Raw genomic sequence first — 72,089 nt, forward strand, 5'->3', positions numbered from 1 at the left:
ACAGTAAGAGTTCTCATCTCATAGGAAAGTAATAAGGATTACATGAGCCAGTGTACATAACATGCTTAACACAATGCCTGGCTCACAGGTAAGCCCCATTATAAGATGCTGGGTATAGTCATCATTACTTAATTACTTTTTATGTTCATGAGATTTACTTTCCTTTCTGTGAAATTTCAGATCTTTTAAAAATATATAAATTAGGAGAAATTTTAAACTTTAAAAGGAAATCTATCAAATCTCCTTATAATCTTATTCACACCATCTATATTATATATTTTACCATATATATACATGAAGAGTTCTACACATAATTTTGTCAATTAAAAAAAACAACAACTTTGTCCACCAGAACAAAATCTGCAAAGGAACATTTCCTAAGAAGTAGAATCACTGAGATAGAAATAAGAAACTGATGTGGAAACAATGAGTCATGAAGTTATAATGATAGACTTTCCGTTCTTACATTGTCCTCATTTTGTGCAGAACTTCGAAAACACTATGCCTATATAAACATCTTTGGTGTCACTACTGACTCACTGAGCTTTTGGCTAGCCTACTAGGCCTCTCATCTTTAAGAGGCCATAATAAAATACTCAATTCATGTATTACATCAGAGGACTCATATTAAGCCTCTTGCAGAAAGGTTTTAACTCCAAGTGTTACCCAGAATTCTTACAGCAAATTTGCTTCATTCACCCTTCTGAATTAAGACATAATGCCCAAGCTCAGTTGTTCAGTTAAGCCGCATCTTACTCGGTAACCCCATGGACTGCAGCACTTCAGGCTTCCTTGCCCTGCACTATCTCCCAGAATTTGCTCAAACTCAGGTCTGTCTGAGTCAGTGATGCCATCCAACCATCTCATCCTCCGTTGCTCCCTTCTCCTCCTGCCCTCAATCATTCCCAGCATCAGGGTCTTTTCCAATGAGTCAGTTCTTCATATAAGGTGGCCAAAGTATTTGAGCTTCAGCTTCAGCATCAGTCCTTTCAATGAATATTCAGGGTTGATTTCCTTTAGGAATGACTGATTTGATCTCCTTGCTGTACAAGGGACTCTCAAGAGTCTTCTCCAGCATCTCAATTCAAAAGTATCAATTCTTCAGCCCTCAATCTTCTTTATAGTTCAACTCTCACATCCATACATGACTACTAGAAAAACCATAGCTTTGACTACACAGACCTTTGTCCTCAAAGTGATGTCTCTACTTTTTAAAACACTGTCTAGGTTTGTCATAGCTTTTCTTCCAAGGAGCAAGTGTCTTTTAATCTCCTGGCTGAAGTTAACATCTGCAGTGATTTTGGAGCCCAAGAAAATCTGTCACTGTTTCCACTGTTTCCCCATCTATTTGCCATGAAGTGATGGGACTGGATGCCATGACCTTAGTTTTCTGAATGTTGAGTTTTAAACCAGCTTTTTCACTCTCCTCTTTCATCAAGAGACTCTTTAGCTCCTCTTCACTTCTGCCATAACAGTGGTGTCATCTGTGTATCAGAGGTTATTGATATTTCTCCCAGCAAACTTGATTCCAGCTTGTGCTTCATCCAGCCTGGCATTTCACATGATGTACTCTGCACCATGTGAAGGCAATGGCAACCCACTCCAGTACTCTTGCCTGGAAAATCCCATGGACGGAGGAGCCTGGTAGGCTGCAGTCCACAGGGTCACACAGAGTCGGACACGACTGAAGCGACTTAGCAGTAGCAGCAACTCTGCATATAAGTTAAATAAACAGGGTGACAATATACAACTTTGATGTACTCCTTTCCCAATTTTGAACCAGTCTATTGTTCCATGTCTGGTTCTAACTGTTGTTTCTTGTCCTGCATACAGGTTTCTCAGGAGACAGGTAAGGTGGTCCGGTATTCCCATCTCTAAGAATTTTCCAATTTGTGATCCACACAAAGGCTTTAGCGTAGTCAATGAAGCAGATGTTTTTTGGAGTTCTTTGCTTTTTCTATGATCCAATGGATGTTGGCAATTTGATTTGTGGTTTCTGTCTTTTCTAAATCCAACTTGTACATCTGGAAATTCTTCATGTATTGTTGAAGCCCAGCTTGAAGGATTTTGAGCATTATCTTGCTAGTAGCATATGAAGACCATGTTGTTTTACATGACAATGATACACTATCAACATTCTATTATTTGAAAGTACGGTTATATCCCCCTAAGTTTACCACAGCCAATTTTACCTCCAAGTTTTCTCACAGCTGTACCTAACTAGTTAATGTGGATATCCATGGTTTATTTAACTCTGGAGCCTTCATAAAAGGTAAAACTTTTTATCATAAAACTACTAATGCATTATCCAAAAATTTATGCAATATTGAAAAAAAAACCCACCCATTACACCATCATCTTAACACATTATTTTACTTTTTACTTCTCATTCAGCCTGAAACATATTTTTTAACCAAATTATGAAATAACTTTCCCTTGTCCCCTACCATTCCTTGTTTTCGGAAATGCTAAGTCAATGAGGGATAAAATTTAGGAAGAGCACTATTTAGGGTGGTTCCTTTCTAGCAGTGTGAGATATCTGCAAAACCAAATCACCTCCGGAGCACTTGTATCCGGGCCCCATCTGCCCATTCTGTCTGTGCTGTTCAAGTGAAAACTTCCTCACTCTTCGCCCCACCCCTTATCTATTTTTCCAAAGCCAGAACACATTCAAACTTTTCCCATTTCAGCCTTGGTTGTTGATTTCTGCACTAAGTACACATCTCCAAGTCTCACTTCTAGCTGCCATTTACAATCGTCAAATGCTTTTTATAATCAGCCACCCAGGCCTTCCACCAGACAGAATCATAATCTCTAGGCCTGGAGTATGTTTTTCTAAAGGCCCTCCAAGTAATTTGGAGACTCCACAGGACTTGGAAACCACTATTCTAACAATTATAATTGTCCTGATCAGGTCTTACAAATTCCATCCTCTATTCTTCTACCAGTATCAGTACATTTTAAAGAATAAAGCTCACAAAGGACATATCTATTTGGCTTCTAGCTTAACTATTCTAGATCAACTATTCTTGCTCTAGGAACACTGACCTCTCTGTTTCTCCCCCTAACTTATGTTCTTTATGGTACCATCTGTGAACTTTTGATTAGCTACTCTGAATTCTCTTATGGTAGTTATTCTCTAGGTGTGCAGCAGAATCATCTGGAGGGCTTGTTAAAACACAAATTTCTGGGCCCCATCCACAAACGTCTACTATGGCAGTGCTCAGAATTTGCATTTCAAACAAGTTTCCAGGGGTACTGGAAACTGATGAACCTCATCAGGGGACTACACTGAGAAAATCACTGTCACAGATTTTCCTATTAACCCTTAACTTGGGCATAACCTGACAACCTAACAAGGCAAGTGACTCCTTCTTCCCATAATAACAATATCCCTGTAATCCATTTCTGAATCGTTTGCATTTTAAGGTAATTAAAATTAATAAATCAGCGTTAACTTACTTAAGTGCTTACTGGGAGCAAAACAGGATTCCAACAACTAAAAACCTCACTGATTTTTCATAACACATGTTGAAATGATTGAAGTACATCTTTTAAGAACACAAACCTCTGATCCCAACTTGAGAAGGAAATAACTCTATTCTCAAAATGAGGTTTGTTGGCGAGTTCTGCCACACCAAACTCCAGGTCATAATGACCTTTAACTCTTACTGGACTTTTTCATTACGAGTATTTTAGTACTAGAGTATCCTATTGTGTTAAGTGGGTTAATTTTACCTCTTTAAGCAGCATTCAAACTTTGTAAGAAGACCCTATGTTACACTTTCTATCCCCTAGTGGTGCCGGATACATGACAGGCACTCAACCTTTATTGGCTGACTCATTCATTCATCACTTCCCAACATGCTTTTCCTAAACTGGAGCTCTAAAGAGGGCCGTGAATTGTAAAAGCATCAGTTTCAGTCTGAGCAGAAACAGATTTCCAAGCCAACTGAATGATCTGTGTTTTAGTCACTCTCCTGGGTTACGCATGGTTCTTCCTTGCCTCTTTTTACCTGAATAATCGAGATCTTACTGTACCATGATGAATCATCAACAGAAAATGCGGGAGATAGTAAGTAGGGTTAGAAATGAAATCACATATTACCAGCAACAGCCCAAACTTCCAGGAATAGAAGGGCTAGAAATTGAAAATGGAATTCTTTTTGCTCCCCTTCCTATATACTTCACTAATAATTCCTTTTTAGACATCAAAACTGGATCGATTTTGAGAAGCAAGACGGAAATGAAGAAAAAAAATCAAGTATTCAAATAACACACTCAGTTGGACTTAGATGTTCAGTTGTGACTATCAGCAAAGTTATTAACACGTAGTAAGGGTGATTTGGACCAAACTCAGTGGTTACTCTCACATAAATTCTACCATGCTGTTGCCAAGTGATTCCAATTCATATTTTAATAAACATTTTACCTGGTTCTATATTTGCTGAATTAGAACAATAACTTGACTAGGACTCATAAAGATATATAATATTACCTTATGATTTCATGGCTCAGAGGCTCTTAAACTCTTTAGCCTTACATCCAGTGTTGCCCAACCATTGCTCCTCTATAGCAAAACCATTGCCACAACCCCACACTGCCAGAGCTCCCCTGCCCAGCACTATTAGCATATGATCTTAAGATAGAGAGACAGGAAATAGGAGATGAAGGTTCAGAAAGAGGAAAAGCAGGCATACCATTCAGAGGCTAAAGACTGCAGATCTGTCCTCGACAATCCATTTTAGAGCTTGCTCTGATGAAGAATTCAAATCCTACATCCTTTTGAGAAATGGAATGGATAACAACAGCAAAATTGAGCTATTATTTTGAAATAAAACAGAAAATATGCTAGACACACTATTTAAACTTTAGCACAAACACTATGAATAGATATAAATATCATACAGTTTAAAGGAAAAACCACTAGACCATTAAGTTCAGTTCACTCAGTCGTGTCTGACTCTTTGCAACCCCATGAATCACAGCACGCCAGGCCTCCCTGTCCATCACCAACTCCCGGAGTTCACTCAGACTCACGTCCATCGAATCGGTGATGCCATCCAGCCATCTCATCCTCTATTGTCCCCTTCTTCTCCTGCCCCGAATCCCTCCCAGCATCACAGTCTTTTCCAATGAGTCAAATCTTCACATGAGGTGGCCAAAGTACTGGAGTTTCAGCTTTAGCATCATTCCTTCCAAAGAAATCCCAGGGCTGATCTCCTTTAGAATGGACTGGTTGGATCTCCTTGCAGTCCAAGGGACTCTCAGGAGTCTTCTCTAACACCACAGTTCAAAAGCATCAATTCTTCGGCACTCAGCTTTCTCTATAGTCCAACTCTTGCATCCATACATGACCACTGGAAAAACCATAGCCTTGACTAGACGGACCTTAATCAGCAAAGTAATGTCTCTGCTTTTCAACATGCTATCTAGGTTGGTCATAACTTTCAGGTATGACCTAAATCAAATCCCTTACGACTATACAGTGGAAGTGACAAATAGATTCAAGGGATTAGATCTGATAGACAGAGTGCGTGAAGAACTATGGATGGAGGTGTGTGACATTGTACAGGAGGCAGTGATCAAATTCATCTCCAAGAAAAAGAAACACAAAAAGTCAAAATCGTTGTCTGAGGAGACCTTACAAACAGCTATGCAAAGAGAAGTGAAAGGCAAAGGAGAAAAGGAAAGACATACTCATCAGAATACAGAGTTCCAAAGAATAGCAAGGAAAGATAAGAACACCTTCCTCAGTGATCAATGCAAAGAAAATAACAGAATGGGAAAGACTAGAGATCTCTTCAAGAAAATTAGAGATACCAAGGGAACATTTCATGCAAAGATGGGCTCGATAAAGGACAGAAATGGTATGGACCTAACAGAAGCAGAAGATATTAAGAAGAGGTGGCAAGAATACACAGAACTGTACAAAAAAGGTCTTCACAACCCAGATAATCACAATGGTGTGATCACTCACCTAGAGCCAGACATCCTGGAATGTGAAGTCAAGTGGGCCTTAGGAAGCAGCCCTATGAATAAAGCTTGTAGAGGTGATGGAATTCCAGTTGAGCTATTTCAAATCCTGAAAGATGATGCTGTGAAAGTGCTGCACTCAATATGCCAGCAAATTTGGAAAACTCAGCAGTGGCCACAGGACTGGAAAAGGTCAGTTTCATTCCAATCCCAAAGAAAGGCAATGCCAAAGAATGCTCAAACTACTGCACAGTTGCGCTCATCTCACACGCTAGCAAAGTAATGCTCAAAAATTTCCAAGCCAGGCTTCAATAGTACGTGAACGGTGAACTTCCAGATGTTGAAGCTAGATTTAGAAAAGGTAGAGGAACCAGAGATCAAATTGCCAACATTTGTTGGATCACTGAAAAAGCAAGAAAGTTCCAGAAAAACTTCTGCTTTATTGACTATGCCAAAGCCTTTGACTGTATGGATCACAACAAACTGTGGAAAATTCTTCAAGAGATAGGAATACCAGACCACTTGACCTGCCTCCTGAGAAATCTGTATGCAGGTCAAGAAGCAACAGTTAGAACTGGACATGGAACAACAGACTGGTTCCAAAGCAAGAAAGGAGTACATCAAGGCTGTATATAGTCACCCTGCTTATTCAACTTATATACAGAGTACATCATAAGAAATGCTGGACTGGATGAAGCACAAGCTGGAATCAAGATTGCCGGGAGAAATATCAATAAATTACCTCAGATATGCAGATGACACCACCCTTATGGCAGAAAGCCAAGAATTAAAGAGTCTCTTGATGAAAGTGAAAGAGGAGAGTGAAAAAGTTGGCTTAAAACTCAACATTCAGAAAACTAAGATCATGGCATCTAGTCCCATCACTTCATGGCAAATAGATAGGGAAACAATGGAAACAGTGACAGACTTTAATTTTTTGGGCTCCAAAATCACTGCAGATGGTGACTGCAGCAATGAAATTAAAAGACCCTTATTCCTTGGTAGAAAAGTTATGACCAACCTAGACAGCATATTAAAAAGCAGAGACATTACTTTGCCACCAAAGGTCTACCTAGTCAAAGCTATGGTTTTTTCCAGTAGTCATGTATGGATGTGAGTTGGACCATAAAGAAAGCTGAGCACCGAAGAATTGGTGCTTTTGAACTGTAGTGTTGGAGAAGACTCTTGAGAGTCCCTTGGACTGCAAGGAGATCCAACTAGTCCATCCTAAAGGAGATCAGTCCTGAATATTCATTGGAAGGACTGATGCATGAAGCTAGAACTCCAATATTTTGGCTACCTGATGCAAAGAACTGACTCATTTGAAAAAACCCTGATGATGGGAAAGATTGAAGGCGGGAAGAGAAGGGGACAACAGAAGATGAGATAGTTAGATGGCATCACCAACTTATTGGACATGAGTTTGAACAAGCTCCGGGAGTTGGTGATGGACAGGGAGGCCTGGTGCACTGCAGTACGTGGGGTTGCAAAGAGTCGGACACGACTTAGTGACTGAACTGAGCTGAACCAAAGGAAAAAAGGGATCCTTAAACTTTGTACCTCTAGAGAACAGAGGATCAACCATGACATTCTATCTTGTGATATCAACAGAAAATGAAATTTATTAATCTCTTCTCTAGACATAATTTTAAAATTTTTTTCATTTATCTAGATATCAATTTTTATGCTTTTGGTCAATACTCAAAGGCTACATAAAATGCATTTATAAAGCTCAATATTTTTATGCAAACTACATTTTAGACATAGAGGACCCTTACTAATATCCAGTGACCTATGGCCTATATTTAGAGAACCACCTTTCTCTTTTTAATCCTCTGTGCTAGTCTACAGCTCAGTCATGTCCGACTATTTGCAACCCCATGGAGCCCACCAGGCTCCTCTGCACATGGGGATTCTCCTGGCAAGAACACTGGAGTGGGTTGCCATGCCCTCCTCCAGGGGATCTTCCCAACCCAGGGATCAAACCCAGGTCTCCCTCGAACCCAGGTATCCCTCAGGCAGATGCTAAGCTACCACAGAAGCCCTTTAATCCTCTAGCTGAAAGCAAACCAACAAACCAAAAACCTGGATGTTAGTGATTAACTTGCTGAGGAAATGCAAAAATTACAATCTTTTGAAATTCCAAGTGTCACCAAGTATTTGAGCAAAAGAGAATAAAGCAGTGATATGAAAAAAGGTTTTTCAACCTTTACAGTTTGAGCCAGATTAATTCTTGTTTATAGGGGGTTGTCCTGTGCATTGTAAGATGGGTAGGATTATTCTTGATCTCTGTTCATTAGATGCCAGTACTACCATTTCACCCTCTCAGTATGATAACAAAAATGTCTCAAGACACTGCCAAATATGTCCTGGAGAAGGGCAAAGCCATCTTTGGCTGAGGGCTACTATTGTAAAGTGATAGGAAGATAAAGTCCAAAGTTAGATAATCAATAAAAAGCTGGAAGACTGTAGTCACAGAAGTACTAATTTGGTTTTTCTTGTATTATCTCAAAGTTTCTCCAAAGTTTCATATTTTCCCAATGGAATAATATCTTCACAGTACAAATGACACTTGAGACAAGAAGAAAAGTTTATTTTACTGTCCAATTATTTTCTTAAAAAAATTTAATTTTTGATAAAATAAAACAAACTTTTAGTACCATAGAAACCTTTCAACATGTACAATGACATATTATTACTATGTACAACTTCAAAACAAATGCTTCCAGCTCCAAGTAAAGTGATGTTGAACACCCTGACTATACTTAAGTTATATGAAATTTCCAAGATGGCCAATGTTTTCCTTAGCTTGGAAAAAAAATACAATTGAAAAATATAAATAAGACCTTCAATCAGCTGTGAATCATAAAAATGCTTTCTGAAGTTCAGTCATCTGGATCTTATGAAATATGTAGTAGTTACAAGAGTTCAACAAGCAAAATGAAAGCCTGTGTATATTCAAACATGAGTATTCCAGGAGAGGTCCTGTAGGTTCACAGTCAGTCTATCAAAAATAAAAGCTATTCTTATTGTGGTGGAACTTATTTAGTATCTGGCTCATATACCATTCTTCACCAGCTCATGGATTCCATTCTCATCAATGATTAAAGGTGCGTGAAATTCTTTATCTGCCACATAACTTTCTAGTCCCTAAAAGAAGGGTTGAAATAAAAACATAGTTAGAACGCTGATCAACACAAGTCATGCAGTGCTGGACTTAGTGGCTGTAATAATGACGTAAAGCATGAATGCTAAAAGTTGGATTGAGATACAGAAATTTAAAAGTCAATAAAAAGCTCTATTTAGTTTACTTTTAAAACTGGGTTTAATGGCCTATTTATGGAAGCATAAAACAACAAAAAGAGGGAAAAGTGTTCTGATTATAACATAATATTTAAAGTTAATAAAATGACAGTCATTCTTCCTATAATCATCACCCAACAGTTAACATTCTAAGCAAGGTGGCTGTTTCTGATGCTAGAACTAAGCAAGCTGACAAGGATCTCCAGAAACAAAAACAAAACCCTGTACATATTAGAATAAAAGGACCCCTACACCCCTTGGTCTTAAAAGTGAAAGTACTAAGCATATGAACAAAGTAAACCCACTGAAAAAAAAATTTTTTTTTAATTATATTGCACTGAAAAAAGCCAGAAGATTTACGTAAAAAGCAAGGCTTATTTTTAAAAGACCACTGCATTTCGATGTACAGGTAAAATGAACTAAACATGAAACATTCTGTTCATGGCAACTAAGGCACTGATACAAAGCCATACCAGGAATTTTCCAAGAGGTTTCTCATTCTCAGGATGAGTTCCTCAGGGGACGCCCACTGGAAAATGCTGTATATTCTCCAAGGACAACTCTGTGCTGTGCTGGGCTTAGTTGCTTAGTCATGTCCAACTCTTTGGGACCCCAAGGACTGTAGCCCACCAGGCTCCTCTGTCCATGGCATTCCCCATGCAAGAATACTGGAGTGGGTTGCCATGCCCTCCTCCAGGGGATCTTCCCAACCCAGGGATCAAACCCAGGTCTCCTGTATTGTAGGTGGATTCTTTATCAGCTGAGCTGCCATGGAAGCCCAAGGACAACTCTACTTCAACATAAAACAGTATCACAATTCTACTTTTAAAAGAATAGGGAAAAGAATAAAGCAGACTTACTTCTCCAGCATAGGAGATAAGAGGAGAGATTTCACACTGGATTGGGACATCATTGGCATCCTTCAAGCTAAGAAAAAAATCAGACATGAAGATTTTGCTTCCCATGTTGCTTGCCAGAGTGAAAGTACAGATAGTAACTTCCCTCTGAGCAGCCTGCAGGTAACAAAATTTTCCTAAACAATTAGAGTAGCTCCTACCCTCATGATCACTAAATTTCCTGAGGAGTAAGTTAATACAAACTCATCGTGGTTCAAAGGTCACTACTTGGGATATGTGCCAGTAATCACCAGTAGCTCTTCACAGTACTTCACCAACCTTGATATACTTATCCCTTAATGTACACACTATTTTTTATCATTTCCAGATTTTAATTCCATAAAGAAAGGCCTGTTTATTGAGTACACACTGCATTCCAGGCTCACAGCTAGACAATTTGAATCCTTCAAAATTCATTTTAATCTTTTTCACAACCTCGCATGTTAGGTGCTAATGTTGACCAGCATTCTAAAGCTACCCTGTCCAATGCAATGACCACTAGCCACATACTGTTATTTAAACTTGGATTAATTAAAATTTTAAAAATTAATTCAAAATTCAGTCTCTCATTCATAATAACCACATTTCAAGGGCTCAGTAGCCATGAACAGGTAGCAACTACCAAACTGGACAGCATAGATATAGAACATTTCCTTCACTGCAGAAAATTCTAATTGGACTAGAAGGTCAGTTAGATTATCTCCCAGTACAGCCGACATCTCCTAGATTAGCTGAGCTGACTTATTCGATGTTTCAAGGAGCTTCACTGTTACTTTTTTACCAAAGTCCCTTCACTGCACCCTAGTGAAAGCAAAGCTGAAGTCACCACTTGCTTCCTCTAGATCACACTCTTAACTTTACATCCCTTGCAATACTGAGTTCCTAAATTACATAACACAAAAGTCAATTAAGAGTGCTTTTAGTATGTTTAAAGTCACTAACCTTGAGATTTTTCACTATTTTGAGAATTTAGCCAGTAAGATACAGGGCACACAAAAAATCTAGTATTTTGCAGCCTCAAACCGTTGGCTCTCCTTTCTTTCACCAAATATGTAAGTCTGAGGCTTTGGTGGGGTTAATAAAATCAGAGACCTTCTGAGGTCAGCCACACCCAATCTTTCTCCAAACAACAATTCAGTGAGCCTTCCAGGCACTCTATACCCTAACTCCAACTCACTTGCCTGCTATTTCCCAGTCAAACCAGGCTAGATACAGGCACTTTAGATTACTGCAAGTCATTCTAAACTATGGTCCCTTTAACTATCTAAATCATACCCACCCTCCAAGACTTAACTCAAGCCCCAACTTTCCTTTGACCACTGCATTGTACAGTGATTGTTCTCATTCATTTACTTATAAAAACAAATAAATTTATTAGACATGTGATAAGTCACATGCTTCCTAGGGTAATTACTATTTATATCACACATTTAACACATAAACAACATCACTGTCTGATGATTTACTTAATTTTAACGTATGTGCATCTTGAATCTACCAGGAGGCTGTCTAAGAAATGACTAATTTCTCTTATGCATGCTCCTTCAGCCCCTGGGATTTCAGTACCTGAAGGTCTGTGTACAGGCCTGCAAATGCTTGTTGGCTGAATGAACAAATGACCTATGAGGGTAGACAGATGGGAGACTAATTCAAGTAAAAGACGAGTTAAGAAATGGAGCACTTGTCTCCACAGCCTGAGATGTAGATATGTGTCAGATTTTATCAAAAGAGCTCAAGAGGTCTGGTCCAGACCCTCTGGGGACAGCTTGGAGTCACATAAAACCAGATGGGAAAATGAGGGCCCATTCCATTAATAAGATGTATATAGCCCCTAAAGGAGGCGGTGTGCCAGTAATTAACTGAAGATGTTTCTGAAACCAAGGAACACGTAACCAACTTCAATATAACTTCCCTTCCATACCACAGATATCTCCCACAAAACTAAGCAAGCTGGGTGCCAGAGAGGAGAAAAGATAGGAGCTACCATTACCAAATGTAAAATCTCAGGGGATAGGCAAATTAGTCGTCCCCTATTCTTTAGTCAAGCCTCCTTTTGGTAGCTAACACTGCCGAGCAGGTATAAGGTAAAAAATAAAAACAGTGTCATTTCGTCAAAATTTAGCATCCAGCCTTCCCTTCTTTGAGAATACCTCCAAGCTGCTTCTTTCCACTTTTATAAAAAATACCTCCCTTTCATCTCTCATTTTTAAATAATCTTTTTCTATTCTCTGAGGGTATCCTTTAGTGCTACGAATTTAGGAAGACCTATTTCTAAGTCCATGATCTCATTTGGGGCCAAAGTTTGATTTCAGTTTAACTATACAAGAAATGACTACAAATGAGGTAAATGAGGGTGAGGGAGTGTGAAATAAAGAACTCAAACAAGAATTAAATGACATTTAAAACACATTGTATCTTAGCTGAGATGCTCCGTGTTGTTTTCAGTTGTATACTTAAGAAGCAATCTCACTTAATAGACGGAAAGCTGTGTTTCAACGAAATGGAAATTCAGGATCAAAACTTTATTTTGTCAAATTGTAAAAGCAGCTTGCTTCCACATAGTAAAAATGATGGATGGGACAGAAAATGACAAAAGGCTCTATGTCCCAGCTGCCATGGCACAAGGGGCAACAGTCACCTACGGCTGCTCTAAGAACTAGCCAGCTTTGAGTCTACTTCCTTATGTCCAGGGCCACATCCCGGAAACACCTGATACTCACAGGGACTTGTCTCTGTAGGGTCAGGATGAGGGGCTCAGGCAGGAAAAAACACACCAATGAAACGGACATCCCTGCTAATCTATTTCTGAGATAAATGCCATCCTTGGCTCTGTACACATGTCCTAAATTATCCTAAAAATTTTAAACTCAAACTAAACCCAATAACTTTCAAAGTGTAATAAGAATATCAAGCTGTCTCTTTGGCTATAAAGATAATGGCTTTTTCTAACTTAACCCAAATAAGAGAGGATATATGCTACTGCTAGCTAAAAATTATCAACCGTTAAGACAAAACCGTTAAGATACCAAAAATGGAGCGGTTACTATGAAACTAAATTAAAAGAACAGTTTTTCCACATTAAGAGCCATCCAGTATGTCAGGAGCAGTTAGCCTTTGTACTGAGAGCAGATATCTAATTCAGTAAGACATCCATAGAATATCATTTTTATCCAGCTGACGCTTACACTAAAAAGGGTACTCGGACTCACATTTGTTCTTCTTGGCCTGTGACCTGCTCTAGATTTTATCTTTCACTTGTAAACTTGTCAGTACAGGCCCAAATACCTATGATAAGAGTCTTTAGAAAAGCATGCTCCCCTTTCCAGCATGCACTGAGATTCTGAGTTAGTGCCATCCAGACAGAGACCTGCCACCAAGTAGGCAATAACCCCACCACAGCTTCAACCCTTCACCCCCAGACCACCAAAAGGCAGAGAGCACTAAACTACAACGCCAGTTAGTATGGAGGGAAGCACAGCCCCACCACCATGCACTGCAGGCAGGCTGGTATATTTACTTGTGATTGACATCAGCTGTGATGGCCTCTGACTGTCCATGTGTAGCACGGCTATGTAGGAATAAATAAGCATTAATGGGAATGGAAACAAACCAAACAATAAAAATGAAGTGGAACTGCAAAATATACTTGACTGAAAGGCATGTATTCACAGTAAATTATAAACTTGGCAAAGGAGATCTGAGGGGGAAAAACAAACAAAACCCCACAACAACAACAAAAAAACATCAATGGTGAAAGATGAAGCGTGAGGACCATCTGACATGCCACAGAGCTAGCTTGTTGACAAGACAGAGCCTGAAAGTGGCCTTGGACTGAGACAGCCTACCACTGCTCCCTCTTAATAAAAACAGTTATAACCCCAGCTCTAATACCCAATGTTTGAACATTTAACAAGCCATTCTAGCACTTTGTGCATAGTCTTTTTATCCCTTAAGAATTATAAATTTTATGGCAAAACGTTTTTGACAAAAGTATAGAAACATCAAATGATTTAGAAAGGGGGAATTCTAAGTATCAAGGGAGGTTTTATCATAAAATATAAGACAGCTGAAAAGCACTTTATCTCATATTTGAATAGCTCCAAGGATCTTTTTTTTTTAAACTTCTAAAATCCTAAACATTTCAATAGTTTGAGTATCAGTGACTGTAAGTAGTGTGCACATCTCTTCCTGGCACCTCCTTCTGCGATCTGAAAGTGCCACAAGGAGAACTGAAGAATCCGTATGTCTCAGAGGCAGCCTGTGGGTGCCGGGTCTTTTGGGGTGGGGGGTTCGTAGATAACACTTGAGGCCACAGATATATGGGCAGCAATAATCAATCCTCTTTCCCTGTGGCAGAGTGGCTGCTGATGGTCTTTAATCCTGCAGCATAGCAAAAGAACTACCTTCTGACCGTTCTTCAGTAGGAGTCATTTCACTGATATAGTAGAGGGGCATCCAAAAAAACAAAAGCTTTAGAAGGTTCCTCTTTCAGGGGAAGCAAAGCTACCGCTCTCTATGTAAAGGGGCCAAGCCTTCATTACTTCACATCATGAACTGCCACAACAATACTTAGCTCTTTTAAAAGTTCTAGGAATACATCAGAGATAAGAGGACAAGCACAGGAGGCAGCCACACAAAGAAGCAAAGATATCAACCTACCGGGGAATTGCTGGGAGGCGAGAGCCGTTTTCATCTATGAAGTGGCCCCCTGCATTGAGGACCCAGCAATGATGGAGGGACAGCAAAGCGTGCCTTGCAGTAGTAGGGTTGTCCTTCCCATTCTGACTGTCTGCGTTCTTTAGCGGGGAAAACTCATCTTCCCGTAATACTTCATATACCACAAACTTCCTAGAGTGAAACCATACAAGCACTGCTTTATTATGAAGTAAAACTGCATACACAGCTTCTGACTTTTCTCCACGTAGCTAAGCCTTTGGTCTTCAATTACAGTCTCTCTCAATGCAATTTCAAATGAATGCTGAAAGAAATAATGTTCATCCTTGGATGAAATAAATTTGGAATTATCTTCTCCACACAAAATGAGAAATTATTTCCTTCCCCAACAATATATATATAACACAAATCTCAACTCAAGTTAATGTGATCTTTAATCAAGAGAACAAAGAGCAATATAAGTTAAAAACAATCTCACTGAAACATTTACTCATAGGCCAGTAAAGGCCTCCTAACCACAAAATAGGCCGATTCTCTATCTCAACCTTTTTTTGTCTCTCAGCCAAAGTAAGAGAGATTTTTCAGGAGAGCCAGATAATAATTGAAAAATTTTAAAAAGCACTCACAGGCAACTCAAACCATATTCTTCCATTGGTGGTTTCATACTAGAGAATAATGATGAATCTAAACTACATACTCACAGTCAAAACACCATGCCTGTCATACCTGCCGTCAACTGTTTTCTGAAACAGTGTCCTGCCTAGAAGAGCAAAAACCAACATCTCAAGACATACTTAATTTTACTGATGCTATTCGAAACATACTTTGCAAACTGGAAGATATCAAAGACAAATTTTTCCATCTTTATTCCATTTGGTTTGTCTGGCTTAATTAACTGTCCCTGGGAATCCACAAATGGAATCTTCTTTTGAGCCACATGGTGCTGCAACTGAGGTTCATAAATACTATGGAGGAAAAAAAAAGAAAAAAAAAAAAAAAAGACAATCACTTTCCAAATTTAAAATGCCAGAGAATCTGATAATCACACTCAGGAGCTGGTGCATCAATAAGTACTAAGACTTTCAAAGGGAAGGGCATTCATTAAATTTCAGTTCATATTTAAATATTAAATAAACAGATTTCCCTATTCATTTTTTTAAAAAATCAAACGATGATCTCTACAATTAAAAAAAAATACACACACACACACATCTCTCGTAACAACATCTCTCCCATAATTTCCATATCTTATATTAAAATGTTCCACTCTCAGCCCCAATTTTCCCAATTGGGATCCTGTGAAGTGTTAGATGAAAAGATGAGTATTTATAGTTACTATGGGTGAATTAGTAACACAGCTACAAAAAGCACAGCAGGAAATATTGTGGACTGGAGCTGAAATTGTAAGGTAAAGCTTAGTAACTTTTTAAACAGTAGGCAATCATCTTGAATGTCCAAAAAGCAATCAAGTGAAGAATCAGATATTGAGAATGTCCTTCATTTAAAAATCTGGTAGGATAAAACAACTCTTTATTACTAGGTGACACCACTATGCTGATTTCCATGCTTGGTCTCAAGCTCTTTTTCCTTTACTTTCCAATCTACTAGTTCCTAAATGCTAGTCAAAGAACCAGTTAAATTGCGAGGGCAGCTTTTTAAAAAATACAGATGTCTACATCGACCTTCAGAAATTCTGATTCCATAGATGTAGGGCAGATATGTGTATCTTTTGAGGTTTCCAGTTGTGGTAGAGAGGGGGGGTGTTGCCTTTCTTACTTGTTACTTCACCAGAACTGAGCACAGTTAGAGGGAAGGAGAAGAAAAGGGCGAAGCGCTTTGGACTCCGGTTAATACACTTCACATTCTATACAGTGGGTATCTCAGGGCTGCTACAAATTTGCACCTGGTGATATAGCTTACTAAAAACAACCACAGTGTCAAGTAAACTTCTATCTGATAAAGGAGATCCTCAGGAAGGAAGATGAATTATGGATCTGAAGTTTCTTCCTACTTCTCAGGTGACTTAGCTTCTGATTAACAATAAATAAAGGTTTTGAAAGCCCCCATCTTGCCCATACTTGACAACATCTCTCAGAAATGGCACAGTGAAGAAATGGTTGGCAATGTTCCCAGCGTTGAACAGCAGTCGTCCATCTGAGCTTCGCTTCTGAGCTGTTGCCAGAGAAATCTCACTATATTCCACCACCTGGTACACTCCATCCACTCTGCAAACCACTCCAACTGGCTCTGTAGGGTTTGTTTTCTCCACCACCTACCCACCAAAGGAAGAAAACAGTAGAGAAAGAAACCTGATCAGGTGCTATGCTGGAGATTTGTCTTTTTCCAAGATCTGCTTACTTTAAGGTAAAAAATCAAGAGAAATCTTTAGATAATCATCTATCTTTACATTTGATAGACTACTTTTCAGAAAGAGGTAAATTATCTCCCTCCTATTTATCAACTAACTAAACTGCAGAGTAGAAATTCCATCACACACATAGGGCCCAGAAGAAATCACACTGGACTGTGAATAACTACATCCCCCCATCTAATATATTTTCACTATTGAATTGATCCTCAGTCAGACTCAACTACTTTGAGAATAAATGAAACAAAATCTATCTGAGATTCACAAGACAAAAGAAGTAAGGCATTTTGCCTCTCATTTTATATTGCACAAGTCATTATTTCATTTGAAAATGGTGTTGCTTTCATTTTCATTCATGAATATAGCAAATTCCTTATTTTTCAGGCACTTGGCTAGATGGTAGCAGGGTTAGAGCAGGCAGGTCACAGGGTTCCCACTCCAACTTGAACCAGAAAAGTCCACTCACATTTATGTCTTGCAGGTTTAGTTTTATTTGAAGTAAGAGAGTCTATGCTTTTTTAAAGTCTGAAAACCAGTGATTTGATAATCTAGCAAAGGCTCTAGGATGGTGAGGGAGCTGAGAGAAAAGTGTTTAGTCAAAATCAGATGGAAAACATAAGAGTATGTAATTTTTAAAAAAAAAAACTCACAGGTGATTCCAATACCCCACCATGCTATTTACGTATCACTGACCTAAATTAAGTGTTTAGAATACAATTATAAAGGAACCCTATGTAATGCACTAATAGAAAACTCAAGCCTCAGACAAGATGAATATCCAGCAGAAGAATCAAACAATTAAAAGATTTGAAAATATTTGTTTTGCCTTGTTCTATTAACAATTCAGTATACTCCAGAATATTTTGAAAAACTGTCCCCAACTAGAAAAGTCTATCCAAAGTATACATGAAATTATTCCAACGAAATTAAAGCTTTTCTTCAGCAACTGATTTCATAAAATAAATACAGCCAGTCAGTCCCCTGCAGACAACTGAAGTCACTATTGAGTGCTTCGTTTACACTGCAATTAGAGATACAGGCCCTGAGTGTAGCTCAGTGAGGCTGGGCTACTGCATATGCAGGCCTGCTGTGCAGTTTCACTGTTTGCCACCCTGAAAGGAGCACAGTATTCAATGAAAAGGATCCTTCTACCACCGAACTGGATAAAACTGAGAGAAACATACAGCAAAAGGATTTAAACCAATCATGAGCCCATTTCTAATTCCAGTCTATCAAGCCATCACCACCTCTCACTCCACATTCTATACAGTGGGTAACTCAGTAGACAGGGCATCCAGGACAGATTCCTCCTATCCACATTAAAACACACACACATATGAGGTTAGTTTTCCAATCACTTCTACATAACCCTACTCCTGATCACCCATGGAAAATAAAAATAAGCATATTCAGACTTTACTTTCCAAGTGTTAATCTGCCAGTGAAAGGTTTGCTTTTATAACACCATGAACCTCCAAATACTGTAAAAGTCTAGATTACAACAGAAAGCATTTGTAAAGTACATGAAGTTGGAAGTCAGTTTATATTCTACAGAAAAGATATGCAGCATAGAATTAAGAGGTCTCTTGATTTCCTACAAGTTAAATCCTGAAAAGCTGGGCTCAAAATAATAACTTTAACCTCAAAGTTACTATAAGTGTTTTACAAAATTATCTTTAATTAACAATTATTCCTACTCTCTCAGCTGTGGACTTTTGTAAACCACTCCACCAAGTCTTTTCTCAAGGCTCTCACTTCATTAAAAATACTTCATTCCCCAAGGCAAGAGACTGTTAAATAAGAACTAAAAAGAATTCTCTGCAAAGAATTCTACTACCCTCTATGAATCACTCCCTAATTTAGGTGTTGTTTAAAGTATATTTTAACATCTATGATTTTTTAAATTAAAAGGGTGGGAAGACAGATTAAATAAATGGTTTCTAACGTCTCTAAATTTTTTTAACATATACCAATCTCTTAATATTTCAGCTGCATCTGACTATTTATTTATTCATTCACTGAGACACCACTAGATTATATACTAGACACAGAACAAGCAGGAAGACTGAGAACGGATTTGTCCTAGAGGACCCACTGGCAGTAAAGAGTGAATGGTTATACTTACATCCCTGTATGATTAGAATACTCAAAAAAGTTAGCAGACCAATTCAAAGGTTTTTGAGCTGCCAGCAAAAACCTAATTAAAGAATTGATTTACTAAAGTGATATAATACTAAAGCTAAGAGTTGGGAAACATTTCTAATTCTGCCTCTGCTAATGTGATGATGGACCTAGAGCCTGGAACTTATTTAGTACTGGAACTCATTTCTAGATCAAAGGGGTTGACCATATTATCTCTGAGGTCCCTCCCAGGTTCAGCATTCTCTAATCATTTAGAATTTAAATTGATTCTGAAGCTGAGTCAGAGGAGGAAATGGCAACCCACTCCAGTACTCTTGCCCGGAAAATTCCATGGACAGAGGAGACTGGCAGGCTACAGACCATGGGGTCACAAAGAGTCAGACACGCCTGAGCAACTGAGCACGCAAATGTTGAAGCTCAGCGCAGTAAAATTTTAAGCTTCTATCTTAGAAAGAAGAGTGACACCAAGTGGAACAAAGTCAGAAATACAGTTTTGCTTTGCTTTTCAAAGCTGAGTAGCTTAAAAGTTAACCTCTTTCTGTTAGGGGAGGGGAGAGCGGTTCTGAAGGAACCACATGTGGGCTGCTGTTGGTCACCAGCGGGCGCCCCTGGCCAGGCACAGCTGAGTACAGTTTCTGATCTTCCCCCTTCTCTCCAAAGTGGAGAGCTCCCTGAAACCACTCAGAGCTGAGCCCCACCCCAGACCAGGCAGGAGGACTGAAAGCCAAACCTAGAATCTTCCGAGGTGGAGCAAACCTCAGCGAGTACAATCCAATGCACTATTACAGTTCAATAGCTATTTACAGTAGGGCACAGATACTCATAGAGTACTGAAAGGGACAGAGATCTTCAATCACTGAACTAAGCCCTTTATTTTCGGAGTCAGGAGGAGTCTTATTAGGCCTCTCAGCTCAATCTCTCAAAACTTATACTGGTAAATTTAAGACTTTAGCTTCTATGACTTTGCATTGATTTGTAGATTAATTTTGAAATGGCATCTTTATAACAGAAAATCTCCAAACAGAGATGCATCTCTTATGGCAGCACTTCTTTTTTCTCTCTTTTATTTATTTTTTATTGAAGGATAATTGCTTTACAGAATTTTGCTGTTTTCTGTCAAACAACATGAATCAGCCATAGGTATACATATATCCCCTCCCTTTTGAACCTCCCTCCCATCTCCTGCCCCATCCCACCCCTCTAGGTTGATACAGAGCCCCTGTCTGAGTTTCCTGAGCCATACAGCAAATTCCCGTTGGCTGTCTATTTTACATATGGTAATGTAAGTTTCCATGTTACTCTTCCCATACATCTCACCCTCTCCTCCCCCTCCCCATGTCCATAAGTCTATTCTCTGTGTCTGTTTCTCCACTGCTGCCCTGTAAGTAAATTCTTCAGTACCATTTTTCTAAATTCCGTATATATGTGTTAGAATACGATATTTATCTTTCTCTTTGTGACCTACTTCACTCTGCGTAATAAGTTCTAGGTTCATCCATCTCAGTAAAACTGACTCAAAGGTGTTCCTTTTTATGGCTGAGTAATACTCCACTGTGTATATGTACCACAATTTCTTTATCCATTTATCTGTCAATGGACATCTAGGTTGCTTCCATGTTCTAGCTATTGTAAATAGTGCTGCAATGAACAATGGGATACATGTGTCTTTTTTCAATTTTGGTTTCCTCAGGGTATATGCCTAGGAATGGGATCGCTGGGTCATATGGTGGTTTTATTCCTAGTTTTTTAAGAAATCTCCATACCGTCTTCCATAGTGGCTGTATCAATTTACATTCCCACCAACAGGGCAGCACTTCTTTTTAAATTCAAATATTTAAAATTTATATGTAACTTAATTTGCTTTTGTCAGAAACCTATACATGGCTTTTGCTTTTTGAAATGGCATCTTTATAACAGAAAATCTCCAAACAAAGATACATCTCTTATGGCAACACTTCTTTTTTTCTCTCTTTTGTGTATTTTTTTATTGAAGGATAATTGCTTTACAGAATTTTGCTGTTTTCTGTCAAACCTCAACATGAATCAGCCATAGGTATACATATTAACATGAAGGTTCCCCCTTCATGTTAATACTGGAGTGGGTTGCCATTTCCTTCTCCAGGGGATCTTCCTGATCCAGGGATCGAACCCAGGTCTCCCGCATTGCAGGCAGACGCTTTAACCTCTGAGCCACCAGGGAAGCCCGATTATAAAATTATTCCAACAATACTATAAATCAACTAACTGCAATAAATAAATAAAATTATTTTTAACTTTCTTCTATGTTTTTTCACTTTGTAATCCATTTGAAATCGATTTCGACATGAGCTCTGAGGGAGACATCTTAGTTTATTTTAAGCCAGTTTCCCATTAATCTCCCTGCAACGATTTGAAATGCCATCTTTGTATACAGTACATTCTTATATATATGTGAGTTTGTTTCTGATTATCTGTTCCATTATTCTGTCATTCTATTCTGGTTTCAGCACTACACTGCTAGTTACTTTTTATTTACAACCCACTTTAATAGCTGATAATGGCTGATTAATGGCTTCCCTGGTAGCTCAGAGGTTAAAGCGTCTGCCTGCAAGGCGGGAGACCCGGGTTCAATCCCTGGGTCGGGAAGATCCCCTGGAGAAGGAAATGGCAATCCACTCCAGTATTCTTGCCTGGAGAATCCCATGGACAGAGGAGCCTGGTGTTATACAGTCCTTGGGGTCGCAAAGAGTCGGACACGACTGAGCGACTTCACTTTCACTTTCACTTTAATAGCTGATACATTGTTAACACTTTTCCTTCCTAATTATCATTTTTTCAACATTTTCCTGTTTGTCTTTACATGTTTCTTCTAAACTTTACAATAATTTTTTCAAATGTCCCCAGTATAGTCTCATTGGGACTTTGATCACAATAGTGTTATACTTTAACTCAGTGAGACCTGATACCTTTACAGATTTCCAGGAAAGTAATATTTACATTAGCATTTTAAAATCTTCCAAAAGTATTATTAAGGCCTTTCATGTCACAAAGTCAAGTCTCTTATATTATCATCTATGCAACTAAGAAAAAAATGCTAAAAATTACTATGGCAAGGAGAGTCTTATTATATGGCATTACAAACCTCCCTCTATTTCAGTATCAGTATGTTTGTGGTCACTCAGCAGTTATTTAATCTCTGCAACTTCTCTTCGCCCCAATCTGCATATTTCCATCTTTATGCACAAGACTATCATGAGTTACCTTGTCAAATGCCTTGCTGAAGTCTTCATGTGCTATTTCTACCGTATTTCTTTTACTTACTACTCCAGTAACTTTGCCATAGGAAGAAACTTGATATTAATGAATCCAACAACTTGATATTATTAAGTCCATCCCAGACCCAGTGATGACCATTCACTTTCCCAGGTACTTACAAACCATCCTCACATATTGTAAACTCTTACTTGTGATAAACTAAGCATACACCATTATTTATAGAATCAAACGTTGCAAATTAAAGAAAAAGTAGGTATGGGACAATTCAGCTACTTTAGAAGATGACTAGTCCTAAAATATCCACATCACCCTAAAAAGTCTAGCTTGACTCCTGGAACATATATACTGACAAGAGCAAGACCACAGAAAGCCTCATTACAGTTGAGAAAGGCATTACCTTTGCTCCACAGTCTGCTCCTTTCTGAATGCAAAATCCAATAAACCGTGGGTCTGCCACTTTTACTAATATGTTGTCAACACAATAGACATGAATGCTCCAAATGCCTCTTCGTTCCATATCCTCCACAATATTCTGGGCTGCAAGAGCCCGATAAAGACCACCATTCCCATCTGGAAAAAAAGAAAAAATTGCCTGTTAGTAGCAAACCAAAACTCATTATGAAGGTAACTCAAAGATAGCTCAATGTTTCTAAACAGGGCAGAAGCTCTCTAAAAACCGGTTTTACATGACAGGGCCAACAAAAACTGAGTATCCATAAGTAAGGATTCAGCGGTCAAAAAGTTTTACTATGTGATTTTGAGATAATTTACCATAAGTATACAGAGAATAACATTATTAATATAAGACTAGGCAACCCTTAAGAACATACTTTTAACTCAGTCCTTTTAACAATCTGTCCCATCATACACAGTGAAACATAAAATTCTTTACCAGGCAATGATTATTTTATAACATTTCAAGTTTTATTTGCATGATTCAAACTAGCTCTGTATTTACAGCCCCAACACTGCCAATTTCATCCACCTCAATAATAAAAATATATGACCATCTATACCAAATGATTTGTTAAGAAAGCAGATTAATATGAAGGTCTATGGTGATTTAAATACAGGTCAAAGCCTCTTCTTTCTCCATCTATTTTTAGTGCTGCTTTAATATACTTCTTCCATAACAGCCTCAGTTACAGCCTAAATGATGACCAAAAAAATTAGACAACTTCACAAAACTAAGCTAAAAATAGTAAACTCTTCCATTAATTAAAAAGAATTAAGTAGGGGTAAAAAAAAAACAAAACAGTTGAGATGAAATAAAAGTCTACATCTGCAGACCATCACTGTAAATACTATTTTTTATTTCCTTTCACCCTTTTCTCCAAGAAGTGAGTCACACAGATGACAATCTGTGAGTTCTGTATTTTCCATTCTCTTACTTAACCTACTGAAACTATTTCACTTTGTCTTTTGATATCTACAAATGATTATTTTAATACTGTTTAAGAATGAATGCTACAGATAAACTATAATCTAGCCTCATTTTTTAAATAGCAGATGCTTTCCAATTTTTCACTACAATAAGTAATGAGGCTATGAACAATACTGTATATAAAATACTGAGTAAAGAGAATAAATACTCTGAATGATGCTCAAATTGCTGTCAAGAGCACAGGAAGTATAAAAGCATATTCATTTCACCGATGGGCATTTCTGCTTTTTTTAATCACTGACAAATTTAATTATACTAAGCAAAATATTAATTTTTGACATCAAAATCACCATAGTGAAAAAAATCAAAACTTAATGAGAAACACTGTATAAATCAACCATACTTCAAACACAAAAAAAGTTAATGAATTGTGTTAAGTCTATTTCTATTCAGCATTAAGTAAGCACAGTTACAAACCTGGAGCCATAGAAACCTTATTCTTCTCTTCCAAAATAATTTTCCCATCAAAACTCATAGCAGGCAGCATTCCCTGCTGGAAGAAGATTACATTCTCTTTCTTTAAACCAAAGTACTTGTGCTTTGTGAAGAATTCCTTTGTAGATTCCATTGTTCTGCCACTGGTCATTATATACCTTGCAAGAGAAAAGCAGATCTTCTAAGCAACAACGCTATGTGAATTACGGCAAAATACAGTTTATTTCCTAAGATAAAGAAAATTTTTGAGAGCACTGTTTATTGTTTTCACTTCCTTCATCCCTTTCCTGAATAAGGCAGCATCAGTTGCTACCCAATGGTAATTTCTTCTAGCAACTTCATTAATCCTTATGCATAAAATAAATCTGTGGCCTCTCCTTGGGGGCTGGCCCACTCCCATGTCTCCGAAGTATACTATCTGCTGCCTGTTTTAATAAAGTTCTGCTGCTTGAGTTGTAAAATATTAAAACACATCTCCTGTAACAGAGAACCTGCAACAGAGAGGCTCAAGAAAACATTTCAGAACTCTGTGAAAAGTATAGTCTAAGTCAAAATCCCTCCTATTCTAATAAAAGGGATAAAGGCATAAATGCAATACATTCTAATTACCTCTTATGGTTCTTTTTACTAAAATTTTGAAATGACATCTGGGCTCTGCTCACCTTTTATTTACAATCATAAAAGTGTAAGTATACACTCTGTTGTCACAAAAATCCAACCTATGCCAATGTAGTAAAAGAGAAAAAAATTCTATCTAAAATTGTAATTACTGACTACAATAGCTAAATGTAAACTATACGTAAGTAGGGATTTTTATCTGTTTTGGTTACTGATATATTCCCAGCACCTAGAGGCAGGTACTCACTTAATACCTGTTAAATGCAAAAATGAAGAAAACTATAAAATTTACCAGGACAGTCAGTATCTGCCTGATTAACAAATTATCCTGGATATTTGAACCCTGGGCACAAAAACTTTGGGCATCATGATTCAAATGAAAAGGGACTAAACTGTTTCACGTAAGAAAAATAAACTCTGAGTTGTGAGGAGAAAGAAAGAGAAGAAAATCCAACATGAAAGTTAGGAGACTAAGGCTTCTAAGTAGAATTTTGGCCACTTAAAACACAGATGTCCCTCAAAAGTCCCCAAGGGAACCAAGATGAAAAAAAAAACACACACAAAAAACAGTTCACAACTGGCCAATACCCTTCTTAAGAACTAGAAAAGCTGAAGTAATTATAAAAAGCCTATTTTTAAAGGCATCAGAGAGCTACAAAAGCAACATGGATTAGAACTTAAAATTTAAGACAGTGAGAATCTTTCAAAGGAGACCTTCAGATATGCAGCTGCCTTTTCCTGGGGGTATTTGCTGATCTGGGGCAAAGGCCAGTGGTAAGGAATCTGAGCTTGGACCAGGCAGGACAGAGAAACCAGCAGAGCTTTTGTTAGTCTCCTGGGGCTAAAATAACAAGATTAGTGACTTCAGGGATTCCAAACACACAGCTGGTTTCCCCCTCAAAACAGGACAACTTCCAAAGCTGCTCTGAGAAACAGATTCAAGAGCTAAATCAAAACCTTTTAAAAAAACAGAGCAGAATTCCCATAATCTCCTGGTGTTCAGAAGATGAACAATGGCTGAGATAGGCCCTGGGGAGCTGGCATACAAGCAGAGACAGAATCCAAGTTTGCCCCACAGCAGAGAAATCAGTGAGACTTTCAGGTTTGGTTTGGGGGGGTGGGGGTGGCGGGGGCAAAAGGGTAGGGTTTCAGGAGGACAAGATAACCCAATATTTAAGGAAATGAGTTTCTAGAGTGAGAGAACCCACTGAGTGCCCACAGCAGTGACTGGAAACAGATCCATGGATCATCATGAAATTTCAGTTACTAAAGATAAGAAGAGACTCCAAATGCTTTCAGAGGAAAAAGGGAGAAAAAAAGACTGAGAATCAGAATGGCAACAGATCTCTCAAAAGCAATGCTTGAACAATAGACCAATGCCTCCAAATTTCAGAGGGAAACTGATTTTCAATCAAACTCTGTACACAGACAAACTACCAATCAGTATGAAGTTTACAGACTGAGAGAACCCTCTGATGATCCAAAGGTACTCAGGTAGGGGTTAAAGTTGGAAATAAATATATACTGCTCATTAAGGCTATAGTGATTATCTACCTAGCTATAATACATACTGATTTTAACATATAAAGTACAGCTCCCAAGAAAACCTGTAGTAACAGGAAATACCTCTGCTTATGAATAAAGTATATATGCATTTTGAATATTATAAGCCAATATATGTTCAGACACTCTCCCATAATGAGAGATATCTTACCATGGAATGATGCATTTGTTGCCATGATATTTTTCAGCTAACTGCTGAAGCTTCAGGATACGCTCTGCTTGAATCTGAAAAAGTGTCTTATGGGATGGCAAACCAACATCATACATCCCCTTGGGATATGCAACACCAAGTCTTGTCCCCTGCCCACCAGCTAGAAGAAGAACTGCCACTTTGTTCTGAGAAATCTGGAAAAGTCCTAAAAAAGAAAACACTTGTATCATTCTATAATTCAACACTATAGGGTTACACATAGAATGGTAGCTGCAAAGAGTCACCCTAACTGCATAAGGCATAAAGAACAAGGAATTCACAAGTAATCATGGATGACTACATTGTTAATAAAAACATTTTATTATTAAAAAATGAAGTTTATATAATCCAAACAAACACCAGATAATTAATAATACATTGTAATGAACCAATAATTGTTATTCTGATAAGGTTGGAAGGCAAAGACCAAGAGACGCTGTGAATGTTTTTCAAGCACCTGACAACTTACTAGTTGCAGCAGGTAAAGAAAAAGGATAGAAGACGATCCCCAGACTTCAGGATGAATGATGATGCTATTAAGTTACCTCCAGCCTACAAATCAATCAATAATAACTGATTAATCAATTGGCATGTAAATATACTAGACAAACTGCCATCCAGTATATGGAAAGACAAGAAATCCTGAGTTGGGAAGCAGTGTAGAACAATGGTTAAGAAGCCAGGCTCTGATGTCAGGACACCCGGGTATGAAACCAAACTCAACTGAATGAGCTTAGGGATCATGCCTGCCAAAGGGCATTAGGACACTCTGTGGGATGATGGAAATGTTCTATATTTTGATTGGGGCAGTAGTTTTATGGATGTATAAATTTTTTAAAAAGTCATAAAACTAGTGCATTTTATTGCATGTAATTATACTTCCAATAAAATTGTTTAAAATGCCTTTTTTTTCTACGGGCCATCTACTGCAGCTCAGAAGGATGTGAAACACCAAGTTCTTGTGAAACTGCAAGTGAAACAATAAAACTAAAAATGGTATTAAAAGACAGAGGTTCTCAGTTTGGATTTGAAAAAAAAACAAAAATAAAATCTTGCCATATACCATTTCTAGGAACTACCTCATCACTCTAGGTGGACAGTTTCAGCACCAGAAGGTAGAATAACCTGCGGGAAGAGGTAAAATATAGAGCGGATCTCTCAGAAGCTAGAAAAGCTGTAAAAGGTCAAATGTGATTAAGCAATGCTTGATAGGTTTTGTTCTTTTTTCTGAATTTCACACTTTTATCGAACTTCTCAGAAATTCTATGAATGAGGCAGGTCACTATCCATAATTGTAGTTCAAGCCAGAGGGAGCAGTGGCGGCCAGTATCAATTTTTTTTGTCTAAATTACCAACTTTATGCTTTATGTGTGTGTGTGGGGGGTGGTTTTTTGGTCTTACATGTTTTTGATACATTGTGTGTCTGTGTCAGTTGTTCAGTCATGTCTGACACTTTGCAACTCCATAGACTGTAGCCCACCAGGCTTCTCAGTCCATGGAATCTTCCAGGCAAGAATGCTGGAGTGGGTAGCCATTCCCTTCTTCCAGGGGATCTTCCCAACAGAGGGATCAAATCCCAGTCTCCTGCACTGCAGACAGATTCTTTACCATCCTGAGCCACCAGGGAAGCTAATATACTAGTACATTGTGAACTCAGAAAAATATTCTTAATAACCTAATATAAAATCAAAACTATCCTGATTCTACAACCTGTCTTCACTAGTAACTAAGCATAGCCAAGGATATTATGCAGGAACTTTCTGGCAATTTTTTCAATCAAAAAATTTAAAACACATTAGTTATTTCCACAGTTTTCACCTTTGATATGAAGCAGAGAGCTTAGCTACCTGAGAACTAATCTTCTCTCTTTCTTCCCTGCTTATGATGAGACTGTCCTTGTTTTCACCACAGCATTTCACTGTACCTTATTAAAGTTTGAAAATAAAATATCAAGAGTAATGCTAGCTCCAGTAATTATTACAGTAACTATAATCTAAGAGGTAAGTATAATTTTCCCCTTTTTAGACATAATAGGCTCATATGAGTTAAGGACCTTGCCCAAGGTCATAAAGCTAAACAGTGTGAATCAGGATTAGAACTTGACTCCGAGGCCTATTCACCAACACTGCACTGACTCCAGCAGTCTCTCCAAACATTTAACAGATATATTATACAGCACCATAACTTTTAGGTGCTGTATAACAGTCATTCCTATTGCCTTCTTGACCCTTCTTCTCTTTTCCATTGAATTAATGAGAAGTTGTGCTGCCTTTTCTTAAACCTTACCTATCACCCTACATGGAAAAGCTGCTGAGGTGGCCAAGAGCCCACATTCTCCAAAATTTGTCAAAGACTGAATTTCTAACAGCATTCAAGCTCTGTGTTGCCCTTAAAACAGGCCCTACAACCACCATGTAACAAAGACTGGCTGAGATGAAGCAATCTGAAGGGAACAGGGAACCATATAAAGCAGCTCTGAAAACTATTTTCCATTTGATTATGTCTTCAGTTACCAAAGAAACCATGGTTTCTAGGAAATATATTTAACTCTGCCGTCGCTGACCCAAAAAGCATTATTTAAAATTACGGGTCCACAAACCCTTACCTAAACTAGATTTATTTCAGAAGCTTACTTCAGAATGCAGAACTCTTCAAAATTTAGAAAACAGATATAATACATATACAATATGTTCATATTTTAACCCAGCAGATCTGAGACAGTTCCTTATAATCACATTAAGTGAGACAAAAAAAAAAAAAAAGTTTTTCAATACTATCTCAGGCTTCCCTGGTGGCTCATTAGGTAAAGAATCCGCCTGCAATGCAGGAGACCCGGGTTTCATCCCAGGGTTGGAAAGATCCCCTGGAGACGGAAATGGCTACCCACTCCAGTATCCTTGCCTGGAGAATCCTGTGGACAGAGGAGCCTGGTGGGCTGCAGTCCACGTGGCCGCAAAGAATCAGACATAGCTGAATGACTAACACTACTGCTACTACTACTTGCTCAACCCTCATATGCCACCAAAGGTGTTGGAATCAAAAATATTTCTAAATGTGTTCCCCAAAAGTCCCAGATAAATATTCTGGACACAAAGATCTTTGTTCTTTTCGTACTATTTATTTTCTTTATAGAGCACATGTCTTTTAAGTTGTTATACTATTAATGTGGCTTTCCTGGTGGCTCAGTGGTAAAGAATCTGCCTGCCAAGGTAGGAGACACAGGTTCGATCCCTGGGTCAGGAAGATCCTCTGGAGAAGGAAATGGTAACCCACTCCAGTACTCTTGCCTGGAGAATCCATTCAGACAGGGGAGCCTGCAGAGCTACAGTCCATGGTGTCACAAAAGAAACAGACAGGACTTAGCAACTAAACAACAAACTGTTAATGTGGTTCTAGTGATCCTTCCTGACTTTTCACTTTTACCTTCAGTCCAAAGTTACATTATTTCTCTCAGCTCCCTTTAAGAGCCACGCTTCCAGAGTCACTTCCATGTCTCAGCTCTAGCTCTCCTTGTGGCCACCCAGCATCAATCGGCACTTTCCCTAGGTTCTAACGAGTTATCAAAATTATCACTGTGTAACCTTTTCTCTTCCTTGGATCAGTGCCCTAAACCATTGCTTCATTCCAGATTTCCAAATGGTTCTGCTTTAAAGCTTTGCAAACCAACAGCTGGTAGTGGCCTCTTCATTCAAATAAACAGCATGTTTTTGTTTCCTAAGCCCTCCAATGCCACAGTTTCTCCAATTCTTTTTTCTTTTTTTCTAATTTTTTCATCTATTTTTTTTAATTAAGTAATTTTTTACTGAAGGATAATTGCTTTACATCTCCAATTCTTTCTCCACACTTTCTCCAATTCTTCTTTCCACCTGTGGCCCTGATAACGCATATAATCACTGTGTCTTAAAACCAGCACTGACGCCATGCTTGCCAGGTGTACATTTACAGGCAGATCTGCATTTACAACTCATCTCCAGCTAGCCCCAACTATTATAATGAATTATAACAAACTTCATAAATATTTGTGATAAAAAGGTGTCTGCATTAACTTCTTCCTGCTTATACATCTGACTCATGAGCAGACAGAGAAAAACAAGAGGAAAGAAAGCAGTCCCTAGAGTATTAAAGCCAGCTGCAATTCAAGAACTAAATGCAGCTATAGCTGTTTTTGTTAACAATATCAAATCCTGCTGAGCTGAAGTATTCATCTACTTAATCCATGTTACTGCAATAAAACTGCATTGTTTATCAAACATGTGTAATGCATAAATTAGTATCTGCTTTATGACAGACGAAATATTTCTTGAAATTAAGTAGGCCAATAAAATTCTGTAAGCCTCATAGTTACACGGCAATACACATGATTTCAAACCGTATAATTCTATACAGGCAGCACTACACCTATCTGAAAAATGTTGACTGTTTTTATAAACAGGCTTAAAACGTACTTAACCCAAGTGACACTTAGGAAATTATGAACTTTTATTTCAAAACTTCCACAAAAATATGGGGAAAAAACTTGAAAAGTACAGTACTATATCATCCTTCCCATCTTTTCATTATATGATAAAAGAGTTAATTACCTTCCCACAGAGGTCAGGACCTAACACACATCAAATCACAGGTTTAAAAAAAAAAGAGGAAAGAAATCAAGCCAGAGTGAGCAATTTCCAGGACACGGGTAGAGCTCTCTCCTCAGAGAGTCAGGCATGTGGGCCCAACAGGGTCTGAACAGTTTTCCTAGTAACACTTACAGAAAACAGAGAGGAGTTTACAGTAGCCTCTCCCAGGTCAACTGCTTCCTGGATAACTTCCTGCTTGGACTAGTTCCTCTCAAACATACTCTTTGATTTGGGCATGTGCCTGAAACAAAGAGGCTAGCAGAGGTGCTTCTGAAATTCAGCATCGTCAGAATTTTCTGTCCGCACTACTGGACAAGCAGTGGGGTAAACAGGCTAATCAACTGGTGCAAACAAAGGAAGACTATACAAGAAAGAGGAGGTATTCTAAGAGTTTAATTTTTAATCGCATTTCACAGATTAAACAATTATTTTATAGATTAACTATTTCCCCAAAATATTAAGAACGAAAAGTAGACTAATAAGGGAAACCTCTATTTGGACTGGTTTCAGATACTGGTGGATTATTATAAATTTCATTAGGTATAATGATGGCATTGTAATTAGGGGAAGAAAATGTCCTTGTACTTAAGAGATGCATACTAAACTTTATGAGGATAAAAATAACATAATGTTTGCAATTTGCCTTAAAATACTATAGCAGAGAAAAATAAGAGGGATATATGAAGCAGAATTTTGAAAATTATGTAATTAAGGTGATATATATGTGGAATTTCATTATACTATTTTTTGTCCCAAATACCTGTTTCCAAATAAGCTTGAAATTTCTTCGTAATAACAAATTCTTAGGCAGGCTACATGACTATACATAAACTATGAACCTAATGTATGTGTGTGTATATAAGAAAATACTATAAAATTTTATTTTATTTTATTACTAGTGAGTACCTCTGGATTGTGAGACAGCAGAGATTTATCTTTTTTCTCTTGTAATTCTTAGTATTTTCCAACCTCTCCAAAATATGTATCACTTTTAAAATAAAACAAATCTATAAGAGATATCAGAGCACTAGATTTCAGAAAATGTAGAGGAAATGTTAACACATTTTTTCTAAACAATCCATTTACTTTTCTACCATAATGCTATATAAATTAATTTTTTTAATGTTTCATAGGCAAAAAAAAAGGCTAACACTGACTACTAATTTATTATAACATAAAGTTAGAAGATTGTTTTGTGTTCAGTTCAAGCATGGGTTGCTTTTATAAAGAATGGAATTTTTTAAGCAAATATATTTGTCCAGAGTAAGTATCCTTTCTAAAATAATATTCTCATCGAAGCTTCTGAATTACTTCTTCCAAGATCTGAGTTTTATAAGACAGAGATTTTTCAGACTCCTCTACCTTTCATTTTCTGTGCTTTAAGAATTAAATTAAAACAAGAACTCTCTTCAGGAAGGACCTCAGTGGTCACTTATGTATTCATCCCTCAGCAATAATTTTCCACCCTAGGTGTTAAAATGTCTGATGTCAACAGTCACCAGACACTCTGAAATTACTGTAACATGCTTTTACTTTCCCTCTCCTGGGGCACTGGGAAGGGGCAGGGGCAGCAAGGGTGTGGGGGTTGGGGCCCGGTTGTCTTTGATACAATTATCAGTAATCTCCTACTGTCTGAAATAAAGCATCCTAATCTTTGCAATGGAACTCTCTTTCCTTAGATAGCTTACTGAAGAAACTTCATGTTGTTACAAACTTTGTACACATATGGTAGTTTCTAAGCAAAAAGGATGTAAAGTCTGTTCCAAAGTCTCCTTCTCCACCCCTACTGCTAAAGCCACAATTGGCTACTGCTCCCTTGACCATAAGCCAAAAGGAAGTTTGCTTTGTACCTTCTTATACTAGACTTGCTTCTAACCGTTCTGGATTTTAATTTAAATGAAAGGTCACTGGGCTTGTTCCATAGATTTCAACGTAAGAAGAATTAAATTATACATAGATTCCAAGTATAAGAAGTCTTCATTGCTGCTCATGGTCCCCATTATACAAGGTCAAAGTTTTATCTTTCCAAAGAGTTAATTCTAAGACTTTATCCCCATAAAACCACAAGGAGAAATATAGGCAGCTGGCATACCAGAGGGTAAGAAAGGCCTTGTGTGGCTTTTGGTCTGAAGAAGAAGCCTTTCTGAAACCCAGGGAGGGAGAGAAGGATCACTGAACCCTAAGTTAGTGAGGGTCAGAGTGTCGCCACAGTCCTCCACTCAGAAGGATCTGCCTGCAAGTCCCTCCCACATCTTAGTGCAGGGCCCTCTTCTAGGTGAGCAGTTACACTAGATACTAACAAACATTTTAAAATCTGAAAGGGCCCTCCCTGAAGATCATCCAATTATTTCAATGTTTTTAATTTCCAAGCCCTTTTAAATAAAACCTCAGGTATCAAGCTTTATTTATGTATCAAAATAAGTCAAAGTAGAACTGCTCCTGGAGTGGGGACACGAAGGGGCTGGAGACCTACTGTTTAGCATCTGTTCCTGCCCTTCTCACATCAAACAGTCTCACCAGCAGTCAAAACCCTGGAGGTCTTTGGAATACAGTTTGAAAAAGAGTAAATCTGTAAGCCCAGAGAAAGACATGAAGATAATGGTACAGAAGAAGGTTGATAATGATAGTTGTTTCTTTTCTGGGAAAATGCTGAGAGTGCCAAAGAGCAAAAGACAAAATAAAAATAGCCACAGTGTAGTGTGAATACAGGCTATAAATCATATCCATAAAAGTAAATATGTATATTACCAACTACTAGGTGGCAATGCGAGCCAATAAAAACACAGATATGATGAGGTTATCAGCAACTTCTCTACAGTTATTTCTGTTACTTTGATATTATTAATATTTTTGCCACAAAGTAATGTTTTTTTAAAAAAGAAAGAAAAGTATTAGTCCAGCCTGTTACTTCTACAGCTGAGGAAATAAGGTCCAGATTTGCCAAGAAGCATGGACAAATACTTAAGGGCCTGGGCTGCAATATTTAGTCACTTGTACTTACAGAGTAGTAGATTATAAAAACCACAGTTCTTAACCCCACCAAAAGAAAAACTAAATTTTAGTTATTTTACCATTTTCAAAAGCATTTATTAGTACTCATTATGGGGTTAGAGTTAGATTTTATGATATGCTTTAGAGGAGAAGGCACTGGAGTAATTCAGGAAACATTTATCAATCAACTTATAACTGCAAAATACTGTTCTAAATACTATGGATATACATAGAAACTAGGACATGGGCTGCTCTTTAAAAGTTTACATTGTGACAATGAAGATAGACATAAACAACCCTTATTATAAGAAAGAATGAAAGAAAAGCATGCACAAACAACTCCAGCCTGGGACACTGAAAAAGAGGTGATGAACCATGGAGAATGAACCACTGCACCACACAGCTCCAGGAGACGGGCAGCCTCACAAGGAGATCCTGTCACATAGAGAAGGTGCAAAGGCCAGACGCAGCTAAGGACAAGCACCAGCAAAGGCAGGAAAGGCATAACAGAATGTTCAGAGAAAGATGAATTATGGGTTCCAGCTGAACTGTGTGGGGCGGTAGAATCGGAGAGAAACATAAAAGATAAGACTAGATACACATCTAGGGCTGGGTTAGGGAAGGTTTTTGGCGTAAGCCAGCATGAACTGAAACATTTAGCTTGTGCTCCAGGAAGGGAAATCTAATAGTAGTACAGATAATGAGAAAGGAAAGAGACTGGAGTTAATTTTGGACTTGAAGGAGAAAAGCCATGAACTAGGCACGTGAGTCTGGGTAAACTCCGGGAGCTGGTGACGGACAGGGAGGCCTGGTGTGCTATGGTTCATGGGGTCGCAAAGAGTCAGACACGACTGAGCGACTGAACTGAGGCATCAGAAATGAAAAGAGAATGGAGGGACTGGCAACAGGAGCTACCACAGTGTCCTGGCCACACAATCTGTCACTTCTGGATCAGTCACCTGGTTTAAGGTCTTAGGGAAGTCAAAATATTAACGATGTGACTCAAGTTACTTTAGTGGATTTAAATCCATTAAATGGTATATCTCATAAAAAACCTTACAGCAAATCTTTCCAAGCTCAGTACCTTCACTTTCCCAGGCCTGCAGCTGATCTTGATCCCTGGTAGCACTGCCCAGCACCTCTCGAGGGACAGGTTCCATCCGTGCATCCACTTTCTCTGGCTGGGAGGAATGGTTAAATCCTTCAATGGCCTTTTGGAAAAATAAGTTCAGCTCCTGGAAGTTCATGGCCTGGAGCTCCGCATAAAGTTCTACCTGTTGGGCCTCCTCCAACTCATTCCAGAAGTCCAGCAGGTGTTCCTGCCCAGCTTTGGACAACCTGAGTTTGAGGTCATTAACATTCATAATGCTCTATAGCCAAGTTTTGTGATAACGGAGGTGTAATTTCTGTACCTGTAAACCTGAAAGAGAAAAGGAATCAACAGCAGGTCAAAGTCCAACACTGAAACCTAAAGAAATTTTTCCTGCTAAAAATGAGTACATTAAAAAGAAAAAAACCTTGAGAGTTCCCTGGTGGTTACGACTCAGTGCTTCACTGCTAGGGCTCAGGTTCAATCCCTACTTGGGGAAGTAAGATCCCACAAGCAGCACAACACAGCCAAAAAAAATTTTTTTAGTAAAATTAAAATAAATAATAATTAAACACTTGATGTTAAGGAAATATTGCTTTTCCATCATGATCATACTCATAAGAGACCAAACTTGAAAGACAATGTTAATTATTCTTATATACCAGGCACTGTACCAAGTACTTTGCTTACATGGTCTCATTTTATTTTCAACAACTCTATTCCTAGGTGGTGCAGTAGTAAAGGATCCACCTGGTGATGCAGAAGATGCAAGAGACACAGGTTCGATCCCTGTGTCAGGAAGATCCCCCGCAGAAGAAAATGGCAACCCACTCCAGGATTCTTGCCTGGAAAATCCCATGGACAAAGGAGCCTGGTGGGCTTCAGTCCATGGGGTTGCAAAAAGTCAGACACGACTGAGCAACTAAGCCCACCACACATGGCCCTTTATCTTTGCCTGCTATATAGCAATTTATTCTTGGCTATCCCGGGCCCTGGCCAACGTGAAAACTGAACATAAATATTTATTGGGGTAGAAAACAAGAAATAAACCAAAGAAAGACATAACTTAAATTTTATGCAAACCTAATGAAGTGTTTCAGAGAAGGCAATGGCAACCCACTCCAGTACTCTTGCCCGGCAAATCCCATGGACAGAGGAGCCTGGCGGGCTGCCGTCTCTGGGGTCGCACAGAGTTGGACACGACTGAGCGACTTGGCAGCAGCAGCAATGAAGTGTTTTACCCTGTTTACTGGAATAGGAAATGGCAACCCACTCCAGTATTCTCGCCTGGAAAACAGCATGGACAGAGAAGTGTGGCAGGCAACAGTTCATGGGGTAGCAAAAGAGTCGGACGTGACTGAGCAACTGAGCACACACACATGACAGAAATACTACTATCATCATTACTTTACAGGTGAGAAGACCAAGGCACAGAGAAGCAAAGCAACCCAGCTGACTCATGCAGCTGGGGTATGAATATAGGCAGTCTGATTCCCGGGCTCTAGCTGCCTCTTTACACTCCTCTGACCACTAAACTACTACTGAAAAAATAACTAACTGCTTAATATTTTCAACCTTTCTCCTTTTATCTCTAAGAACAGAAATAGAGAATTCAGAATACAACAATATCAAGGAGACAGAAACACCTACAGTCATAAAAAATACGGTTTTATCTCAAAGGCAACTCCTGCAGAGAAGGAATAAAATAAGTCCACCATCTTTACTAAGAATTAAACCCTAAAGGACAAGCAATCTACACAAAACAATCCAGGGATAAGACAATGCTTTTTAAGAGTATTCCATGTTAATCCAGCAAAATGTTAAATTGCATACAATAAAAAGAGAATGAGGAAATATTTAGTCTACTTAATACAGATAAATGCAAAAGACAGGCATTGTCCAGAAAGGGTTCACAAAGGAAGCATGATCTAGCTGTGCCTTAAGGGTTGACCACATTATATAGATAAGATTAGGAAATAAGTGGGCTTCCCAAGTGGCTCAGTGGTAAAAATCCATCTGCCAAGTAGGAGACATGGGTTCAAAACCTAGGCCGGGAAGATTCCCTAGAGAAGGAAATGGCAACCCACTCCAGTATTCTGCATAGGAAAACCCGTAGATAGAAAAGCCTGGTGGGCTACAGTACCCAGGGTCCAAAAAAGTTGGACATGACTTAGTGACTAAAAACAACAACAGAAATAAGCAGAGCCTGTTGTCCACAAGAAGTACACATGAACAGGACAGAGAGCAGCAAGAAAGCTAAAAAGTTTTATATAGAATGATGGGAAATGATTTAAGGTAGGGCTAACATGTGAACAGTGAGCCCTGAAAACTAAGCAAAAGCATTTAGATCTAACCAAGTAAGTAACAGGAAGCCAACACAGCTTATTAACAGGGCCGGGCCACCATGCTTTCCAGACATGAGAGAAAAGAGCATTGCACAAAAGAGACTGTAAGGAGAGACAACAAGAAGCAGGAAAACGAGTTAAAACACATCTGCAGGTATGAAAAACCAAAGAGGAACCAGATTTGTTGCAGAGGAAATAAAAGTGAGAAGGATAATTTGAGACATACTGTAAAGAATCATCATTGCATTATAATTATTTAACTGAGATATAAAAGATGGAGGGAAAGTAGTTACCAAAGAAAAATCCAACTATCTTCTCCTCTAAGAATAGTAAAAGGTAGTTCAGAGCAAAATTCTGCAGCTCAGTTAAATTGCTTATTTCCCTGTTTCCTTTTGCCGGTAAAGTGGGATTAATAATCCTCGCTACCTGATGAAGACTATTAAGCATCAAACACCATTTACGAACTCAGGTTAAGAAAACCTACATCTGGGTGTCCCCTGAAGGGGCAATAACAACAAACACTAAGATATACAGAAACACATTTCTAACTGCTTTATAGACAGCTGTTCACTTAATCCTCAAAACAACCCTTAGGTCCTGTTACTGCGATTACTTTACAGAGGAAGAAACTGAGCCACAGAGACAATTTGCCGACAGTCCAAAACCAGGAGGGTGATAGAGTTAGGATTCAAATCCTGACAGCCTGACTCCTAACTGCATGCTCTTAACCATCATGCTGTATTGCCCCTCAGGAGAAAAAGGACTCTGTTATCTTCGTGTAGATGTCTATGCGTGTATGTGTGTGTGTGTGTGTAAAACAGAGAGATGGCAAGATAAAGAAGTAATTTAGACTTTATTCAGAAATATAGACACATTTGATTTCTTATACCTGACTCACTGTGCAAAACTGAGTGCCTATGCCATCGTGGAAAAGGAAGGAAATGTGCAGGACAGCGGGAGAGGAACTTCACAGGATGCACCAGATATAACCACCTCTCTCCCACAAAAAGTACAGCACTTCCTCCACTGATTCTGATAAGAGGTGTGTGCATGTGTGTAATTGTAAGCAGTAGTGAATAAGAGACTAGGTTAGGATTTTTATTTTGACAGCCAAAGTCTGAAAAAGTTGAAGATCTATAAATTATGACAAAATTTCTTGATATGCCCACACCAATGCACCTCCATCAACAACAATGACGTATTTGTAGTAGTCCACCATTATCAAATATACCTTCGGTGGTGGTGGTTTGGTGGGGGTTTAGTCACCAAGTTGTGTCAGATTCTTGCGACCCCATGGACTGTAGCCCGCCAGGCTCCTCTGTCCATGGGATTCTCCAGGCAAGCATAGTGGAGTGGGTTGCCATTTCCTTCTCCAGGGGATCTTCCCGACCCAGGAATCGAACCTGGGTCTCCTGCAGTGCAGGCAGATGATTTACCAACTGAGTTATGAGGGAAGTAAATACACCTTTATTGGAATTTAAACCCTAGCATAAAAGATATCTGGCCTTCCCAGGTGGCTCAGGGGTGAAAAATCTGCCTGCCACTGTAGGAGGCACAGGTTCAATCCCTGGGTTGGGAAGAATCCCTGGAGTTAGGAAATGGCAACCCACTCCAGTATTCTTGCCTGGAAAATTCCACGGACAGAAGAGCCTGGTGGGCTACAGTCCCTGGGGTCCCAAAGAGTCTGATGGACTGAACACATGCAGACAGGAATAAAAGATATCCAGCACTTCACGCTCCTTTTCTGCTTTCCTTCCTACTCCTATCTCTGCTGCTATATTATGCCTCCCCAGTTGGTAAGTAAACTCTCAAACCTTTAGAAAAACATAGGGGCCATAACCATCGAATCCTATAAATACTTCACAGCATAGTATATTAAATCTTTTTTAGCCTTAGCTAAGGGAGCCAGCTCAGCAACAGTGAAGGAATAGAAACTGCCTTCATTTTCCTAATTTCACCACAAAGACCTTAAACTAAAGGCACTACGTAATAACATACATATAGTATCATAATCACTATTACCTGGTTTCAGATATCATTAGCCACGTACAAATAAATATAACATAGGGTCGGGCCAAACTTAATAAAATCTTCAGGAAACCATATGTTCAGCACATGTGTGCTCTAAACCCTCCAATCTCATCTTTCTGCTTGGCCAAGCCAGGGGCAAGCCAGACATTTCAACCCTCTCCCATTAGCAGTATTAAAACAAAAGCGGCAAGTAAGGTTTTGTTCCACTCTCAGGTCCTCCACGGGTAACTCGAATCCTTACTGTACTGTCAACGCTTCCAGAGTCTCTCCCTCATATATTCAAGACGCCCCAACCCGCTCCCATGGGACAGTCGCAACGACTTCTCCCCACTGTAGGATCCCACCCCAAGCTTGGCCTAAGTCCGTTGCCTGAGAACCTCAAGGCCCCCGTCCAGGTCCAGGTGAGGCTCCACTCCCAACCGCAGACAAGCCCCCGATGCCAGACCCTGCCCTTCCGGGGCCCCCGCACGCCAGCGCTCCCGGCCAGGTAGCCGAGGCTGAGAAGCGCCGCAGGGCACAGGAGGCGGTGTGGGTGTGAGGCGGGCTCTTCCGCGTGTGCCCAGACGCCGGCTCTGTGCACGTACGTGCACCGCGTGTCCACGTCGCGCGCGAGGCCTCGGAAGCGTGTGCGTGGCGGCACCGGCCCCCCACCGCCCCGGCTCCCGAATCCCGCCGTCTACTCCAGGATGGCGGGAGGAGACAGCGACTGGGTTGGGCGCCCCCCACCTTTCTCGGCGCGACCGCAGCTCCTCCCGGCTCCGGGTCCTTCGGCGCGGCCACTCATCTGCGTCCAGCGCCAGCTCCTAATATATAGCTTCATCCGGGGGGCCGGGGCGGCAGGGCGGGCCGGGAGCTGGGGCAAGGGGGAGCGCCGGCCCCGGCCACCCCGCCCCTCCGTCTCTGCGACGAGTGGCTGCCGCGCGGGGAGGAGCCGCAACCCGCCTCCCCGACACGTCAGCTCCCTGAGCGCAGGCGACTCGGCGGACGCGGGGAGGAGCGCCGGGAGAGGCGGGGCGGGGCGGGGCGGGGCGGGGCCTTCACGTCACTCATCCTCCGGCCCAATGGGGACGGCGCAGGGGTCCTGTCAGCAAGCGGCCCCGCCCCCCAGGGCCCTGAGGCCAGGAGGGGTGTCTTTTGCGTCCGAAGGAGGGGGCGAGGCCCGAGGAACCTCGCTAGACCAGGTTCTAAGCGCCTTGATTTCACCGCGTTGTCCCTCGAGGGCCCCTCCCGTGGCTCCTAGTCAGCCCAGTGGCCCAGCGGCTCGGGGCGTTCCCCTCCTTTCCCGAAATGGACCGCAGAGTTAGTCGGGGAGCTGTGTCATCGGGTGGCGGATTTCCGACCGCCCACTCCGAGGATTGCGAAAGCGCGTCGGCCAACGTCTTGGCGCGGAACACCAGGGCGTGCCCTCTGACCTGGGGCTGCTGTTTCGTCTTGAGTTGGCCAGATAGGCAGGGCTCTGACCGTCTTTTCTGTTTTATCGTGGTTTACGTCCCAAGCACGTGAAGCAGGCCCATTAACTTTTGCATAAATAAGCACACACACACACACAAATAGGAAATGCAAGCAAATGTATTAGGTAGCCCGAGGAAATGAAAAGCGCGCCATTGAGACTGAGCCCGCACATCAGCTTTGTGTGACTGTGGCCCCTCCCTGGGCCTCCATATATTAAAGGAAAATGGTCTTTGGGCTGGCTGACCTCCAAGGCCCTCCAAGGCAGTGCAACTGTTTATAATTGGGTGTGTACCATATATCTTTGTGTGGATGTGCCCTGCAGATTATATGCTTGACATATAAAAGCTGTGTTTACCTGTAGCACAGCTTTTGCAAGAAGTTCAATATGCTGAAATATCAAAACATCTAGATTTAACAAAACACCTGACAGAAATTCAGCTACTTAGGTGCCTTTCTTCTGCCTTCTTGAGTGAAAATGCCTTTTAATTTTCTTTATCAATTTCAAAATTATCCACTGCATTAAGTAACAGAAAAATTTACACCAGATAAGTACTCCTGGTAGTAATACATTCAGGAGGTTGAATATTCTATCTTGACATTCTATCATCCCAGAATGTCATCCATTTGTTTGAAAGATTTATAGTATAGTGGTTAGGAACATGACATCTACAGACAGAATTCCAACTTCTTTATTGCTTGGAATCTTTGGCAAGTTGATTAACTCTTGCTCATCAGTTTTCTTATCTATAAAATATAGAAAATAATAAAAATGCCCCTTAAGGTTGTTGTGAGAACTAAATAAGTCAATACAATAACAGAATGTAGAACAGAGTAAACAATAAATTGTAATTGTTTTTATATGAGTGTGCATGCTATCAGGTCCTGGAAACCTTGATATACTTCTCATCATTTGGAAAACCTTCCATTGTTTGGTCCCTGATACTACACTACAAAGAACATTTCTCGTAAACCTTTGGTAACTACGAACAAAATTGCTCCCATTAATGTTTATAATAGTTCATTTGAAACACTTGTCTTGGGACTAATTCTACCTTTTTTTTAAAATAAATGAACTCTTTACTAATGATTTTCCTCTTTATTCATTCATTCATCTAAAATTAATAGAATGCCTATAATACTCCAGACACTATCATAGAGTCTTGTTTAAAGATATTTTTCTTTTAAAAAAGTTATTTATTTTTTATTTATTTATTTATTTATTTGGCTGCCCTCGGTTCTGGTTGGGCATGCAGAATCTTTCATTGCAGCACGCGGCATCTTTTTGAAAAATTTTGGCTTTGCTGGGTCTTTGTTGTGGTGCGAGGGCTCTTCGTTGGTTCATGCAGGCTTCTTTTGTTGCAGAACAGAGGCTCTAGAGTTTGAGGGCTCACTACCTGAGGCATGCAGGTTTCTCTCTAGTTGTCCCGCAGCACGTAGGATCTGAGTTCCCCAACCAAGTGTCAAACCCACATCCCCTGCATTGGAAGGTGGATCCTTAACCACTGGATCACCAAAGAAGCCCTATAAAGTCTTTATCTTTTAATTTTTACCATACTCATGTGAGCTAATCACAAATATGGAAAGGGAGTGAGACTAGAATAACCTCTTAAGATTGGAATTGAAGTTAGCATGAACTCATGATTATTCATCCAAATACAGAACTGGCATAGATACATGTGCATATGTGGCAGTACTGTATATTTGGGGTGGGGGGTGAACTATCAGTTAATGAATTTGGGTAACAGGTATATGAAACTTTATACTGCTCAACAATTTCTCCATAAGGCCGAAATTACATACAAATTTTAAAGTTCAAAAAACTGAAATACAACTAATGCTGAGTCATCATTGTCAGTCCAAAAGAAAATCTTTATCCCGTGGAGCACTCAACCCTGGAAGAAAGGACCAAGGGTGAGAGACTCTATCACAAGCCCTCCTCCACCAGGTTAGAAAGCCACGTCACTTGGGAAGCTGTAAATACCACCCAGTGCTGTTTGGGGTGGCAGTTGTGCACCCCTGGGACAGGAATAATGCTAGGAAAGTGTTTTTCTCTAATTCTCAACCTTCCAGTTGAAAACAGTGAGGCTTAGATGAGGGGTGTGGGAACATGTTGTGCAGAGTGGGGAATGGCCTGGAACCCCTGGATATTTATATGCCTGAACCTGAGGTTGAACTATTCTCTTAAGAACAAACTGACACATTTTTTTCAGCATTCAATCAAGAACAAACAGGTGCTTATTCAGAATATGTTTATTAAGTAGTTCTGTGCAGGTCCTTGTGATGGAAACCATGGGGAATCAAAAGCTAGGGTGTCTGAGTCTCCAGGGAATATATACTGCAAAAGTAAATGTGGGGGAGAGGTTCCTTTTCCAGGCCAGAGTGCCATGGTGAATGCACATATGAAGGATTTCAGAGCTCAGAGGAGGGAGAGAATAAAGAAATGAAGACATTTCTTAAAAGGACATGCATTCAATAGAGTTTTAGAGAGAGCTAGGAGGTGAGACAGAGAAGGCAATGGCAACCCACTCCAATACTCTTGCCTGGAAAATCCCATGGACAGAGGAGCCTGATAGGCTGCAGTCCATGGGGTCTCGAAGAGTAGGCTGCAGTCCATGGGGTCTCGAAGAGTCGGACACGACTAAGTGACTTCACTTTCACTTTTCAATTTCATGCATTGGAGAAGGAAATGGCAACCCACTCCAATGTTCTTTCCTGGAGAATCCCAGGGATAGCAGAGCCTGGTGGGCTGCCGTCTATGGGGTAGCACAGAGTCGGACACGACTGAAGCAACTTAGCAGCAGCAGCAGCAGCAGCAGCAGCAGCAGGAGGTGAGAAGCCTCACTCTCTACAAAGGCTACCCCTAGGTTTTCAGCCTAGGCTGAAGATGAGATGGTTATTTGTGTTCATACTGGCAACACCCAATGCCTCCTCAGCAGAAGAAACCAAGGAATTTGTACTCAGAGAACTTAGCAGGCAAGAGATCTACATAGAAAATGGTACTAAATAAACCGTGAAATCAGAAGAGAGGTGTTTTAAATGGGCTATTATCAGTTCAGTTCAGTCACTTAGTTGTGTCCGACTCTTTGTGACCCCATGAATCACAGCACACCAGGCCTCCCTGTCCATCACCAACTCTCGGAGTTCACTCAGACTCACGTCCATTGAGTCAGTGATGCCATCCAGCCATCTCATCCTCTGTCGTCCCCTTCTCCTCCTGCCCTCAATCCCTCCCAGCATCAGAGTCTTTTCCAATGAGTCCACTCTTTGCATGAGGTGGCCAAAGTACTGGAGTTTCAGCTTCAGCATCATTCCTTCCAAAGAAATCCCAGGGCTGATCTCCCTCAGAATGGACTGGCTGGATCTCCTTGCAGTCCAAGGGACTCTCAAGAGTCTTCTCCAACACCACAGTTCAAAAGCATCAATTCTTCAGCGCTCAGCTTTCTTCACAGTCCAACTCTCACATCCATACGTGACCACTGGAAAAACCATAGCCTTGACGAGATGGGCCTTTGTTGGCAAAGTAATGTCTCTGCTTTTGAATATGCTATCTAGGTTGGTCATAACTTTTCTTCCAAGGAGTAAGCGTCTTTTAATCTCCTAGCTGAAGTTACCATCTGCAGTGATTTGGGAGCCCCCCAAAATAAAGTCTGACACTGTTTCCACTGTTTCCCCATCTATTTTCCATGAAGTGATGGGGCCAGATGCCATGATCTTAGTTTTCTGAATGTTGAACTTTAAGCCAACTTTTTCACTCTCCACTTTCACTTTCATCAAGAGGCTTTTTAGCTCCTCTTCAACTTCTCCCATAAGGGTGGTGTCATCTGCATATCTGAGGTTATTGATATTTCTCCCAGCAATCTTGATTCCAGCTTGTGCTTCTTCCAGTCCAGCGTTTCTCATGATGTACTCTGCATATGAGTTAAATAAGCAGGGCGACAATATACAGCCTTGACGTACTCCTTTTCCTACTTGGAACCAGTCTGTTGTTCCGTGTCCAGTTCTAACTGTTGCTTCCTGACCTGCATACAGATTTCTCAAGAGGCAGGTCAGGTGGTCTGGTATTCCCATCCCTTTTAGAATTCTCCACAGTTTATTGTGATCCACACAGTCAAAGGCCTTGGCATAGTCAATAAAGCTGAAATAGATGTTTTTCTAGAACTCTCTTGCTTTTTCCATGATCCAGCAGATGTTGGCAATTTGATCTCTGGTTCCTCTGCCTTTTCTAAAACCAGCTTGAACATCAGGGAGTTCACGGTTCACGTATTGCTGAAGCCTGGCTTGGAGAATTTTGAGCATTACTTTACTAGCGTGTGAGATGAGTGCAATTGTTCGGTAGTTTGAGCATTCTTTGGCATTGCCTTTCTTTGGGATTGGAATGAAAACTGACCTTTTCCAGTCCTGTGGCCACTGCTGAGTTTTCCAAATTTGCTGGCATATTGAGTGTAGCACTTTCACAGCATCATCTTTCAGGATTTGAAATGGCTCAACTGGAATTCCATCACCTCCACTAGCTTTGTTCATAGTGATGTTTTCTAAGGCCCACTTGACTTCACATTCCAGGATGTCTGGCTCTAGGTGAGTGATCACACTATCATGATTATCTTGGTCGTGAAGATCTCTTTTGTATAGTTCTTCTGTGTATTCTTGCCATCTCTTCTTAATATCCTCTGCTTCTGGTAGGTCCATACCATTTCTGTCCTTTATTGAGCCCATCTTTGCATGAAATGTTCCCTTGGTATCTCTAATTTTCTTGAAGAGATCTCTAGTCTTTCCCATTCTGTTCTTTTCCTCTAATTCTTTGCATTGATCACTGAAGAAGGCTTTCTTATCTCTTCTTGCTATTCTTTGGAACTCTGCATTCGGATGCTTGTATCTTTCCTTTTCTCCTTTGCTTTTCGCTTCTCTTCTTTTCACAGCTATTTGTAAGGCCTCCTCAGACAGCCATTTTGCTTTTTTGCATTTCTTTTCCATGGGGATGGTCTTGATTCCTGTCTCCTGTACAATGTCACAAACCTCATTCCATAGTTCATCAGGCACTCTATCTATCAGATCTAGTCCCTTAAATCTATTTCTCACTTCCACTGTATAATCATAAGGGATTTGATTTAGGTCATACTTGAATGGTCTAGTGGTTTTCCCTACTTTCTTCAATTTAAGTCTGAATTTGGCAATAAGGAGTTCAGCTGACTGAGCCACAGTCAGCTCCTGGTCTTGTTTTTGTTGACTGTATAGAGCTTCTCCATCTTTGGCTGCAAAGAATATAACCAATCTGATTTCGATGTTGACCATCTGGTGATGTCCATGTGTAGAGTCTTCTCTTGTGTTGTTAGAAGAGGGTGTTTACTATGACCAGTGCGTTTTCTTGGCAAAACTCTATTAGTCTTTGCCCTGCTTCATTCCATATTCCAAGGCCAAATTTGCCTGTTACTCCAGGTGTTTCTTGACTTCCTACTTTTGCATTCCAGTCCCCTAAAATGAAAAGGACATCTTTGTTGAGTGTTAGTTCTAAAACGTCTTGAAGGTCTTCATAGAACCATTCAACTTCAGCCTCTTCAGTATTACTGGTTGGGGCATAGACTTGGATTACCGTGATATTGAATGGTTTGCCTTGGAAATGAACAGAAATCATTCTGTCGTTTTTGAGATGCATCCAAGTACTACACTTCGGACTCTTTTGTTGACCATGATGGCTACTCCATTTCTTCTGAGGGATTCCTGCCCGCAGTAGTAGATACAATGGTCATCTGAGTTAAATTCACCCTTTCCAGTCCATTTTAGTTCACTGATTCCTAGAATGTAGACGTTCACTCTTGCCATCTCCTGTTTGACCACTTCCAATTTGTCTTGATTCATGGACCTGACATTCCAGGTTCCTATGCAATATTGGTCTTTACAGCATCGGATCTTGCTTCTATCACCAGTCACATCCACAGCTGGGTATTGTATTTGCTTTGGCTCTATCCCTTCATTCTTTCTGGAGTTATTTCTCCACTGATCTCCAGTAGCATATTGGGCACCTACTGACCTGGAGAGTTCCTCTTTTGGTATCCTATCATTTTGCCTTTTCATACTGTTCATGGGGTTCTCAAGGCAAGAATACTGAAGTGGTTTGCCATTTCCTTCTCCAATGGACCACATTGTGTCAGACCTCTCCGCCGTGCCCACCCATCTTGGCCCCACAGGGTATGGCTGTGACGAGAGGAGCTACCCCACGTCCAAGGTCAGGGGTGGCAGCCGAAAGGAGTTATCCCATGTCCGAGGTCAGGGGAGGCAGCCTAGAGGAGCTACCCTGCATCCGAGGTCAGGGGTAGCAGCCAAGAGGAGCGACTCTGCATCTGAGGTCAGGGGCGGCAGCCTAGAGGAGCTACGCCAAGTCCGAGGTCAGGGGCAGCGGCCAGGAGGAGCGACCCCACGCCCAAGAGCCATGGCTGCGCGGGCGCTGGAGGGCCTAGAGGAGCTATTCCACGTTCAAGGTCGGGAGGGGCAGCGGTGAGGAGATACCCCTCATCCAAGGTAAGGAGCAGCGGCTGTGCTTTGCTGGAGTAGCCGTGAAGAGATACCCCACGTCCAAGGTAAGAGAAACCCAAGTAAGATGGTAAGTGTTGCAAGAGGGCTATTATCACACACATTCAAAAATTCAGAAGTCAAAAGGTCTTATGTTTTGCCTTTCAGGGACAATGGGATTTTGGTGACTATGGGGTGCTTTTTTTCTAAATTTACTAAAGTGAAAATTGTTTGACATTTAAGAGAATATATATTTTTAATTTTAGAAAAGCAGATATGTTACTTAATAACTAAGGAAGTTATTTACTTGCTTGTCTTTCGCTACAGTCACGTCAGATATGTGCCAGCCTGTCCATACTTCCTATTGTTGTACAGTGAGTGAGGACCCACGCAGACTTTGCAGACAGTGGGCTGGTATTAGCGAGCATACACCAGAGTCCTGCCTTCACTGTCCTGAACGTGATGGCCTCAGCAAGGCTGGTGAACAACTAAAAGGACCAAGGTTATTTCCCAGCAGTTTATCAGCACTAGGAACCTCTCGCTTAGCTCAAGGTTCAGTTTGAAGACAAGCCTGAGCATATCATTAGATCACTACTTCCAAGAGACAAACAAATGAGCAGTGGAGGAGTTAGGACTCTAACTTTCCTGTTGACAGTTTCCTAGGACTTGAACACCTCATTCTCACTTGGAATCATCCTGACTTAGCTCATCACTCCTCCCACTCTCTAAATTTTCTGTAGTTCAGGGTGTGTTTTGAAATATTGTGAAATAACAAATACACCCTGTTAAACATTTTCGTGGTTTTTTTTTTTTTTAACTCAGAGTATAGCCCCTCTAAACTGACTATAATCTAGGAATAAATAACAGAAAGAAATGAACCTGGAGAGAGTAGATGAGAGTGTTGGTGTGTAATACTTACAGAGATACACAGCCTCAGGACTCCAAATTAAGTAGGCTGTTATGGTGTGGGAAAATGGAGTTTAAATTCCCTTCCAGTGCTGTTAGCCAGAGATTGTCTGGTCCATCTCCCTTAATTCATAGAAAAGGAAAAAATGAGACCTCCCTGGCAGTCCAGTGGAAGACTCCATGCTACAAGGGGCACAGTTTCAACCCCGGGTCAGGGAACTAAGACACTGCGTGCCATGCAGCACAGCCAAAAAAATGAATGAATAAATAAATAAATAAATAAATGCCCCCTACAGTTAAGAACCAGAATCAGTATTAGAAGCCTATCGCTGTATAACAGGGGTTTTCTGGATTTAATGAATGGAAAAATAATCCAGTCACTAAAAACATCAATCACCCTAATAAATGTTTTGAGTATCTCTTCAAGCCAAATGGCTCTCTACCATTCTGAGTGGTCAATTTAATGCCCACTCTTGGAAGGCCACTTGACTGATATTTCTAATGCACAGCGGGGCTGTCCCCAGGGGAAATTCCACAGAAACTTAGCTTAGAATGGCATCTGGCCAGCACCAAAACCAGAACTGTAACATATTTTGTTCTAAACCTGTCCCACCACCTATCTGGTCATTGTTTTCTTATGCATCTCAACTCAATGTAAATGGCAAGCACAAGGGACAGTATTATTCTTGTAGGAGGTATCTCCCAGTCACCTGTTTTTTCCTTATGAACCTACTATAGCTGAAATTTACCTTATATCTTCCAGGTAATTTCTTTAAGGAAAAGATAAAAATGGCATGTCACCTCCAGGAAATCTCAGGCACAGTAGAAGTTCCTCACATTTTTTTTGTTCCAGGCTTCACATCTCCACTTGTGTTCCTTAATAGAAAAAAAAAGACCTAAAATCATAAAACTCTCTGATAGTATCAACTGGCATGGCATCAAAATTGAACTACAAAATACAGTGTCAAAACTTATTTGGTTCTCAGAACTGCTGGGTAACTATTTCTTGTATCTCTCAATAGCATTCACTTATTCATTCACTTTGTTTTTGGTCACTTAGCATAATAGGTAAGAATACGGAGTCTGAAGCCAATGAGCATGAGTTTGAGTCCTATTTAGTTACTTAATTAAATGACCTTGAACTGAGTTAGTTGATGTCTCTGTCCCTTACTCCCCAATCTGTAAAATGGGGATGTTAACATCTACCTACTAGGGTTGCTGTGGGGATTAATATTTTTTAAGTGCTTAGAGCAGTTTCTGACTCAGAATAAGAGCTCGGTAAGTTTTGTTTAAAAAATAATATTTACTCAGGGTGGCTTACTGCGTACCGAGTATTAGGACAAGAATGCTGCAGCGGGCAGACTCTAAAGTGACTCTGTGACCCCTGCCTCCGGGATGTGTAATCCCCTCCCCTTCAGGGTGGGCGGAACCTGTGACTCACTTCTAACAGAATATGGAAAAGGTGATGAGATGATCATTCCCATGAATACACTATGCTATGTGACAAAAGTGTTGGGATGTCACACCAATTATGAGGCTGTACTATTTAAGGGGTTTTGCTAGCAGACATACTTTCACTTTCCTACTGGCCTTGAAGAAACAAACTATGTTGACAGCTGCCTACAGAGAGAGCCACATGGCAGGGAGCGTCACACATGTTCTTGGACCTGGGAGCAGCCTCTAGCCAGCAAAGATACAAACAAACAAAAATCCAGAAATGTGCAGTCCTACAGCCATAAGGAAATAAATTCTGCTAAAAATTGACAGCTTGGAAATGGACTCTACTCCAATTGAGCATCCAGAATGCAGCCCATCTGACACCTTGATTGCAGTCCAGTGAGACCCTGAAGCATAAAGATAACCCTTGGCCAACATCACAGCCTTTTGAGAGAGCCTGAACCAGATGCCCCAAGGAGCTGAACAAGTTGGAGAAAAACACACAACCATTCTGACTGGAGTCACTTTAAATTCATAGTGAAAGTCACTCAGTAATGTCCGACTCTCTGCGACCCCATAGACTATAGACTGCCAGGCTTCTCTGTTCATGGAATTCTCCAGGCAAGAATACTGGAGCTGGTGGCCATTTCCTAATCCAGGGGAACTTCATGACCCAGGGATCAAGCCTACATGTCCTATACTGCAGCAGATTCTTTCCTAATCCAGGGGATCTTCGTGACCCAGGAATCAAGCCTACATGTCCTATACTGCAGCAGATTCTTTACCGCTAAGCCACCGGGGAAGCCCAACTATGCAAACACCATACACTATACTTCTTTAGTCTTTGCAATTCTTCCAGATAACTGTTTCACTTTGCAGTTCTTCTTGATAACCATTAATTCCAAAGAAGCTGAAGTTGAATGGTTCTTTGAAGACCTACAACAACTTCTAAAACTAACACCAAAAATTTCATCATAGGGACTGGAATGCAAAAGTAGAAAGTCAAGAGATACCTAGAGTAACAGGCAAATTTGGTCTTGGAGTACAAAAGGAAGCAATGCACTGGTCATAGCAAACACCCTCTTCCAACACAAGAGACAGCTCTACACATGGACATCACCAGATGGTCAACACCAAAATCAGATTAATTATGTTCTTTGCAGCCAAAGATGGAGAAGCTCTCTACAGTCAGCAAAAACAAGACTGGGAACAGACTATGGCTCAAATCGTGAACTCCTTGTTGCAAAATTTGGATGTAAATTGAAGAATATAGGGAAAATCACTAGACCATTCAGGTATGACCTAAATCAAGTCCCTTACAATTACACAGTGGAAGTGACAAATAGATTCAAGGTATTAGACCTGAGAAACAGAGTGCCTAAAGAACTATGGGCAGAGGTTCATGACATGGTACAGGAGGCAGTGACCAAGACCATTACCAAGCAAAAGAAATGAAAAAGGAAAAATGGTTGTCTGAGGAGCCCTTACAAATAGCTGAAAAAAGAAGAGGAGCTAAAGGCAAAGGAGAAAAGGAAAGATATACCCATCTGAATGCAGAGTTCCAAAGAATAGCAAGGAGAGATAATAAAGCAAGCCTTCCTCAGTGGTCAATGTAAAAATATAGAGAAAAATAATCAAATGGGAAAGACCAGAGATCTCTTCAAGAAAATTAGAGATACCAAGGGAACATTTCATGCAAAGATGGGTACAATAAAGGACAGAAATGGTATGGACCTAAGAGAAGCAGATGAAATAAAGAAGTGAGTGAAAGTTATGTCTGACTCTTCACAACACCATGGATTGTAGCCCACCAGGCTGCTCTGTCCATGTAATTTTCCAGGTAAGAATACTGGAGTGGTTTGCTATTCCATTCTTCAGGGGAGTGTCCTGACCCTGGTATTGAACCCAAGTCTCCTGCATTGCAGGCAGATTTTTTACTGTCTGAGCACCAGGGGAGCCCATATTAAGAAGAGGTGGCAAGAACACACAGAAGAACTATACAAAAAAGATCTTCATGATCCAGATAATTACAATGGTGTGATCATTCATCTAGAACCAGACATCCTGGAGTGCAAAGTAAAGTAGGCCTTAAGAAGAATCACTATGAACAAAGCTAGTGGAGGTGATGGAATTCCAGTTTAGCTATTCCAAATCCTAAAAGATGATGCTGTGAAAGTGCTGCACTCAATATTCCAGCAAATTTGGAAAACTCAGCACTGGCCACAGGACTAGAAAAAAGGTCAGTTTTCATCCCAATCCCAAAGAAAGGCAATGCCAAAGAATGTTCAAACTGCCACCAACTGCACTCATCTCACACACTAGCAAAGTAATGCTCAAAATTCTCCAAGCGAGGCTTCAACAGTATGTGAACCAAGAACTTTCAGATGTAAAAGCTGGATTTAGAAAAGGCAGAGGAACCAGAGATTAAATTGCCAACATCCACTGCATCATAGAAACAGCAAAGAAAAACATTGACTTCTGCTTTATTGACTACGCCAAAGCCTTTGACTCTGTGGATCACAACAAAATGTGGAAAATTCTGAAAGAGATGGGAATACCAGACCATCTTACCTGCCTCCTGAGAAATCTGTATTCAGGTCAAAAAGCAACAGTTAGAACCGAACATGGAGCAACAGACTGGTTCAAAATTGGGAAAGGAGTATGGTAAGGCTGTATATTGTCAGCCTCTCTATTTAACTCATATGCCAAGTACATCATGCAAAATGCTGGGCTGGATGAAGCACAAGCTGGAATCAAGATTGCTGGGAGAAATATCAATAACTTCAGATATGTAGATAACACCATTCTTATGGCAGAAAGCAAAGATGAACTAAAGAGCCTCTTGATGAAAATGAAAGAGGACAGTGACAAAGTTGGCTTAAAGCTCAACATTCAGAAAACAAAGACCATGGCATCTGGTCCCATCACTTCATGGCAAATAGATGGGGAAACAATGGAAACAGTGACAGAGTTTATTTTCTTTGGCTCCAGAATCACTTTATTGGTGACTGAAGCCATGAAATTAAAAAAAAGCTTGGTCCTTAGAAGAAAACCTATGACAAATCTATACAGTGCATTAAAAAGCAGAGGCATTACTTTGCCAACAAAGGTCCATCTAGTCAAACCTATAGTCTTCCCAGTAGTCATGTATGGATGTGAGAGTTGGACTATAAAGAAACCTGAGTGCTGAAGAATGGATGCTTTTAAACTGTGGTGTTGAAGAAGGCTCTTGAGAGTCCCTTGGTCTGCAAGATCAAATCAGTCAGTCCTACAGGAAATCAGTCCTGAATATTCATGGGAAGGACTGATGTTGAAGGTGAAGCTCCAATTCTTTGGCCACCTAATGTGAAGATCTGACTCATTGGAAAAGACCCTGATGCTGGGAAAGACTGAAGGCAGGAGGAGAAGGAGGTGACAGAGGATGAGATGGTTAGATGGCATCACTGACTCGATGGACATGAGCTTGAGCAAGCTCTGGGCGTTGGTGACCAACAGGGAAGCCTGGTCTGCTGCAGTCCATTGGGTTGCAAAGAGTCAGACACTGACTGAACTATTTCACATCTTTTTTTTTTTTTTCCTCTCAGAGCAAAAAAAGTCTGTATAACCTTCTCCTCCATGCTCATTCTCAGCACATAATCTTGCTTCTCTCTTCACTGAGAAAACAGAAACAATCAGAAAAGAGCTCCACAAGCTCCCATCTAGCATATCTGTACCCATATTTTTTATCTTATTTCCAAGTGCATAAATAAACTATCATGATCCAATCCCTCCACTCATGAGCTGGGTCCCAACCCCTTATACCTTCTTAAAGATATCATGAATTCCTCATAGATATCTCAGAACCAGCATACTTGTCACTTTCTCTAGTCCTAGATCCAATCTACAGTAAATCCCATGGGATCCTCATCAAAATATATCCAGAATCCTACTAGTATTCACTATCACTTGTTTCCATCCTTGTCTAACCCAGTATTATCTCTTACTTGAATTATATAGAATCATAGCCCCCAATAGATCTCCTTGCTACCACCCTTGCCCCTATACAGGCCACTCTTAGTTATAGCAGGCAGAATGATCTCTGGAATTACATCACTCTTCTGCATGAAACCCTCTAACAGCTTTTTATCTCACTGAGAATAAAAAGCAAAATCATCAAAAGACCCACAAAGTTATACAAGGTCTCAGCTACCCAACCCTGGCCCCTGCATACAATCCTTCTCTAACTTCCTCCCTTCCCCCAGTTATGTTCTCCATACTCTGCCCTAATTCACCAGACTCCAGCCACACTGCAACTTAGAATTTGTCCTGAGGGCATTGGGAAGCCCCCGACATGTTTTATAAGCCATCTTTCTATCTTCTCTGCCTATAACATAGGGCAAATGATAGACATTAATATCACAGACTGCACTATTATGAAGTTGTTGTAACAGGCCTTACTGCTCCCAGCAAGAAATAAAAGGATCCCTTTGTGGGGCTTGAGATTCATTTTTTAATTTTCCTTTTTGTCCAAAAGAAAGATTAAAGGCAGAAAATTTAAAGATTGACAATTTCAGTGTTTTTAAAAATTTTTTCTTAATTTTTTTGTATTATACGAGTATCATAAATATTAAAATTTGGAACATACAAAAGAGATATGGAAGGAAGGAGGGAGAAAGGAAGCAAGGAGAGAGGGAAGGAGGAGAAAAGGGGAGATAGAAAAAGTGATAGAAAGGAAGAAAAGCAAGAAAGGAAGGGAGAGAGGAAGGAAGGGAAAGAAAAGACAGAGATAGAAAGAGAAAAGGGAAAGAAAATCATCCCAAGAGCCTGCCACACAGAACAAGTCCTATTAGTAATTATGTTAAAGTATTTTTTAAGCCACCACCCCAGTTATTCTCCCCAGGGAAGTGAGAGGAACAGTGCCTTCTCCTCTAAAGTCCTGACTTCATTTAGGATGCCACACCCTGCCCTAGTTGAGCTCACTTCTCACACGCAAGTTTTGGAAAAGACTTACTGGGGTTTAGGAGTCCATTACCTTTTTATCTTTCAATTTGTTAATGTAGTGTATCACACTGATTGATTTGTGGATACTGAAGAATCCTTGCCTCCCTGTGATAAAGCCCACTTGGTCATGATGTATGATCTTTTTAATGTGTTGTTGGATTCTGATTGCTAGAATTTTGTTAAGGATTTTTGCATCTGTGTCCATCAGTGATATTGGCCTGTAGTTTTCTTTTTTGTGGCCTCATTGTCTGGTTTTGGTATTACGGTGATGGTGGCCTTATAGAATAAGTTTGGGAGTTTACCTTCCTCTGCGATTTTCTGGAAAAGTTTGGATACGATAGGGGTTTGCTCTTCTCTAAATTTTTGGTAGAATTTACCTGTGAAGCCATCTGGTCCTGGGCTTTTGTTTGCTGGAAGATTTCTGATTACAGTTTCAATTTCCATGCTTGTGATGGGTCTGTTAAGATTGTCTATGTCTTCCTGGTTCAGTTTTGGAAAGTTATACTTTTCTAAGAATTTGTCCATTTCTTCCAAGTTGTCCATTTTATTGGCATATAGTTGCTGATAGTAGTCTCTTATGATCCTTTCTGTGTTGTATTTCTGTGTTGTTTATTGTGATTTCTCTATTTTCATTTCTAATTTTGTTGATTTGATTCTTCTCCCTTTTTTTTTTTCTTCATAAGTCTGGCTAATTGTCTATTTTATTTATCTTCTCAAAGAACCAGCTTTTTTAGTTTTGTTGATTTTTGCTAGAGACTCCTTTCTTTTTCATATATTTCTGCTCTAATTTTTATGATTTCTTTCCTTCTACTAACCCTGGGGTTCTCCATTTCTTCTTTTTCTAGTTGCTTTAGGTGTAGAGTTAGGTTATTTATTTGATTTTTCTCTTGTTTCTTGAGGTAAGCATGTATTGCTATGAACCTTCTCCTTAGCACTGCTTTTACTGAATCCCATAGGTTTTGTGTTGTGTTTTCATTTTCATTTGCTTCTATGCATATTTTGATTTCTTCCATGATTTGTTGGCTATTCAGAAACGTGTTGTTTAGCCCCCAAATGATTGTATTTTTAATAGTTTTTTTTCCCCTGTAGTTGATATCTAATCTTACTGCATTGTGATCAGAAAAGATGTAGACAACAGTTAGGTCTAACTGGTCTATTGTATCACTTAAAGCTTGTGCTTCCTTGTTAATTTTCTATGTGGTTGATCTAACCATAGGTGTGAGTGGGGTATTAAAGTCTCCCACTATCATTGTGTTACTGTTAATTTCCCCTTTCATACGTGTTAGCATTTCCTGTATGTAGTGAGGTGCTCCTATGTTGGGTGCATTTATAATTGTTATCTCTTCTTCATGGATTGGTCCTTTCATTATTATGTAGTGTCCTTATTTGTCTCTTTTTGCAGTCTTTATTTCAAAATCTATTTTATCTAATAAGATTATCTCAATAGATGCAGAGAAAGCTTTTGAAAAAATTCAACACCCATTTATGATAAAAACTCTCTAGAAAACAGGCATAGAAGGAACATACCTCAACATAATAAAAGCCATATATGATAAACCCACAGCAAACATTATCCTCAAAGGTGAAAAATCGAAAGCATTTCCCCTAAAGTCAGGAACAAGACAAGGGTGCCCACTCTCACCACTACTATTCAACATAGTTTTGGAAGTTTCAGCCACAGCAATCAGAGAAGAAAAAGAAATAAAAGGAATCCAGATTGGAAAAGAAGTAAAACTCTCACTATTTGCAGATGACATGATCCTCTACATAGAAAACCTTAAAGACACCACCAGAAAATTACTAGAGCTAATCCATGAATATAGTAAAGTTGCAGGGTATAAAATTAATACAGAAATACAGAAATCCCTTGCATTGCTATACATTAACAATGATAAAACAGAAAGAGAAAGAAACAATCCCATTCACCATTGTGATGAAAACAATAAAATACTTAAGAATAACTCTACCTAAAGAAACAAAAGATCTATATATAGAAAACTATAAAACACTGATGAAAGAAATCAAAGACGACACAAATAGATGGAGAAATATACCATGTTCGTGATTTGGAAAAATCATCATAGTGAAAATGAGTATACTCTCCAAAGCAATCTATAGATTCCATGCAATTCCTATCAAGCTACCAATGGTATTTTTCAGAGAATTAGAACAAATAATTTCACAGTTTGTATGGAAATACAAAAAACCTCAAATAGCCAAAGCAATCTTGAGAAAGAAGAGTGGAACTGGAGGAATCAACCTACCTGACTTCAGACTACTACAAAGCTATTGTCATCAAGACAGTATGGTACTGGCACAAAGACAGAAAAATAGATCAATGGAACAAAACAGAAAGCCCAGAAATAAATCTACGCACCTCTGGACACCTTATCTTTGACAAAGGAGGCAAGAATATACAATGGAGAAAAGACAATCTCTTTAAAAGTAGTGCTGGGATAACGGGTCAACCACCTGTAAAAGAATGAAAGTAGAACACTTTCTAACACCACATACAAAAAATAAACTCAAAATGGATTAAAGATCTAAATGTAAGACCAGAAACTATAAAACTCCTAGAGGATAACAGGCAGAACACTCTCTGACATAAATCACAGCAAGAACTTTTATGACCCACCTCCCAGAGTAATGGAAATAAAAGCAAAAATAAACAAATGGGACCTAATTAAACTTAAAAGCTTTTGCACAATGAAGGAAATTATAAGCAAGGTGAAAAAGCCTTCAGAAAGGGAGAAAATAATAGCAAATAAAGAACTGACAAAGAATTAATCTCAAAAATATAAAAGCATCTCATGCAGCTCAATACCAGAAAAATAAATGACCCAATCGAAAAATGGGCTAAAGAACTAGACAGACATTTCTCCAAAGAATGCATACAGATGGCTAATAAACACATGAAAAGATGCCCAACATCACTCATTATCAGAGAAATGTAAATCAAAACCACAATGAGGTACCATCTCACACCAGTCAGAATGGCTGTTATCAAAAAGTCTACAAACAATAAATGCTGGAGAGGGTGTGGAGAAAAGGGAACCCTGTTACACTGTTGGTAGGAATGCAAACTAGTACAGCCACTATGGAGAACAGTGTGGAGATTCCTTAAAAAACTAGAAATAGAATTGCCATATGACCCAGCAATCCAACTGCTGGGCATACATGCCAAGGAAACTAGAATTGAAAGAGACACGTGTACCTCAATGTTCATCACAGCACTGTTTACAATAGCCAGGATATGGAAGCAACCTAGATGTCCATCAGCAGATGAATGGATAAGAAAGCTGTGGTACATATACACAATAGAATATTACTCAGCTATTGAAAAGAACACATCTGAATCAGTTCTAATGAGGTGGATGAGACTGGAGTCTATTATCCAGAGTGAAATAAGTCAGGAAAAAAAAACACCAGTACAGTATATTAATGCATATATATGAAATTTAGAAAGATGGTAACAATGACCCTATATGCAAGACAGCAAAAGAAACACAGATATAAAGAATGGATTTTTGGACCTGTAGGAGAAGGCAAGGGTAGGATGACTTGAGAGAATAGCACTGAAAGATGTATATTATCATATGTGAAACAGATGATCAGTCCAAGTTCAATGCAAAGAAACAGAGACAACCCAGAGTGATGGGACAGGGAGGGAGGCAGGAGGGGGGTTCAGGATGGGGACACATGTACACCCATGGCTGATTCATGTCAATGTATGGCAAAACCATCACACTATTGTAAAATAAGTAGCCTACAATTAAAATTAATTAATTAATTTTTTTAAAAAGAAAAAAAGAGTCCATGACCTTTCTGACATTTCACTCAAGTAACTTCTGACTCGATTTTGTCTTGGCCATAAGGCTGATTTTTAAAAAGATTCTGGGTTTTTTCTCTTGACAAAAAAAGGATAAATTTAGTTGTACTATATTTTCAGCAGTTATAATGAATGAATGATTAAAATATAAACAGGCCACCCAAGAACAGAATACCCTTGATTGAAATGAACATAGAAAATCTCATTTTCTCACCAAAATACTATTAAATTACATCAGGGTAGAATTCTACTGATCTCTGTGTTTTTTGAAAGTTGATTTTTTCCTTTTATTTATTTGTCACTGTACTATCCTATATGGGCTATACTATCCTATATGTACTATACCATCCTATGGGCTTCCCAGGTGGCACTCGTGTTAAAGAACCTGCCTACAAATACAGGAGACATAAGAGTCAAGACTTCAATCCACGGATCAGGAAGCTCCCCTGGAAGAGGACATGTCTACCCACCCCAGTATTCTTGCCTGGAAAATCCCATGGACAGAGGAGCCTTGCAGGGTCCATATGGTCACAAAGAGTCAGACACAACTGACTGACTTTCACTTTTTCATACTATCCTACTAGTATTAGGTTGTATTAGGTTCTATTGTAACTATTAAAAAAATTATATTTTGTTCAAAGATCATCATTTTTGTTTAAATAACTGTTTAAAGACTGATATTTATTGTTAGCCATAAAAGATGCAGCTTTATCTTAGATATAGTAATTTTATAAAAAGTAATTTAGAAGTTTAAAAATATAAATAAAACTTTCCAAATGGCATTTGGTGACTCATTGATTATAGCATCTGATTATATAGTCAGCTTGGATTATTGTTAGAATAAGGAAAGTACACACTTAGTTAACAAACAACATGAAATCTTTCCAAATGTACAAAAATTTAAGAACATTTTCTAATAATTATTTTGGTCATTTTTTAATTGCCTATTCTCTTCACAATTGATCCAATAAAAGTATCCATGAACTATGCAAAGAGCTGGACACAAATAAGGGACTTTCACTTTCACTAGAAATGTTAAGTGGCTTTTGCAAGGTTTCACACCAGTGGGAGATTTTTAATTTGAACACATATTTGTCTGACTAAAAATTTCATGTTCTTAATCACTATTTCAATAAATCCGTATATCTCCAACCTTTTAATTTCCAAAATAGTAAGTAATCTTCTCACTATTCACCATCCATTTAGATAAATATTGCATGAAGTGAAGTGAAAGTCACTCAATTGTGTTCAATTCTTTTTGACCCCATGGTCTATACAGTCCATGGAATTCTCCAGGCAAGAATACTGGAGTGGGTAGCCTTTCCCTTCTCTGGGGATCTTTCCAACCCAGGGATTGAACTCAGGTCTCCCACATGCATCCTCCCATGCAGGTGGATTTTCTACCAGCTGAGCCACCAGGCAAGCCCAAATATTGCATGGTGATGTCTAACAAAGACAATGGTGACTAATTAAGTATCTGTATACCTCTAGTCAGTAGTGTAGTGACATCTTACGGTTTTAATTTGCATTTCTCTGATGATATATAATGGGGAGCATTTTTTCATGTTTATTCACCAACCATCTATATATCTTCTTTGGTGAGGTGATAAGGTCTTTGGGGCATTTTTTAAGAACTGAGTTGGCATATTATTCTTTTATCTTTTTATTTTCAGCCAGCTGTATCATTAATTCTGAAATTTATCTCTCATAGACAACACATAATTGTGTCTTGACCTTTGTCCAGTCTGACAACCTCTGCCACTTAATCAGTGTTTAGCCCATTTACATTTAATGGAATTATTAATATGGTTGGATTTATACTTGGCATTTTGGTATTTGTTTTCTTTATGTCTCATGTCTTTTTTGACTTCTTCCTTTCTTGCTCTCCCTATGTTAAATACTTTTTGTGCAGCATTTTAATTTCTCTGCTGGTTTGACTATAATTGTTTGCTGCTATATTCCTACGGTTACTTTAAGAAATACAGTATGCTTTCTAAGTTTTTACAATCTACTTTTGGTTAATAGTAACAATCCTGGTAAAGTTTAGTAACTTTGCTCCAATATAGCCTCATTTTCTCATGTGTATTACATATTGATATGTTATAAATCCAAAAGTAAAGTGTTAAAATTATTCTTTTGTACAGGAGGTGGTGACAAAAACCATCCCCCAAAAAAGAAATGCAACAAGGCAAAATTGCTCTCTGAGGAGGCTTTACAAATAGCTGAGAAAAGAAGTAAAAGGCAAGGAAGAAAAGGAAAGATATATCCATCTGAATGCAGAGTTCCAAGAAATAGCAAAGAGAGATAAAGCCTACTTAAGTGAACAATACAAAGAAATAGAGGAAAACAATAGAATGGGAAAGACTAGAGACTTCTTCAAGAAAATTAGAGATACCAAGGGAAGATTTCATGCAAAGATGGGCACAATAAAGGACAGAAATGGCATGGACCTAACAGAACCAGAATATATTAAGGAGAGATGGCACGAATATAGAGAACTGTACAAAACAGATCTTAATGACTGGGATAACCACAATGGTGTGATCACTCACCTAGAACCAGACATCCTGGACTGTGAAGTCAAGTGGGCCTTAGGAAATGTTGCTATGAACAAAGTTAGTGGAGGTGATGGAATTCCAGCTGAGATATTTCAAATTCTAAAAAATGATGCTGTTAAAGTGCTGCACTCAATATGTCAGCAAATTTGGAAAACTCAGCAGTGGCCACAAGACTGGAAAAGGTCAGTTTTCATTCCAATCCCAAAGAAGGGCAATGCAAAAAAAAAAAAAAAAGTTCAAACTACCACACAATCGAGCTCATTTTACATGCTAGCAAGGTAATGCTTAAAATCTTTCAAGCTAGGCTGCAACAGTACATGAACCAAGAACTTTCAGATGTAAAAGCTCGATTTAGAAAAGGCAGAGAAACCAGAGATCAAATTGGCAACATCTGTTGGATCACAGAAAATGCAAGAGACTTCCAAAAATCATCTCCTTCTGCTTCATTGACTACACTAAACCCTTTGACTATGTGGATCACAACAAACTGTGGGAAATTCTTAAAGAGATGGGAATACCAGAACACCTTACCTGTCTCCTGAGAAACGTGTATACAGATCAAGAAGCAGTAAATAGAATTGGACATGGAGTGACAGACTGGTTCAAATTTGGGAAAGGAGTACATCAAGGCTGTATATTGTCACTCTGCTTATTTAATTTATATGCAGAGTATATCATGTGATGGATGGAACAGTGAAAATGATCCATCCATGAATCAGTGACAATAATCCATCCATCCAGTGACAATGGAAACAGTGATAGACTTCATCTTCCTGGGCTCCAAAATCACTGCAGATGGTGACTGCAGCCATGAAGTTAAAAGCTGCTTGGTCCTTGGAAGAAAAGCTATGACAAAACTGCTGCTAAATTACTTCAGTCAAGTCTGACTCTGTGCGACCCCATAGACAGCAGCCCACTAGGCTCCCCCATCCCTGGGATTCTCCAGGCAAGAACACTGGAGTGGGTTGCCATTTCCTTTTCCAATGCATGAAAGTGAAGTTGCTCAGTCGTGTCCGACCCTCAGCGACCCCATGGACTACAGCCTTCCAGGCTCCTCCATCCTTGGGATTTTCCAGGCAAGAGTACTGGAGTGGGGTGCCATTGCCTTCTCCAATGACAAACCTAGACAGCATATTAAAAAGCAGAGATATACTTTGCCAACAAAGGTCCAGCTAGTCAAAGCTATGGTTTTTCCAGGTCATGTATGGATCTGAAAGTTGGACTATAAAGAAAGCTGAGCACCAAAGAATTGATGCTTTTGAACTCTGGTGTTGGAGAAGACTCTTGAGAGTCCCTTGGACTGCAAGGAAATCCAACCAGTCCATTCTGAAGGAAATCTGTCCTGAATATTCATTGGAAGGACTGATGGTAAAGCTGAAGCTCCAATACTTTGGCTACCTGATGCAAAGAACTGACTCATTTGAAAAGACCCTGGATGCTAGGAAAGATTGAAGGCAGGAGGAGAAGGGGACAACAGAGGATGACATGGTTGGATGGCATCACCAACTCGATGGACATGAGTCTGAGCACGATCCGGGAGTTGGTGGTGGACAGGGAGGCCTGGAGTGCTGTAGTCCATGGGATCACAAAGACTTGGACACAACTGAGCGACAGAACTGAACTGAACTGAACATCATGTGAAATGCCATCTGGATGAAGTACAAGCTTGAATCAAAATTGTGGGAAAAAATATCAATAACCTCAGATATGCAGATGATACCACTTTAATGACAAAGTGAACTAAAGAGCTCTTGATGAAGGTGAGAGAGGAGAGTGAAAAAGCTCTTAAAACTCAACATTCAGAAAAATAAGATCATGGCATCTGGTCCCATCACTCCTTGTCAAATAGATGGGGAAAAAATGGAAACAGTGATAACACTATTTTCTTGGGCTCCAATATGCAGATGGTGACTGCAGCCTTGAAATTAAGCAACGCTTGGTCCTTAGAAGAAAAGCTATGATATACCTAGACAGTGTACTAAAAAGTAGAGACATCACTTTGCTGACAAAAGTCTGTTTAGTCAAAGCTCTGGTTTTTCCAGTAGTCATGGATGGATGTGAGTGGACTACAAAGAAAGCTGAGCGCCAAAGATTGATGCTTTTGAACTGTGGTATTGGAGAAGACTCTTGAGAGTCTCTTGGACTGCATGGAGATCAAACCAGTCACTCCAAAAGGAAATCAGTCCTGAATATTCATTGGAGGGACTGATGTGAAGCTGAAGCTCTAACAATTTGGCCACCTGATGTGAAGAACTGACTTATTGGAAAAGACCATGATGCTGGGAAAGATTGAGGGCAGGAGAAGAGGGCAACAGAGGATAAGATGGTTGGATGGCATCACCAACTCAATGGACAAGAGTTTGAGCAAACTCCAGGAGATGGTGATGGACAGGGAAGACTGGTTTGCTGCAGCCAATGAGGTCATAAAGAGTTGGACACAACTGAGTGCATGAACAACAAATACAATCTTAGGTCTTTTTAAAAAAAGTTAAGAGAGGAAAATATTAAAGTCTATTTTAAAATCATATTTACACACCTGTTTACCATTTCTGATACTCATTTCTTTGCATGGATTCAAATTGCCTTCTGGCATCACTATATCCTTTCAGCCTGCAGTATATCCTTTAGCATTTTTTAGAGGCAAGCCTACTAGGAATAAATTTCCTAACATTTTTTAAAATCTGGGAATATTTGTAATTTGCCTTCATTTTCCTTTGCCCTCATTTTGAAGGATAGTTTTCTAGAACATGAAATTCACTCATTTGTTTCTCATAAAATTTGCTATTTTTACTGACAATGCCAGTGAATATGGATTTCTCACTTTCCATCCAAATCAACCCAGCCCCTTCTAGCAGTGAAGCTGCTGGTTTTTACAGCCAGCCCCACCTTGGTAGTACTATCAAGCTTGGGCTTGGGGAAGAGGAAACATTCCCAGGCAAGAATACCACAGACTCCCACTGCTTGTTCAGAAGTTCAGCAGTTTCTCACAAGTAAATACTTCCTTATGGTGTTGTCTTTGGTCTTTTCCCAGACTCCTGATTGTTTTTCGAAAATTTTGTCTAGTTTTACACTTGTTTCTTAAGAATATTTTCTGCCAGAAATACTGCTCTCTGGTTTTATATAGATTAGATATTTCGTAGAATTAACTCATAGAACAGCCATTGACTTAAGAACATTTTATAATTTTGGCTGCTCAGGGCAGTAAAGGTGATTTTCTATACTATCGTAGAAATTTATTGCTTTAGAATATCACATTATAACTTTTTTCTGCTAGAAGTACAGTTTGTTCCTTTTCATCAGAGATAAGGAGAGACTTACATTCACTGAGCATATATACCAGGCCACTGGCATGATAGAGTCTCTAATGCTCTAGTTCTTTTCAAAATAATGATTGTGGGCTTTTTGTAATTGCAAATGCAACATATACTTGTTTTTGAAAAATTGAACAATACAGAAAAGTCTTCTCTTCAGAAATATTTTATAATGATACCACTTAGAGAAAGACACATTTAATATCATCCTCTCTCCCCTTCTCTCCTTTCAAACTGTGTGTGTGTGTGTTTGTGTCTGTATTAACATTCGCTTCAGGAGGTCGAAATAAATCTCCCATTTGTCTGAAGATCATAGCCCTCTTCCAAGATTCTAAGATTTGTAAAAAAATCTTTTTTTCTCATATCAACTACTGGGGTAGAAGAGAAAGCTATAGCCCTCTGAACTTGAAGAGTGCTTAAGACATACATTTTGGTTATACAAAGATCAACAAAGATTCTGTTCTTTAAGAAGAAACCAGATGTTTAGCTCAAAACAAACAAACAAACTATGTTGCTCTTGATATGCAAAACTTTTCTTCCTTGTGGGTGCATATTTCATCCTTTAAGAACTTTTAAAATATAACATGGACTGAGACCGATTTGCTCTTAAAAACCATCATTGCCAGTAGGATACACTACCATCAGGATAAAACTTGGACTAGGAAAGAAAAGAATCTTGAATCAGTGCCACCCTTTTTATAGGAAATAAAAGTATTTACAGCCAGGTCTATGAAAAAGCAAATCTTCAATAACTAAGGGGATGTTGGTTGAAGTGAGTGAGTGAAGTCGCCCAGTCGTGTCCAACTCTTTGTGACCCCATGGACTGTAGCCCACCAGGCTCCTCCCTCCATGGGATTCTCCAGGCAAGAGTATTGGAGTGGGTTGCCATTTCCTTCCCCAGGGGATCTTCCCGACCCAGCAATCAATGTTGGTTGAAAGGAGCAGCCAAATCAATAGTCATCTTTAATGTTTCATCATGTTTCTTAAAGGGAAAAAATAAACGCTCTTGGTTAGTTTGAGTCTTACTCATTCTTCAGGTGAAGTCAACAGGAAACCATTGGTTACTCTCATTGATGGGGAAACAATTGGATCTGGAGCATCCTCTTCATGCTCAGTCAAGAACAGCTGGTTCCTCTTATCCCAGGAGCTGACACAGTCTGAGTGGGAAGGAGTCGTCATCACCATTTAACCAAAGCTGGGAGCATTTCCCTGAAATGCTGAGAATAGTCAGAGAAGAAAAAGTTCCTTCTTTATTGAGGTCCTTTAATGGACTGGAACCTGGTGGTCTGGAGTCAACGATAAGAAAGTAAAAGAGAGAGAGAAAGAGACTGATATTCCTTGGTTTACACAGAAAACCAATAAAGCTCTTGGCACAGAGCTTGCACTGCTTCACGTAGGCACCAGGCACCCTCTCGAGGGAGTGAAGGCACAGCGTTGCCTTCTCAAGAGGGTCTTAGAAGCCCAGGCAAGAAAGTGAGCTCAGTGGGCTTCTGTGCTCCAAAGAATTAGCCAGGAAAGAGAGAGAGAGAGAAAGAGAAAGAAAGACAGACACGGGAACCCAAGCTCTGATGGAGGAAAGGTGTTTTATTCAACATAGTGTGGGTATATATACTGTTTTACAAGGTAGCTATTTTCAGCAAAAATAAAAATCAAACGTCCAGACTTACAAATTATCATAAGGCAACCCATATCAAAGACAGAGGGTTGTAAATAATCACTTTTACCATATGGTTCATAAAAAGGAAGAGGGTCATAAATAGTTACTCATCACCATATGGAAAAACTGATGAAGGAAATGCGTGCATTCGTCAGCCCCAGGAGCGGTTTGCCAATTCCTCTTAATTCCTGAATATTCAGGAATTAATAAGGGACAGAGGTTTCATGAGAGATCCAAAACAGTACATTTATCCTCCTGTTAAATGCTTCCTGACACTTCTTCAGTAGGTGGGACTAGAATTTCCCAAGAGAGTAGTAACTGTGGGGTGATTCAATTGAGGGAGTTTGATGGCAGAGGCTGAGAGAGGAGAGAACTGAGGGAAGAGGGGGTGTGGTCAAGAAGAGACTGATCAGTCAGTGGGCATTCTGAAAACCCATTTGGGAGCCATGATGAGGATCTGCTCGACTCAGTTCTAGGGAAGCCGTTAGTCTTAAGTTGTATGTTGTTACTGCACCAGAGTTCCAAACTATCTCAGTGGATCCAATATGTACAGCACCTATACTGTAGGTTTTTAGCTTCCTGAGAGCAACGTATTTTTGATATCCAAACAAAATAATCCCAATTTCTTGTGTTTGGATTCCCCACTGGCAGAAAATCAGGTGACCACTCAACTTTCTCTGTACCCAAGGAGCACAGTCCTGGCTATACAAAGCAGTTTGGCTCCTTATTTCCACACACTAGTCTGTGAGTACTACCTTTATACAGCCCAAATGCCCATTAAATTGCTCCCCCAAAGAAAAGCTGAATTCTCCCTGGAGCTATGAATTGCAACTTGTAAAATCATAATATTTTTGCAATCTGTGATGGTCACCTCAAAACTCTGTTAAAATGATCAGGGATTCCCTGGTTTCTTGTTCAGAGCTTATATATAGTATCTTAATTATTCCATCTAATTTTTTAACATGGTACCTATTTTATTAAAAATAATATCTTTGGGTAGGATAAATGCAACTTCATATATCATAGAAGGGTTCTGTTATCCTGCAGGCTTGGCTGCTAACTCAGGATGGTCAGGCAGACCTGCCCTCTTCTGTAGATGGGCTATGAGCATTCGCTGGGCTGTTTTAACAAAGATCAGTTATTGTACTTACCTTGATTAACAACTTTGTTTTTCCATAAACAAAGTTTCAAGTCTCTATGTTGTTGCTATGAACTTTAGAAGGGCTACACGCAGTGTGGTGCAAGAATAATGAAAGGCCTGTGAAGTCAGGCAACCGGAGGCTGAGACATGTTGTGGTCAGAATCCATTCACATCCTCTGAGGTCACTCATTACTAGTGTGTGTGGTTTTGTTTTCTCTTGAAAAACTAGAAAATTCGTGTCCCAGATCATGTTTCTCAAACTCAAAGAAATATCATAAGCAGTGAATGAAGTGTGGATTTTATCTAAGCACTGTAGTCTGCCTACACAGAGCATAGGGATGTGGAGCCTATCTACAAAACTGTTCAGCTATGTTGAAGCCAATTGTGAAAAGTATAACTAAGGAGGGACTTAAGGCTGGAAATTCTGGCTACACTGGGGATAGACTGAATAAGGTCACAAAATTTTACTCTTGACCTATTAAACCAACAGCTTAAGAAAAAAATTAGCCCATGCAGGGTTACACCTACATTAACAGAAAAACATCTTTTGTAAATTAATTATTAGGCAACCTACTAAGTTTTTCATCCTGAAATAATAATCCTCTTTCAGCTAATCACACAGCTAGAAGCAATAAGCAAAGTGAAATGCTCAAAATCTTTGGACGGAAAAGAGAATACTAAAATCCAAAACAAAAATCTTGCTCTAATCTTCATTTAGACCTGCCTGATAGCAAAACTGTATTAATGAGGTTAATTTAATAATAATATATATGAAATAAAAATTTGATGGTTGCAGTATTTATTTTTTGCCCACAACATCAAAGGGTAACGAATATAAAGTTTATACTTACTTATTTCCTAGAAGGCTTAAGAACTTACAATAATAACAGTGATAACAGGGAAGAATGAAAAAGCCTTAATAATTATACTCTGGATCCATCATAGTTGACATTTTCCAACAATTCCAAGTAGAAACGAGTTTTCCAATTGCACGCTTGTTAGAAACAAAAAAGGATGGATTTGCAAAATAAGGAAAAAAAAAAACCTTCTATTTATGATGTTTCTTACATCAAATGTGGTCAGGATTAACTGTGTACTAAACCAACAGGGTTGGAAAAATGGAGATAATACTGAAAGGAGAGAGCTGTGAAAAGTTCAACATGTCACCTGATACGATTAATTAGGATGATGATGAAAACAGCAAAAGGAAAGAAGAAACTCTTAATGGGGCATTGCATGTCAATTAGCTCATTTAGTCATCATAACAATTTTATGATGTAATTACAACCATTATCTCTGTTACAATGAGTTAACCAAGGCTTGGAGAGTTTAAGGAGCTACTTGCATGCATGTCTGACTCTTTGGGACCCTATGGACTATAGCCTGCCAGGCTCCTCTGTCATGGGTTTCTCCAGGCAAGGACACTGGAGTGGGTTGCCATCCCTTTTCCAGGGGATCTTTCTGACCCAGGGATCCAACTTGGGTCTTCTGCATTGCAGGCAGATTCTTTACTGTCTGAGCTACCAGGGAAGCCCTAAGAAGCTGCTTAAGTCACAGTATTAATGTGTGATGGTCTCTCCAAGTCTAAAACTGTGATGGTGAATCATACAATCCCTTATCACTCAAACTTACCAGTCTGTCTGCATTTCCAAGAAACTTCCTTTGCCTGGTCTTTAACTGTCTAATTCCATCTCTGCGTGTCTTTCTCTTTGCCTCTCTCTCTCATACACTCACATGTATGGCATCAGATTATCTCCGTCTTTTATTGTAGTAATTTGGCCTTTATAAGCAGACAAGTAGCCCTGATGTTCTGTCCAAAAAGACACTGGGGGGAATATAGCATTGAAAAGAGCAGATACTAAAAAGAAAAAGAACCTTCTGTTCCTTTAATCCTTGGCCATTATGTCCAACTGGTAATACCAACCAGTGTTGCACCATCAATAAGGTCTTGCCAGATAGATCTTCCGTATTCCTAAAGGTTAGCCAATTAGTTGATTTTCCTTTGGATTGGAAGAAGAAAATGACTGTGTGCATAAATAGGTATATGAATAAGTTTATGGAAGCCATTTTAGGTGGCAGAATTCCAATCTGCCCAAACCTTGAAAATGACACCAACTCACTACTTTGAAGGACCCTAGGTCAGAGGCTACAGCTCCATGTTACCTTTCATCAGAGCACCAACCCCCAAGTTCTCTTGGCTACAATCTAAAAGTCAGACACTGAGGTCCTTGATGACTATGCAGCAATGACAAGAAGAGATGATAAGCTGGGAACCATCTCTGAATCAAAGTGCTGGGTGAATACCTAGTCCCCACTGCTGCTGTTCCATGTAGAAGGAACACATTTAGAGTTTCACCCTTGCCATCATTCCATGTTCTTACCTACTCATTCCTAGAGGACCGTGAGTGAACCAAATGGTAAATTTTGGAATAGGAAGTGGGGCATTCATAACTCATTTTTCTTTGGCTCTGCACAAAGCATAGGTTTTCTGCAAATGTCAGCCATTTGGTAGGCTTAGTAGCAAATCCTCTGCAGTTTCTGGGAGAGGCTGTCACTGGATGCTAAGTCTAATTCTATCGTATGGTATTAGGAAGCTTGTTGTAGTCATGCACCTGTACTGCATAAAGGTCAAGGAATAAATTTTAAATGATACTTAGGTGTAGGATGGGCAGGACTTAACTGACTGCATATTGACCATGAGGGAGAAACTGGGTGGCTCCTGTTCCCGACATAGGTAACTGGGTGGATAGGCTATTACCAGGAAAGAGGACAATCAAGGAGGGTTTTTGTTTTTGTTTTTTGCCACACAGCATGCAGGATCTTAGTTCCCTGACCAGGGATCAGACCCACGCCCCCCGCATGGAGTCTCAACCACTGGACCAACAGGGAAGTCCGTTTTTTGTTCCAAGGTAAGTTTTGAGATATCTCCTCGGCTAATGAGCACCTGTCCCTTTCACAAGGGCTGCTCCCTGCCAAAGGAAGAGTCACAATAGTCTGCACAGTGGAGGCCAGCACCTGCTTGTATCTTATTGATCTAGAATGGACATTTAAAAATAGATAATCTTTTCTGATGGCTTGAGATCAGATCTATAGAAGGACAAAGTTTTTAAATCGTGGCTAGAATTTTAATTGTTTGTGCTGTGGCAACCATATCCAGAGAGAAAACAGCAGCAGTAATAGTAGCAGGAAGAAGAGGAAGAGAGACACAACTACAGCAGGCACACCCCCAAACCAGCAGAGTAGGAAAATAACCTGAGAGAGTATTGGCAGTATTTTGGTCCTTATGTCTGTGTAAGACCTGGCTATATTGCTACCCATGTATTTCATCACCTCAGCTGTGTCCTTATATTTTTTGTCCCTTCTCTATTCAGTTCAGCTCTACTTTCTGCATCATGTAGGGATAAGGATCACATACTGGGTTTTGCACATATCAAAATTTGAAGTATTCAAGTGCAAACATCTGTAGGATACTTGATGTATTAGTCTGGTGTGCAATAAAGAGGGGAAATGGCTGGGATGAAATACATATTTGATAAATATGTGTTTGGCATATAGGTTGAGATTGACTGAGAATGGCTATGGTCACTTAGATCATGGGAAAGGAGCTAAATATAATCATCTTAAAAGAGGATTAAAGTGCTATTAAAGTTCTGCACTCAATATGCCAGCAAATTTGGAAAACTCAGCAGCAGCCACAAGACTGGAAAAGGTCAGTTTTTATCCCAAAGAAAGGCAATGCCAAAGAATATTCAAACTACCAGACAACTGTGCTCATTTAACACACTAGCAAGGTAATGCTCAAAATCCAAGCTAGGCTGCAACAGTACATGAATGAAGAACTTTCAGATGTATAAAGTGGATTTAGAAAAGGCAGAGGAATCAGAGATCAAATTGCCAACATCCACTGGATCACAGAAAAAGCAAGGGAATTCCAAAGAAACATCTGCATCATTGACTATGCTAAAGCCTTTGACTGTGTTGATCATAACAAACTGTGGAAAATTCTTAAAAGAGATGGGAACACCAGACTACCTTACCCATCTCCTGAGAAACCTGTATGCAGGTCAAGAAGCAACAGTTAGAACTAGACATGGAACAACAGATTGGTTCAAAAATGGGAAGAGAGTATGTCAAGGCTGTATACTGTCACCCTGCTTGTAACTTATGATGCGAAATGCTGGGTGGGAAGATTCACAAGCTGGAATCAAGGTTGCCAGGAGAAATATCAACCTCAGGTATGCAGATAATACCCACTCTAATGGCAGAAAGTGAAGAGAAACTAAAGAGCCTCTTGATGAAAGAGGAGAGTGAAAAAGTTGGCTTAAAATTCAACATTCAAAAAATGAAGATCATGGCATCCAGTCCCATCACTTC

The 72,089-nt window shown here is 39.7% G+C and overlaps 1 protein-coding gene across 6 annotated transcripts; it reads right to left on the reverse strand.

Annotated features, from left to right (window-relative positions):
* Window positions 1-8,583: 8,583 nt before the first annotated feature.
* UAP1 (UDP-N-acetylglucosamine pyrophosphorylase 1) lies at window positions 8,584-40,910 on the reverse strand. 6 transcript variants are annotated; one of them, XM_040230006.1, is made up of 11 exons: window positions 40,667-40,910; window positions 35,559-35,894; window positions 26,826-27,030; window positions 24,476-24,651; window positions 23,012-23,184; window positions 16,928-17,121; window positions 15,674-15,814; window positions 14,838-15,023; window positions 13,693-13,743; window positions 10,140-10,206; window positions 8,584-9,126 (listed from the first exon to the last, which is right to left on the reverse strand). In XM_040230006.1, the coding sequence occupies exons 2-11, from the start codon at window positions 35,836-35,838 to the stop codon at window positions 9,034-9,036; spliced, it is 1,566 nt and encodes a 521-aa protein (XP_040085940.1). In that variant the 5' UTR covers window positions 35,839-35,894; window positions 40,667-40,910; the 3' UTR covers window positions 8,584-9,033. The 6 variants fall into 6 exon arrangements, with proteins under 6 accessions (XP_040085940.1, XP_040085937.1, XP_040085939.1 ...); XM_040230003.1 differs by having other exon boundaries at window positions 14,835-15,023; XM_040230005.1 differs by lacking the exon at window positions 40,667-40,910 and adding an exon at window positions 37,431-37,449 and having other exon boundaries at window positions 14,835-15,023.
* Window positions 40,911-72,089: the final 31,179 nt, after the last annotated feature.

This window comes from Oryx dammah, unplaced genomic scaffold (assembly GCF_014754425.2).
Source record: "Oryx dammah isolate SB20612 unplaced genomic scaffold, SCBI_Odam_1.1 HiC_scaffold_28, whole genome shotgun sequence".
In the NCBI taxonomy this organism is placed as follows: Eukaryota; Metazoa; Chordata; class Mammalia; order Artiodactyla; family Bovidae; genus Oryx; species Oryx dammah.

Coding starts and splice junctions, on each gene's coding strand:
- UAP1 (XM_040230003.1), bottom strand. CDS start 35,838: ATGAATGTTAATGACCTCAAACTCAGGTTGTCCAAAGCTGGGCAGGAA. Junction 15,024..15,673: donor GATATCTTCCAGTTTGCAAA/GTATGTTTCGAA, acceptor GTTTCACTCTAG/GAAGTTTGTGGTATATGAAG. Junction 9,127..10,139: donor TTATCTCCTATGCTGGAGAA/GTAAGTCTGCTT, acceptor CCCTTCTTTTAG/GGACTAGAAAGTTATGTGGC.